This window comes from Chiloscyllium punctatum, chromosome 10 (assembly GCF_047496795.1).
Source record: "Chiloscyllium punctatum isolate Juve2018m chromosome 10, sChiPun1.3, whole genome shotgun sequence".
NCBI lineage: Eukaryota > Metazoa > Chordata > Chondrichthyes > Orectolobiformes > Hemiscylliidae > Chiloscyllium > Chiloscyllium punctatum.
The window spans coordinates 75,859,629-75,931,717 of record NC_092748.1 but is presented as its reverse complement, the minus strand read 5'-3'; the positions used below and the strand labels follow the sequence as shown (position 1 = coordinate 75,931,717).

The window sequence follows — 72,089 nt, the reverse complement described above, 5'->3', positions numbered from 1 at the left end:
TCCCACCCTGCCCCCTGTAAAAACGCCATCCCATATTCCCAATTCCTTCGTCTCCGCCGCATCTGCTCCCAGGAGGACCAGTTCCAAAACCGTACCACCCAGATGGCCTCCTTCTTCAAGGACCGCAATTTCCCCCCAGACGTAGTTGACGATGCACTCCACCGCATCTCTTCCACTTCCCGCTCCTCCGCCCTTGAGCCCCGCCCCTCCAACCGCCACCAGGACAGAACCCCACTGGTCCTCACCTACCTCCCCACCAACCTCCATGTCCAGCGTATCATCCGCTGTCATTTCCGCCACCTCCAAACGGACCTCACCACCAGGGACATATTCCCCTCCCCTCCCCTATCAGCGTTCCGAAAAGACCACTCCCTCCGTGACTCCCTCGTCAGGTCCACACCCCCTACCAACCCAACGTCCACTCCCAGCACCTTCCCCTGCAACCACAATAAATGCAAAACTTGCGTCCACACCAAATGCAAAACTTGCGCCAAAACTTGCCCCCCTTACCTCCCTCCAAGGCCCCAAGGGACATTTCCATATCTGCCACAAATTCACCTGCACCTCCACACACATCATCTATTGCATCCGCTGCACCCGATGTGGCCGCCTACTTGCGGAACATTTCAGAGAACACCTCTGGGACACCCGGATCAACCAACCCAACCACCCCGTAGCCCAACACTTCAACTCCCCCTCCCACTCCACCAAGGACATGCAGGTCCTTTGACTCCTCCATCGCCAGACCATAACAACACGACGGTTGGAGGAAGAGCGCCTCATCTTCCACCTGGGAACCCTCCAACCACAAGGGATGAACTCAGATTTCTCCAGTTTCCTCATTTCCCCTCCCCCCACCTTGTCTCAGTCAAATCCCTCGAACTCAGTACCGCCTTCCTAACCTGCAATCTTCTTCCTGACCTCTCCGCCCCCACCCCACTCCGGCCTATCACCCTCAACTTGACCTCCCTCCACCTATCGCATTCCCAACGCCCCTCCCCCAAGTCCCTCCTACCTACCTTTTATCTTAGCCTGCTGGACACACTTTCCTCATTCCTGAAGAAGGGCTGATGCCCAAAACGTCAATTCTCCTGTTCCTTGGATGCTGCCTGACCTGCTGCGCTTTTCCTGCAACACATTTTCAGCTCAAGTCCAAATTGTGTTGAGTATTTTGGAGGGTATCTTTTTTCCATAAGAGTTTGTGTGTTTCTTGCCTTTTCTTACTAAAATTGACTAATTAATTATCTGCCATGCCCTTATGATATCTCTCACATCTAATTTCTATCTTATTGAACTGTGCACCATTCCCAGATCAACTCATCTCTAAGTGGATATCTGCCTACGGATCAGTGTCATTTGCACCCATGTCATTTTTAAACCACCTCAGTGCACCCAGATGGGCACTGGCATTCCAAAGCTGTCCTGCTCATGGATGGACAGAATTGGAACAAAATGGAAGAGGGGAAGCTGGCACTGTGATTCTCCAATAGGAAACTAATTGTCCAGCTGGGAACGGTGGTGCAAAGGAAAGGAGTTCTCTTTCCGGAGGACTAGAAGAGGAGGCTGTGCCTCCAGACCTTGTCCATCTCGCCTGAGGTCGTCACCCAGGTCAGTGCCATCTCTTCAGGGTGCAGAGAAACAGCCAGTCATGTAGAAAGAAGATCAATAACTATTTCCAATGTAAGTCCCATACTCTTCCTGCTGTTGCCTGACATTCAAACTATCAGCGTCACTGCACACACCTCCATCTAGGCCCATGTCCCACCACCCTCAAAGTTCCCTGCAACACATTTCCTCAATCGCTCTCCCCCCTCAGTCTCCCATATCACTAACCCTGCATCCCCTCAGCACTGCCTCCTCAGTCTTTGAGAATACCTCACCAACTTTCCACTAGCATGCACCAGCACTAAAAGCCATGCCAGCCCCTGTCAACTCACTCAGTTTTCTCTATTTTCACATTACAAGAAGAGGGCAGTCCATAATAATGCAGAGAGGAGAGAATCCTGGTGCTTTCAGGAACATACTGGGACCACTCCTGCGGGAATGCCGAAACATCTATGGTGCACTAATGTATCTCTGTTGAATGCCACTGCCGTTCTCACATTAACCCTGCTATCAGTCTCAATCATCGCACACCACTTCCAACCATTGGCTATGATGCTTTCTCTTTCTTTTGTCTTTGTCTTGCAGATTGCAAAATGTCTGCGTAGATGTGGCCAGTTGCAGGTGAACCACCCTCCCGGGACTCAGAGTAAGCATCAGTGAGGTTACCCCTGAATCCCACACCAGTACACTCATTGACAGCCTGTTGGGAACCTTATACATAGAAAGTGTGACTGCACAATTTGGTGAGTATCTCACAGCAACAGTTCTGTCGTTGGCTGAGGAAGGAATGGCCCAGATTGCTGGCATTTAGAGGGCTGTCGCAGACCGATCAGGAGAGGGCCATGGGATGTTGGCAATCAGGGACTTCATTCAAATATGCAGGGAGAAACAGCTTGTGGCACGTAGGATACAACTGCTCTTGTTACCTAAAAGCTGTAGCAGTGCATTGAATCATATGACTAAATCTACCTCCATGAACAGGTTGGCAGCTGCCGTGGAGAGCCCAGCTGCCTTCCAGGCCCCTCAGTGACCACTGGAGAGGCGCATACATCTGCAGTCTATTGCTCCAACCATCAGTCTTCAGGACTGAAGTCATATGATGGGGGAAAACTATCCTTACTTAGAAAGTTATTGCTATTCCTTCAGTGTTGCTGGGTCAAAATCCTGGAATTCTCTCCTTATCAGCATTGTGGGTCTACCTACAGCACATAGATTGCAGCAATTCAAGAAGGCAGCTCACTACCATCTTTTCAAGAGTAAATAGGAATAGGCAATATATGTTGGTCCAACCAGCGATGCCCATATTTCATGAGAGAATTTTTAAAAATAGGTCCAGGTTCCCTGTCCTCATAAGGAGACAGGGCAATACCAAGAAGCACTCAGCCAGAGGTGGAACCATACATGCACCCCTCAACTAGTTCTAGTCAGGAGACTGCAAAGGGGGCTGGGCTCTCTATCTCCACCCTTCCTGTCCCCACTGACCCTTGGAGGTTCAAGCCAAGGAAGGTCAACCTGCCTTTAGCAAGAAGACCCTCAGCACGTCTGGCCTGTTTGGATGCAAGTACCCCTATATTACCCCAACAAACTTTCAGAGTCAAATAAGTTAATCTGCTCCACAGAGAGCCTGAATATTGATGAGGCATGTTCTGGTGTTAACATGATGGTGAGCGATCTGCAATAACTTCCTATTGGCATCTCCCATTGCCTAGTGAGAATCTCGCCACATAGCTTGCAACAAACATCAGCGATGAAGCGAGATGATCTCAACATCAAGATAAGCCTTGCTGCACTTGTCACCTGATTCTGCCACACATTTCGCCATCAGCCATACAGCTCAGACCCCTATAAGATATTGCCCATGCTTTCTTCCTGGTTATGACATGAGAAGATATGTGCAAAGAAACTGAAACCAGTATAGAACCAGATGCTGTAATCCACACTTAAATAAGACGAAAAATGGGCATCATACATCACAGACATAGATGGTGGTGAACTTCTAAACATGGGAGTTTCAATATCATTTATTCAATTGCATTATGAAAATCAATACTTCTGTCCTGATTTTATTTCTGAAACCTTTGAAATTTCAGAAGTACAAAGCTCAGCTATGCCATTTATTGCATTCACATATTCATTATCACAAAGAAACGGCTACAGTTATTTTTGAGAGAAACTAGGCACTCATTTAAATCAAGCTGCCCCCAGAAATTTGCACAGCTATGGGGAATGTTGCATATAATGTATCTAGTTCATAATTCACATGGTTTAGAATATATATTCTTCCATGAAGGTATTGCTTCAGTAGGTAGGTATCAGTTACGAATCCCCAATTGACCAGGGGGCAGTGAAGTGTCAACCACGTTGCTGTGGGTCTGAAGTTTCATGTAGACGAGACCAGGTGAGGACAACAGTTTCCTTCACTCAAGGAGTTAAGTGAACAAATGGGTTTTTCTGATAATTGACAATGGTTTAATGGTTATCATTGGACTCTTAGTTCCAGATTTTTACTGAATTCAAACTTCACCATCTGCATGGTGGAAACCAAATCTGGCTGCCCTGAACATTACCTGGGTCTCTCGAATAATAGTCCAGCAATAATCCCACTAGGACAACACCGTTTTCCTTAAAAGCTTTTAATTTTATTTTATCTTGTTATGACAAAGGGTAAACCCCTCTGCTAATTTAAAACCCGCAACACTGAAAAGATTTATCCCATGTAGTAAGATTAGAGATGTGAAGATTATCCCTGTGAAGATTAGAGATGCCAAGCACAATTTAAAGTAAAAGTTAACGACTATATTTCTTGGAGTATAACAGAGAATAATTAACTAACAACTATTTACAAGTCCTTCCTCTAACCTATCTTTTACTTTCCCCTCCTACAATACTAGTCCGATAAAATTCCCAATTAAAATTTACGAAACAAAATTTCTTATCTGAAAATCAGGCAGCTTTCAGTTTTCTCTGTATTCCTGTCTTCTTTTCATTTTTGGAGGGGTTCTGCTTCACAGATTACAGATCGATAAAGGTGTCTTTTAAGAAAGCTATTTTTCATGCTGGTAGCTTGGCAGGTCTCCTCTCAACCATTCAATTTTCCCCAGACTTATACACCTAAAGCATTGGATTGTGTTATTGACTTTTAAGATTGTCAATATACCAAATTAAAACTGGATTGGGGTTTGGTATTTTTCGGAGTATAATTTAAACTCATTGGTCTAATTCAAATCTATTTTGTCATTTCCAGGCAACCCAGCTAATCTAGCTTTCGACCCAGTGTTACATTGATTCTTACTGAGAACACTTGGTGCTGTCACTCCTAGCTTTTAACTCTATTAAAGGTACAGTACACCTACATCTTCATAACACCACCTTCCTTGAGAAAAAAAACCCATCATAATGAAAAGATGGCTTCTTCTTTGTTTTTTTTAAAACATTACCTTAATGTACAGATAATTTTAATATATGTTCACCTTAACTTCTTCTCATATACCTGTATATATAACATTAAATAAATACAAATCTCATCTAAACTCTATCAGGTAAATCCACAATAACGCATCTGCGATTACATTCTTTTGACCCGCAACATGTATAATTTTTAAAGTAAACGTCTGTAACATAAGACTCCAATGAAATAGTCTCATATTCTTATCTTTAAAGCGTTCTAAGAATGTAAGCAGATTGTGATCCGTATACACAACCCTCTCTGACACATTGTTCATGACATACACATTAAAATGTTGAAAGGCCAGTACCAAACTCAATAGTTCCTTTTCGATTGTGAAGTATTTTCTTGGTGGATGTTGATCTTCGAAAAGTAACCAACTGGCAGTTCAATCCCAAACTCATCTTCCTGTAGGAGTACAGCTCCAACTCCTATGTCACTAGCATTGATGGCGACTTTAAAAGGTTTTGAAAAGTTTGGTGTAGCTAAAACTGGTTTGGTGGTTAACATAGCTTTCAAATGGTCAAATGCCTCATGGCGTTGTTCTGTCTGCTGAAACTTTGTGCTCTTCTTCAGCAAATCGGCTAACTGTGCCACTACGCTGCTGAAGTTTGGAACAAACTTCTGATAGAATTCATTGAATCCCAAGAATCGAAGCACCTCTTTCTTGGAGGTTGGTCGTGGAAATTCCTCGATTGCCTTCGTCTTTGTGTTCCGTGGAGTTAACCTTCCATGACCGATGTTGTGTCCCAAGAACATCACCAAGAACATCACATCATTTCGCGAATTCAGTTTTATTTACATTTATCACCAGTTTTGCTTCTCAACGTAGTTCAAAGAGCTCTGCCAACTGTACCATGTGATCTTCCAGGACTTACTAAAGATTACAACATCATCCAAATAGATTGCACAGTTTGTTAACCCAGCCACAACTCTGTTCATGAGTCTTTGGAATGTGGCAGGTGCATTTTTCATTCCAAAGGGCATCACTTCAAATTGACAAAGCCCATTTGGAGTTACAAACACAGACATTTCTTTCGCCATCTCTGATAAAAGTACCTGCCAGTAACCATGCATTAAGTTCAACTTGATGATCTAACTGGCTTGTCCAGTTTTCTCGATACAGTCTTCCAGTCTAGGAGTTGGATGTGAGTCCGGTTTTGTAATGGCATTGATCTTCTTATCTGCCATGCAGAATCGTTGAGTCCTGTCTGGTTTGGGAATTAAGATGATCAGCAAACACCTCGCTCTGGCTTGGTTCGATGATGTCCTCGTCGAGCATGGCCTCCACCTCCATCAGGACCAGTCTAGCTTTTAAAGGATTAAGCCGGTAGGGGTGTTGTGTTATCAGAGCAGTATTCCCTACGTCTACTTCACGTACAATAGCATTAGTCCTCCCCATCTGATTCTTACAAAAGTCCTTATACTGCAATAACAAGTCTTTCAACTGCATTCTATGCTCTTGGACAGATAGCTCACTAATCTATCCCACTCCTCAAGGACTTCTTCATTTGTTAAATCTATTTTGAGCCACCTCAAAATCCATGTCATCTGGATTTGATTCCTCACTCTGCAGGGCAGTAACTAACACCTGTTTCTCTGGTTCTTTCTCTCTCGTATAATATGGTTTCAACATGTTCACATGACATACTCGATACCTTTTTTTGATCTGGCATCTTTACTAGATAGTTCACCTGACTCAACTTTTTCTCAATTTGATAGGGACCATTAAACTTGGATTTGAAAGGATCGCCTATAACTGGTAACGATACTAACATGTTATCCCCATGGGAAAGCATCCGAGTCTCAGAGCTTTTATCTGCTACCTGCTTCATTCTACAACGTGCCCTCTTTAGATGCTGTTTAGCTAACTCGCCTATTCTATTTAATCTCACCCTCACCTCTGATACATGATCTAAGTGTGAGATCTCAGACTTTGGTCCTGTCAATTTTTCTTTAATTAATTTCAAAGGATCTCTCACTTCATGACAGAATATTAACTCAAAGGAAGTGAACTGAGTAGATTCATTTGGGGCATCTCTAATGGGAAACAATACAAATGGGTACTTTCATCCCAATCATTCGGGTAGTCCTGACAGTATGTTCTCAACGTGGTCTTCATAGTCTGATGCCATATTTCTAAAGCTCCCTGGGATTCAGGATGATACACACTGGATTTAAAATGCTGTGTACCTAAGCTATCCATAACCTCCTTAAACAGGCAAGCAGTAAAATTTGACCTTTGGTCCAACTGAATCTCTCTGGGTAGCCCATACCATGTGAAGAAAGCTACTAACTCCTCTACTACCTTTTTTGCCTTGATACTCTGCAATGGAATTGCCTCCAGATATCTGGTAGACACGTCCATTATGGGTAACAAGGGCTGATTCCCACTTTTAGTTCTTGGGAGGGCACCTACTCAATCAATTATAACCCATGTGAAAGGCTCTTCAAATGTGGGAATTGGCAACAGACGTGCTGTTTTTATAACCGCCTGTGGCTTACCTACCATTTGGCATGTATGACACGTACAGCAAAAGTTAACCACATCATTGTGCATTCTAGACCAATAAAAATGCTTTTGTAGCTTAGCTTTAGTCTTTCGTACCCCTAGGTGACCTCCTACAGGTAGTTCATGTGCTACCCATAGCACCTTCTGTCTGTATGTTACTGGCAACACAATCTGGTGCACTTTGGCCCATTTCTCCTCTGCACTAACCTGCCATGGTCTCCATTTCCACCTTAAGACTTTATCTTAAAGATAATAACTCTCCAGAATATTCTCTGCCTCCTTTTCAGAGTACGCATCCACATATATATCTTTTATTGTCTTGCCTTGCTGTTGCAAGACACTTAGACTTTCAAGACTAAACACTTGTGTCTAACCCTCTGCCTGTTCAGGTTTTTCCTGCACTATTACATCAAACAGGGTATCCACTAACTGAACCTCAACTCCTTCATCTTTCACTTTACACTTTGCTTTGTGCTGTCACTTATGATAGTGGGATCTAGTTCCCACACAATTTGGGAAAAAACCCAGAATATTTCTGTTTTAACTCCTCAGTTTCTTGGTCTTCCTTGGGCTTCTCCACAGCAAGGGGTGTCACTATCACCTTGAATCGTGCCAAATCATTCCCAACAAAAAACTGAATTCCTGGAACTGGCACTCTGTCAATCATTCCCACTGTAGCTTCCCCAGTCTTAAGTTGGCACTCTAACGTGATCTTACATAAGGGAAGGCTAAATTTCTGTCCATCTATCCCACGAATTACCACACTCGCGGATAATAAATCAGAAAGAGTGCATATTTGTTCATCTCTTACTATCAATGACTGGTTAGATCCTGTATCTCTCAAAATTATAGCTTTTTGTCCTTCTCCCCTGTTCTTTCTGAGTAAACTTTACCAATGGAGGTGAATTTTATGTAGAGATCAGGTACTAACCCCATACTCAGCCCCTGCCTAGGCTGTGCACTCTCCTGCAGCTCCTCAGCTTTTCCTGGGATCTCTACTACTTTCACTAGTGCCACTGGCTTAGCTTCATTTACCACATCTTTTCCCACAGTGCCTTTCTTTAATAACCAGCACTGTGACTATACATGTCCCACTTTACCACAGTGAGGCCTTTCACCTCCTTTCCACCCTCTTGGGCTTCTTTTTTTATCCCATGGTAAATTCTTACCAGTGCTCTCTACTCTTGGTTTAGTAGTGTAGGATCTCCTCTTCTCCCAACTTCTTTCCCTCACAGGACGAAATTCTGGCCAGAAGCTTGTCTTATGTACCAAAATGTACTCATCTGCTAATTCTGCTGCCCTTCTCACATCCTGAGCTTTCAGTTCCTCCATGTGAATTCTCACCATCTCTGGAAATGAGTTTTTAAACTCCTCCAGCAGAATAATCTCTCTTAGCACCTCAAAGATCTTATCTATTTTCAAAGCATGCACCCATTGATCAAAAAGACTATATTTAATTCTTTTGAACTCAACATAAGTCTGACCTGATTCCTTCTTTGTGTTTCTGAACCGCTGTCTATATGCTTCTGGTACCAATTCATAAGTACTTAAAATAGCCTGTTTAACCACTATATAATCTCTTGACCCCTCACCTGATAGTGTGGCAAATACCTGACTAGCTTGCCTACCAGTTTAGTCTGAACTAGCATTACCCATAAATCCTCGGACCACTCCATCTGCCCAGCCAATTTTTCAAATGAAATAAAGAAGGCTTCAACATCTTTCCCATCAAAATGTGGCAGAGTTTTGACATAGTTTTATATATATATGTGTATCACTATCTTCTCTTTTAATCTCCATCCTATTAACTTGACATTGCTGACTAAGTCACACCTTCTCAAGTTCAAATTCTCTCTTTTTGCTCAGTCATGAACTTTCTCTTTTTCCTCTCTCCCTCTCTTTCTCTCTCCCTTTCTTCTCTCTCGCTTTGCTCAGCCAAGAGCCTTGTCTCTCTCTCTCTTTTTCTTCTCTCGCTTTTTATCTTCTAACTGTATTTTCCTCAATTTAAGTTTAATTATAGTTTTTCTATCTCTACTGCACTTCTCTGTTTCTCTGACACATTTAAGTATTTGAGTAACTCCCTTACAATTTCAGCTTTTCTTTTGTCCTTGGTTAAACCCAAATCTAACTAACTAGTTAATTCTAAATGTATGGCCTTTTTTCTTTCCTTCCAAACTTCCTTGACAAATTTGAGAATCATCTTCAAAACCCTCTTTAGCAATTTTAAGAACCATTTCTCTCACTTTTAATTTACTCAGCCACAAGTCACCGAAAGTAAACAAATGGCCTCACCTATGTTTTATTTAAAGATCTTGGACACCAACCTGCAAGTGTTTAAATCTGCTGGGACGTTTTGTACCCCCAAATCTATTCAAATCTGTCTAAGACAGTTCAAATCACGGATCTGAGCACCCAAACTGTTACGACACGGGTAAACCCCTCTCCTAATTTAAAACCCGCAACACGAAAAGATTTATCTTGTGTAGTAATCTGTGAAAATTCTAGAGGCCAGGCACTATTTAAAGTAAAAACTTTATTTCTTAAAGTATAGCAGAGAATAATTCACGAACAACTATTTACAAGTCCTTCCTTGAATCAATCTTTTACCTTCCTCCACAATTCTAGTCCGATGAAACACCAATTAAGATTTACAAAACAAAATTTCTTATCTCAAAACCAGGCAGCTTTCAGGTTTCTCTGTATTCCTGTCTTATTTTCTTTTTTTTCTTGGGGGGGGGGGAGGAGTTCTGCTTCATAGGTTACTGATTGATAAAGGTACTTTTTAAGAGAGCTATTTATTAGACAGCCTTTACATGCTGGTAGCTTGGCAGTTCTCCTCTCAACTGTTCAATTTTCCCCTGTTTCATACCCTCAAAGCATCAGATTGTGTCATTAGCTTTTAAGATTGTCAATATACCAAATTAAAACTGGATTGGAGTTTAATATTTTTCAGGGTATAATTTAAACTAGTTGGTCTAATTCAAATCTGTTTTATCATTTCCAGCCAACCCAGCTAATCTAGCTTTCGACCCAGTGTTACATTTTTTCTTATTGAAAGCACTTAGTGCTGTCACTCCTAGCTTTTAACTCTCTTAAAAGTACAGTGCACCCACATCTTCATAACAATGTGTAGAAGACAGGACAATCTGATCCAGAAACTGATGAAGAACTGAATCAAAGACAATTTAAGCAAATTTTGAATTTTTTTTATAGATTTGAAAGGCAAGATCCATTTTGACTTAAACCGTCACACGTAGCAAATAAAAATACTCAATTTTTTAAAAAAAATCACGTGGTGCTCCAGATTCAAGGAAAATTTGAGATTAAATTATAGTTACTTTGCAATTCGGTCTTGGAACTGGTTATAAGTAATGACCTTTTTTTTAGATTTTAAAAGCATCAAGATGGACAGAGAAAAGCAGGAATATGACATTGAGATATGGAACAGCCATGATCATAGTGAATAGAAGAATAGGCTTGAAGAGCCAATGGCCTACTCCCGCTCCCAGTTTCTGTGTGTGCTATGCTGCCATAATGATAATATTTCAAATTGGAGCCGGTGTTAATTGCTTCTTTTATTTAGTTTATGTGAGTCCATGACAGAAGCAAGTTCAGTTTGGGAACAGGCAGAGCCACTTATAGCTTTGCTATCGTGAAGACTACACCTCACTAGATTAAGATAGCCGACAAGATGTGGTAGTCAGTTAGGGCTATGTTTGAAGCTGAAAAACTAATGATGTCATCATGCAATGTATAGAATTCAGGTTGGCCTCTATCCCAAAGTCACCAGCATGACCATCGTCTAAAGATAAAACACCAACATCCAACATGAGGGAAAGGTATCCAGAGTTGCTTTGGCTTGTAGTTAGTGGAAGAAATCTCATTATGCCAACTGGCAGAAAGCAGTCAGCAAAGTTAGCTTGAAAAGCTCTGGAGAGGCTTTTTTCCAGCAACCCAAAAAAGGTGAGAGGTCCACAATCTTAAGACTTGCAAGAAAAAGTTAATGGGGTCACATAACCAAAAACGTAATAGCTCTACCTTGGAATCTTTCTTCATAGAGTAGTTGAAGTAAGTAAAGAAAATCAAAGAGAATTCCAGAGGGCTGTGGCGTACTTTTCACATTTGTTTCTGGGAAAGTGAATGAACTTTCAAGGCTTCATAAGATAAGAGACACTTTGGCAGGAATGAGGGGAAGTGAACAGTCCAATTGAGTTTGCAATAAGTGGTTCCTTATAGACTTTATTGTATATTTAAAGAGAAATTAAAGAAAGCAAACACTATTTGCTTAATACTAAAATCTGCTTTTGTGAAAATGACATGAAATCTTGTGATATAGATTTCTTGGTGAATTGTTGGATGTTGGTGTTTTATCTTTAGACATTGATGGTCCTAAATAGAATTGTAACATCAAAGAGTAAAGATTAGATTAGACTAGATTCCCTACAGTGTGGAAACCTAATCTAATCTAATCTGTACTCTTTGATGTTACAATTCTATTCAGGACCATAAATGTCTAAAGATAAAACACCAACATCCAACATTTCACCAAGAAACCTATATCACAAGAAATGGGATAATGCCAGAATTAGAGGGAACTAAGATCTTGCAAAGTAACCATGGACTGAATGGCTTTCTTGTGGGCTGCAAGCTTCAATAAAGTAATTTTTCTACTAAAAATATACTCTATTTGTAAAATTTGTAAAAGTAATTCACAAAACATTTTGATTTGAAAATCACAGAAGATACATGGTGGCACAGTGGTTAGCACTGCTACCTCACAGTACCAGAGATCTGGGTTCAATTCCTGCCTCAGGCGACTGACTGTGTGGAGTTTGCACATTCTCCCCATGTCTACGTGGGTTTACTCTGGCTTCATCCCACAGTCCCAAAATGTACAGGTTAGGTGAATTGGCCATGCTAAATTGCCTGTGGTGTGGACTTGTTGGGCCAAAGGGCTTGTTTCCACACTGTAAGTAATCATACAATGAAATTCAACTTGTTTTCAGATAACATGGGCCACTGTTAGGTGTCTCAATTCAATTGCAATAACCTTAATAATTTTAATATACATTTCATGTCAGTCATTGAACTTGAGGGAAAAAACATTTAATATTGAAAGTGTAATAAAAAAAAACTTTTATCCTGCCACTAAATTCCATTCTGAAATATCTCAATTGAATTTCAATATTCTCGATTTTCACAATGTATATGTTTTGTCAGGCCATGTGTTTCTACAGATTCTAGGCCCATGTCATACATTGGCTAAAAAGCATTTGACAGCATCCTTTCATTAGTTTCCCTCTTTGGCAGCTGCCCCAAGACGTTATGCATCTAATGGTACAAAGTCATTTTGAAACTGTTGATCTGCAGCTATCAGTCAAAAATGACTCTCTTCATTGGAAAATCGGAGTTTTCAGCAGAGCAAAGTGCATCTTTGAACAGAAGGAAGATCCTTCAGTTGAAATTATTGTTTGTTTCAGTGCGCATCCCTAGGAACAGCCAATAGAGCACTGAGTTCAGTTTCATGGAGCTGCTTGGATGAACCTTGATGACTGAAACTCTGTCCAGATCTTCTTTGCAAAGGTACATACTACAAGGAGTTATAAAATGATTCCTTTGCTGCTTCAGCCTCCTTGAAAGCAGTGTAAAGAGGTGTTGAGACTTCAGCCATGTGAAAAGGAATTGACAAGAGGGACCTTTTTCACCACTATCCCAGCTATGTCTTGGTGTTTGTTTGCATGTTTTGGCTATGAGGTAAATGACTTTGACAGTCTGCTTAGGGAACCAACCAACAAAGTTTACCATTTTCTTTTCCTGCAGGCCTCTAGGACTTCATCTGCTGGCCACTGCCTGATGGATAGTGGCCAAAGGTGTTTCTTTGCATAAATGGGTCAAGTGATATGGCATGATTCAACTACTTGGAATCTTCTTCAACAATGTGTCCTGATACAGCTGAAAATAAAGATGCCATCAAGATGAGGGCACTGTTAGGAATATTCCTTCCTCCCCTATCTAGAGATTTGTAAAAGGTATCCATGCAAACATGACTTGTTTTTGACTGCCAGATAAAGCTGAATACAACTTAATTGATTGGCTGAAGGCATGATGAATGGATCTGTTCTACATACAGATACTTTGAGAGTATGTCATGACTGATAATCACGTTCCTACTTGCAATGGTGAGGAGGTATTGCTCCCATATGCACAGTTATTTACCATGGCCATTCATTTCTTCCTCTTGTTACAGCATAGCTTGACCTTTCTGAATGTTATCCCCACCACTTTCAGGTAACTTAACTGATGGGGGATGGAGGACCAGTCATTCCAGTTCTCAAAGCACATGATCTGGCTCTAGCCATGATTTACCTTGGCTCCAGAGGCATGGTCAAACTAGTTTGGATGTACATCAGTCTGTGTACTGAGTGTAAGCCCAAACAGAGGATAGGAACGTCATCAACATACAGCAAGGCTTGGAACTGAGTGTCTCCATTGGCTGGTATGGTCACTGTTTGATAGCCACATTCTTCCTGATGGACTTAACAAAAGGTTTGATGCAGGACATGAACAGGACAGGAAGAGAAGGCAGCCCTGTTCACATACAAATTTGATTGGGACACATTCTATGAAATGACAAACGTTTGTAAAGTGTTGACTGTGCCTTGAAGTGCGGATCCCTTACAGCAATCTGGGTTTGTTTAATATATCGGTTTAGTTGCATGACACTGTGATCTTTTGCTACAAATTCTGTGTTTTATGATCCTGCCCCACTAGTTACCTAATGAAGGAGCAGTGCTCTGAAAGTTACTACCTCCAAATAAACCTGTTGCACTTTAACCTGGTGTCGTGTGATTTTAACATGATAAAAAATTCATGCTAGATTTCAATTGCTAGTTTTCAATTGCAGATTTTCGTATTCATTGAATTTGAACTTCACCTATTATACTGTAATTTGATATTTATGATTTGGTGGTTTCATGATCCTATAGCATTAGCCTGGGTTAATAGTTTAGGATTGTTATCACTGTACCACAATTTCCCCTACGACCACACCATTCTACTATTCTGCTTCCCCACTGTTCAGCTATATCCAATTGCCAGGTTCCATTCTTTTTTGTCTATTTCTAGCCAGTGAATCACTTGAAATGGCTTATTTTCTATTTCCAACTGTTTTCTCCACCATAAGTGATCTCTTATATTTCTCAACTATGTGTTTCTCCTCTGCGATGTCATTTGATGGCATATCATTTTCAATGATTCCTGATGAAGAGCTTATGCTCAAAACATTGGTTCTCCTGCTCCTCGGATGCTGCCTGACCGGCTGTGCTTTTCCAGCACCACCCTCTCAACCCTGATCTCCAGCATCTGCAGTCCTCACTTTCTCCCATTTTCAATGATGTTGACAACCCAGCTCTTCCCCACCTCTTACAAATTGTTCACACTTTCAAAAATGATCAAGCTTCTTATCTGACATCAGTACTGGATGAGTAGCAAAGCATATTTATGCTGTTGTTTAGATTTGGATTACTTACAGATTTTAATTATTTACAGTGTGGAAATAGGCCCTTTGGCCCAACAAGTCTACACCAACTTTCCGAAGAGCAACCCACGCAGATCCATTCCCCTACATTTACCCCTTCACCTAACACTTAGCAATTTAGCATGGCCAATGCACCTAACCTGCACATTTTTGGACTGTGGGAGGAAACCGGAGCATCCGGAGGAAACCCACGCAGACACGGGGAGAATGTGTGGGAGTTGAACCCAGGTCTCTGGTGCTCTGAGGAAGCAGTGCTAACCACTGTGCCACCCATTATTTCAAGCCTGACTACTTGAGTGCATTTCTGGCAGGTCTCCCAACTCTATCCCTTGTAAACTTGACATAATCCAAAATTCTGCTGTTTGTTTTCATTTACCTCAAGTCACTTTCATCTATTACAATGTTCATCAACTCATATTCAAGTCAACTGTTCATTTTAAAGATTCTCATCTTTGTTTCAGATTTCACCATGACCTTGTCCCTCCCTATCTCTTCAACCAGTCTACAACCATCAGAGATATCCGCACTAATCTAATTCTGGAGCCCTGACATCTCAATTCACAATTCCAATTATAACATCCTTGGTGAATGTGCCTAGCCCCTTTGCTATAGAAATTCCTCCCTAAATCCCTGTGCTTTTGTAGTTCTCTTTCTTCCATCCAGATGTACTTTATGGCTTATCTGAACTATCAAGCTGTTGGCCATCTGCCTTAATATTACCTTATGTGCCTTGACATCCAAATTTTCTTTATGAAGTGTTCCAGAATGTTTTATGATATTTATATTGTGAATTCCACTTATAAAACATACATCAATCTTGTGTTATTTTTTATAAATAAATAGACAAAACCGCTTGCTGAAGAATATGGGGATCAACTTGGATAATAAAGGAAACAGGCCTCCAAAAGGGATCTTTTTTTTCTGAGTTAGGTGGAAGATTTCAGTTGATTTATATTCAGATTGCTGGTTATGCATCGAAAAATTTTAAAAATGAGGTTTATGCATTTGTCAAATTTTATCTCATTTGATAGTCATAATGAGAAAAATAACAGATAATTCTTTCACTACTATCTTTGCTACAATTGCTTTTCAAAGAAGTAACTTATGAAAATCAGCAGTCATATCCATAATTGTGAGGAAATACTGCTGTCTAGCTTTTGTTTTTCATAATGGTCCTGCACAATCTTCTCACACTTAATTGAATGGTTCTTCAAAAATGGGCATGAGTATTAAAAGCAACAGTTTGACTACTGAGTTGAAGATTTTCTACTACTTGATATGTATTGTATGTTTTACGGAAGAGCAGTATAATTAAGTCTTATAAAGTCTTGGCCAGGTAAAATGCCTATTTATCGTTGCATGAACTTTCTGAATTTCTATGTCTTGTCATACACATTTCCTGTGCTACTCTGCAATATCTCATTACAATGTTAGGACAATAGCACTATCTGATGAACTACCATTCATTCTTTGTCCACTTTTTCATTAGATATCCTTAATATGAGAACACTCAGAAGCCTCTTCAGCCTCAGCATTTTTGTGAGACGTTTGTGCTATCTTATTTGATTCTACATCTGCTTTCTGAGTCCCAGCTGAAGACATACCAAGCACCTCCTTTGAATTGTCCTCATTTTTAAGGAATGTTTTCACAATTCCAATTATAACATCCTTGGTGAATGTGCCTAGCCCCTTTGCTATAGAAATTCCTCCCTAAATCCCTGTGCTTTTGTAGTTCTCTTTCTTCCATCCAGATGTACTTTATGGCTTATCTGAACCATCAAGCTGTTGGCCATCTGCCTTAATATTACCTTATGTGCCTTGACATCCAGCAACACATTTTCAGCTCTGACTATGTAAAATCACCAGGCAGTGGTAGGGGCAAAGGCAGAAGTTTGGCACCCAAGTTAGAGTCAGGGGAAATACAATGGGCCGAATAATCTCCTTTGACACCATATTGATTCTGTGAATTAAGAACAAAAACAGAAACTGCTGGAAAAACTGAGCAGGTCTGGGAGTATCTGCGGAGAGAAATCAAAAGTTAACGTTCCGGGTCGAGTAACCCTTCTTCAGAATTTCAGTAGCCCTGCGAATTAGGGACAGACACCCAGCATCACCCCCACCCCATGAAGGAATAAAAACAACATTCCTTTCTCACTTTGCCGTACATTCAGTTTCGGTTGGGGGCAGGGAATTAAACTTCGCACATGAGTCCCATTTTCAGACTTGCACATCGAGGTCTTGTAGGAGACGAGACAGTGAGGACTGCAGATGCTGGAGATCAGAGTCGAGAGTGTGTTGCTGGGAATGCACAGCGGGTCAGGCAGCATCCGAGGAGCAGGAGAATTGACGTTTCGGGCCGGAACCTTTCAACATTCCTGATGAAAGGCATACGGCCGAAACGTCGAGTTTCCTGCTCCTCGAATGCTGCCTGACCCGCTGCGCTTTTCCAAGAACACACGCTCAACTCTTCGCAGTCTTGTTTCTGTCATGCGCGAATGGGGAAACAATCGAATAAGGACACAAACCGCGCATGCGCTGCAACCAGCCGTGTGTCAACCAGCAGCTCGTGATGTGAATCATTACGCGCCGTCGTGCGGTACGCCACGCATGCGCAGATGGCGCCCGGCGGCCATCTTTAATGGCGGCCTGCGTACGGAACTCTGGTATTGTTTGATTTATCATCCTCACACTACGTTCTGATCGTGTTCAATCTCTTCGTTTTCCACGGTCAAGATAGATTTGGCATTAAAGCATTTCAATAGTGCATTCTCCCTGAGGTGAGTGAACATAAAATGTCAGACGGTGTTTTTTTAAAAAAAATTGATTGTGCGATATTGGTACAGCATAAGATCATGGCAGCAGGCAAAGAGTGAGCTCAGTGCAAATATTTGTGGGGACAGGGAAGGGCGATGGTAAATGTTGGATGGGTTGTGTTGTGCTGTGGGCGGCTCTGCATGCCAGCTGCTCTGAACTTATACTCCAGCCGTAAAGCTCAGCGTTGGGGCTGCTCAGGAGGATGTTGTTGACATGCCAAAAAAAAAGCACTGGTTTTCCATGGACCAAAACCAAACGGAGTCACCTAAGCACCCTACTTTTAAATTAATATTCAAAGTTTAACTAAACAGCTACTTAGTGCAATAAAACCAAGATTGAAACACAAACAAAAAGTGCTGGAGAAACTCAGTAGCTCGGGTAGCATGTGTAGAGAGGGCAAAGATAGTGTTTAGAGTCCAGTGACCTTCAGGCTGCAAGAGACTGCATCTTCTAGTCCCAAATACTCGTGGACTTCTGATAGACTTTTAGTATCTGAGCAGATTCTTAATAATTCTTTTTTAGCAACATTCCTCATAGTGGTTCTTAGGAAAAAAAAAGCAGTGCTTGTGAAAACCAGCACCTTTTTGGGCATAATATACTTAGTTTGAATTCTCAACATATGTTTTACTTTAAATTAGTCCTTGGAGCTGTTAAATAACACTTTATTGGAGCAAATGCACTGAGAATTGAGGGACTGCTTTTTCTTTAATGGGAAGAGATGTTTGTCTATAACTTTTTTTTAACTTTTAAAAAAAATCAAATAATGAAAAGAGCATGCAAAAGAATGTATCAACTGACACTTGGTTAAAGCTTTGGCCCAAAAATTGGCAAGTAACTAATGTTATAGAATTTATGCTTAAAGTGTATATTTAATCACTTTTTTTTTTCTTTGACCAGATTTGGCTGTAAAAATGATTTGGGAGTGGGAATACTGGGTAAACATCTAGTGGCATTGAGAGATAACTAAAATGGATTTTACTTTGAAAATATTCACCTAATTTAAAAAGGCATCTCCAAAAAAAAAGGTGGTAGATTTGAAAGTGGAAATAGAAATTCTGTGTCATTGCGGGAGTTTGCATATCAGAAGAACTCACCTAAGCATTAAAAACACTTTGGTAAACTTTTGAAATTGCATATTGGAAGAGGACCATGTATCTATGCAATACTTTGCTATACTATTCTGATTAGATGCTCCTTGTCAGACATTTGAGGCACCTTCTAGTCCAGTATGTTCAGTGATATAATGTGTTTCTGGAACCTCCGGCTCAGGAACTACACTACAACTTGCACTACAAGAACTCCTTTGTCAGCTGTTTGACCAAACTAGTTCACTACAATTCGGTGTTAAATAATTCTATATTTGATATGGGCTTCATGTTTCATTATTCATGTTTTTTAATGTTTAAACATCACAAGAGAAGTTGACTGCTTTGTATACTACAGCTTGTCTCATCTGTCAACTTTTAAATTTTGTTGATCACAAATGTTACCAGAATATTTCTCTGCTATTTCTGTTGTTTGTACAATAAAACAGACATTTTGCTCAATGTGGTAAATTACTGTACTTCTACAGTCAATTAGTTTTAATTTTGATTTATCACCCTTACTGATTGTTTCGTAGCCACTGAAAATGTATAAATTTGGAGATTAGATTATTATTCCAACTTATCAGGATAACTTTTTAAAATAAATCTAAAGGAAATTGTGATCTCTGTTCCCCTGTCCAATAGTGGAGAATATGTTGAATGCAGCACTAATTTTAATAGACTCCCTGGAGATATCACTGGCATGTCTTGTTCATTCCAGTTATTTTTCAAAAAATGGTGTTGACCCATCTTATTGAACAAAATTATGTGTGGCCCTCGAGACCATTTTAGAAAATAAGATAGTCAGGACTGCAGAGTCAAAAAATGTAGCTCTGGAAAAGTGCAGCAGTTCAGGCAGCATCTGAGGAGCAGGAGAGTTGGTATCTCAGGCATAAGCCCTTCATAGGAATGTAGGAGATGGGGGGGGGAAGGGGGACTAAGAGATAAATAGGATCGTGGGGCTGGGGGTAAGATGGCTGGGAAGTTGATAGGTCGGTGGGGAAGGGTGGAGCAGATAGTTGGGAAGGAAGATGGACAGGTCAAAAGGGCATTGCTGAGTTGGAAGGTTGGATCTGGGTTGAGGTGTGGGGAGGGGAGATTTGGAAGCTGGTGAAGTTGGTATTGATGCTGTGTGATTCAAGTGTTCCAAGGCGGAAGATGAGGCAGTTGCCAGGTCTCTTGGATTTGGTGGTGGATGAGGCCCAGGCCTTGCATGTCCTTGGAGTTGAAGTAGTCAGCCACAAGCTGGTGGTTTTGTTTCTGTGTCCCAAAGATGTTCCCTGAAATGCTCTGCGAGTTGGCATCCTGTATCCTTGATGTAGAGGAGACCACATTGAGAGCAATGGATACAGTAGTTCAGGTGAGTGGGTTTGCAGGAAAATCTCTGGATGTGAAGCAGTCCTTTAGGGCCTTAGACAGAAGTGAGGGGGAGGTGTGGGTGTGGGTTTTACACCCTCCAACTTGTACCGCTATCTTGACCTGTCCTACCTGTCCATTTTCCTCCCCACTGACCTATCACAATTACCCCCTATCGCCTTCCCAGCTACCTTGCTCCAGCTCCATCTCCACTTGGTTGCTGCCTGACCTGCTATGCTTTTCCAGTGCAAAATTTTAGAGTGATTTGGAAGTGCCAGTGTTGGATGGGGGTGTACAAAGTTAAAAATCACACAGACCAGGTTCTAGCCCAACAGGTTTATTTGGAATGAAGAGCCAGTGCTCTGAAAGTTCGTGCTTCAAAATAAAGCACTATACCTGTTGGACTATACCTGGTGGTGTGATTTTAAAAAAAAACTATTTAGAAAACAGTTAGAGACAATCTCATTGCCAATAATTGCAAAGAGGTGGCTACATTCTCAGGTACAAATGCAATAAATGGCTCAACTGAACTGTGTAATTCCATATATTTAAACTTTCCAAAATAAGTGTTGATACAGTTTAACTAATTATACTGAAACCCCCATATTTAGGAGTTTATTACAATCTACTTCTGGAACATATGATACCCAATTTTTGACCACTTTAGGTGTGCATGGCAGCATTTAGGTTTGTATTGGTTTTAGTTTCTTTGCACATTTTATGGTTGAGATCGATTTGTTCTTGGGTCATAAGCAAGCACATGTCCATTATATAAAAGTAGTCCATATTCAGTACACCAACATTTAAGAATTAAAATGAATTAATTGGAAGTAATTGGCTTTACATTTACACTTATCTCTCCACCCCAGAGACTCCCAACCTCATTCCTGATGAAGGGCTTTGGCCTGAAACGTTGATTTTTCCTGCTTTGTGGATGCTGCCTGACCTGTGCTTTTCCAGCACTACTCTAATCTCCAGCATCTGCAGTACTCACTTTTGCCTTTTACTGAAAAAAATTGCTAGGTGTAAAAGTAGTTTGGTTTCAGATGTCCATGCTTCCTGACCGATGAGAGGCTGTGTTATAACCTTGGATATGCCAATCATCTTTAATTCACTTACACAGTTGACTTTTTGAACAGAAGGGGGTAGGGTACTGGGAACAATAGTAAGTGATTTTGGGGGGGGGAAGAAAAGCAAAAACATGACAAAATTAAAAAGCTTGAAGAGTGGAAAATTTTAGCAAAATTGTTCAAGGGTTTATTTTCATATTGGATACATTCCAAATCAAATGCTTTCAAACTGAAAGCACATTAGAGGGACATAAATTCCATTGGCAAATCCCACAGATTGTATTGGGAATATTACGTTCTCAAGTTGAAAAGATGTCACCCAAGGCTCAAGCTAATGTTTTAGGGCTATGGCTTCAAACGAGTATCTGGTGAAATGTAAATTCAGTTGCTAAATCTGGAATTGTTGACAATGAAACCATTCAAAAGTCCTGTCTTTTAAGGAAGGAAATCTTCCATCCCTACCTGGTCTGGCCAAGATGCAATTCCAGCTCCACAGACGTGTGGTCAACTCAAAAACCTTTCTGAAATAGCTGAGTTTAAGTGGAAATTAAAGATAGAAAACAAGTGCAGCCTTTGTCAGTGACACTCATTCCATGAAAGAATATGATGCATGCAAATCCAGATTCTGATTTAGAAAATTTTCTGCCATTCATACCTCTCCCATCATTAGACAATACATCATCCACAATCATAAATTACTTATGCTGTTACATTCAATCCTTGTTTCCAGATAGACACGTGAACTGCTCAAACATGAATATACTTTGTTAATGAGTATGAAATTTCCAACTACTACAGCAACCATAAACTAAATATACACAGATGTAGGTGGGACGAGACTGGACCAGAAAGCAAATGTTTTCCATGGAGCAAGAACAGGATAAAACAACAGGAAACTAGGGAATTCTGTCAGTCTATTCCCATGAATTTTTTGGATTATCCAACTTCTCTTCCCTTCCTGGTCCACACATTAGTTGATATTAAATTTTATTCATTCATGGGCTGTGGGCACCACTAGCAGCACCAGCATTTATCGCTAATACTTATTGCTGGAGAACCACCTTGAACCACTGCAGTACAATCTCTGCAGGTAGAGCCACTGTTTCTGCTTGGGATAGAGTTCTAGTATTTTTACACAGTGAAACAAAGAACAAAAATGCTTCCAAGTTTGGGTGGTGAGGGGCTTGGTGAAGAACTTTGAAGGCGGTGGCTTTCCCTTTATATTTGCTACCTCTGCCCTTCTAAATGATAGTGGTCCTGTGTTTGGAAGATGTTGTCCAAGAAGCTTTGGAAAATTTCTGCAGTGCATCTTGTAGGTGGTACATACTGCTGCTGAACATCGTAGTGGAGGGAGTAAATTGTGTGGATACAGTGCCAAGCAGGGGGCTGCTTTGCCTTGGGTGGCATCAAGCTTAAATTTGTTTGGAGGTGTGATCCTCCAGCAAAGTAGAGAATATTCTATCACACTTGAGTGTCACAAGTGGATTGACCTTGGTGAGTCAGATTACTACCACAACATTTATGGCATTTGATCTGTGCTTGTAGCCACATTACTTGTGTGGCTAGTGCAGTTCAGTTTCTGGTCACTGGCAAATCAAAAGATACCAATAGTAAGGGATTCAGAAATAATCATGCCTTTTGAATGGCAAAGGTTATTGGTTAGAATCTTTTGTTGGAGAGTGTTATTGTCAGGCATGTGCCATCCCAAACTTGGATATTATCCAGGCCTTGCTGCATAGCCTGTTTCAGTATCTGAGGAGTCAGAAATGATATCTGGGCGGGTTGGACCGAAGGGTCTGTTTCCATGCTGCACATCTCTGACTCTGTTGCATATTGCATAGTCACATGTAAACTTCCTAACTTTTCATTTTACTACGAAGGAGTTGAAAGCATTGCAAGAGAAAAGAAAAAGGGGGTGGGGAAAAAAAGAGAGAATGTGTTCTGTAAGTGTCCAAGCACTTGCACTACTCCCCCAGGATTAACTTGCTACAGACTCGGCCAGCTGGACGCTAGCCAATGTAACTTCGGTTCCAATTTGTTGCAATATGAACCCACAGTATTGGTCCCAGGCTGGACGTTGCGTTTACTCAGTGTATGGTGCAGATTTCCATCAGTCATATTACAAAAGATCATAAAAAGAATACCACAGATGCACGAAGCCAATGCAAATTCTATATTTCCAAGTAAAAATTAATTATTTAATGATATTAGGAAAACAACAAATTATACAGGACTAATGTTGTGATAGAGCAACTATAAAAGTATAAATTATGGACCATTACTACTTTGTATGATGAGATTCTCTGGCACAAAACATTGATATAATGATTTGAGAACTTATTGCATGGATTGTTGGAATCAGCTTTTTATTTTGGCAATGACAAGTTTGCTTTCAAGAGATCAGAGTTCATTGTGGTGGGGCATTGGAGAAGTTCAGGAAAACATACCTCACTTTTAACAACCCACTGAAATCCTAAACAATTCTTCATACAAGATTTAAGGTGTTCTATGTACAGTTTTAATTACATAAGAAAATTGATCTGCTTTGTGACTAAACATAACTCAAAATATATAATACATGCAACAATTCCCATTGAAGTATAAATTTGCTAAATTAACTTGAGGCTGGATAGATACCAGCCATTACTGTATACCTATATAAAATAAAAGCATATACAAAAATGTACTTGATAAAATTTAACTCAGGACTGTCTGAGGTAATATGGGCTGAGGTTAGAAACAGGAAAGAAGTCACCCTGTTGGGAATTTTCTGTAGGCCACCAAATAGTTCCAGAGATGTAGAGGAAAGGGTAGCAAAGATAATTCTGGATAGGAGTGTGAGTAACAGGGTAGTTTTTGAGGTTTTTAATTTTCTAAATATTGACTGGAAATGTGTGTAGGATGATTTCCTGACACAGTATATAGACAAGTCAACAAGGGGCATTGGATTTGGTACTGGGTAATGAACCTGGCCAGGTGTTAAGTAGATGAGCACTTTGGTGATAGAGACCACAATTTGGTTATGTTTACTTTAGTGATGGAAAGGGATAGGTATGTAATGCAGGGCAAAAATTATTGCTGCGGAAAAGGCAATTATGATGTGATTAGACAAGATTTAGGATGGGTAAGGAAACTGCAAGTGGTGGGCACAATTGAAACGTGGAGCTTTGTTTAAGACACAGCTACTGCGTCCCCTTGATAAGTATGTACCTGTCAGGCAGGGAGGAAGTGGTTGAGCAAGGGAACCGTGGTTTACTTGAGAAGTTGAATCTCTTGTCAAGAGGACAAGGAAGGCTTATGTTAGGGTGAGACGTGAAGGCTCAGTTAGGGTGCTTAAGAGTTACAAGCTAGCCAGGAGAAGTCGCTGACCAGTTGGATCAAGGAAAACCTTAAAGCCTTCTATGAGACTATCATTGGCTAGACCAATGTTTTATTGTTTATCCCTAATTGCAAACACATTGCTGTGGGTCTGGAGTCAACATGTAGGCTAGACCAGATAAGGATTGCAGTTAACTTCAATAAAGGACATAAGTGAACCAGGTAGGGTTTTCCTAACGATTTGTTTCATGGTCATTATTTGACTCCTGATTCTGCAGTGGCAGGATTTGAACCCAGGTCCCCAGAACATTATCTGGGTCTCTGGATTAATTGATCAGCGATAATACCACAAGGCTATTATCTCCCCTACATTTCTACTATTGTTTGTTTTCCAGTGCCTAGATCGATGCCAGGTTGACCATTTATTTTCGATTCTTTGTTGAAACTTTGTAGTGATTCTTACCATTATGTGACAGTTTGCTAGGCCATTTCACAGAGCAGTTGATTGAAAATTAGAGGGGTTTGTTCTAACCCAAAATATGGTGTACCTAAATGATAGATTAATTTTTTAAATTTCGCATCATTATTTTATGTCCATATTGATATTGGCTATTTCCAATGTAAACTTTTCAATTACAGTGTTGGTGTAATTTTTTGATCTCAAGTTTTACCTGGTACTTGCAGAGGAAAATCCAATGCTCCAGCCAGCTCTAATTCTAAAAGTAATATCTTTCATATTTTACCTAAATTAAAAACTAAGATGTTGTTGTCCACCCATTGGCACTATACTTGCACATCCTGGATAACCATTTGCTCATTGTCACCTCTGACAATGCTTGTCATGGCTGTAAAATGAGTAATGATAAAGTTATTGAAAACTTATTGAGAAATATTTGCAGTGAGTAGCAATTCTCTCTCCAAAAGGATGACAATGCATGGGCCAAAGTCCCTTGTGCCCTTGCCTTGAACTCAGTCATTTTGCTTTTTTTTCCTGCCCTCCCATCTCAAGTTTTTCGAGCTCACATTGTCCACCTTTGACATTAATCTCTCAAACTGCTGACTATCCAACTTTCCATCCCCTTCCTTCACCCATCCTAGAACCCAGTCCTGAGGAAGCATCACTCAACCTGAAACATAACTTTGATTTTTCTCCACAGGTGCTGCCAGACCTGCTGAGCTTTTACTGCAATTTCTGTTTTTAGTGTGGTCGGTTATTTATTCTTGTGATGTGGGCATCACTGAGAGGTTAATATTTGTTGCCCATTCCTCATTGTCATTGTCATTGAATTGACTTTTTTTTTGGCCAGGTCCTACTGTTGTGGGTCAGAAATCCTATAGACTAAACTGGATATGAATTGTAGATTCCCCTCAAATCCACATCAGTAACCAGATGGATTTTCGTGATAGTTGACACAGAGATGATTACTAGTTTTCAATTAGATATTTTGTGTTAATTGAATTTATACCCTATACACATTCTTGTAAGGACATTACTCCTTTCTGCGCAATTCTTCCATGACCAGACCATTCTTATCCCTGCCTCCCCATTGTTGTTTAGATGGATGGGAGTGCAATTCACTGGTTCCATTATTTTCTGTATAATTACAGCCAATTAATCATTTGAAGTGGCTTTTCTACCTTTTCTGACTGTTTTCATTTACAAAACGTTCTGCTCTTTCGCATCTGTTATGCTTCTCAACAGCACCATCAGAAATCAGTGTTAATTTTCACAGCTTACAATTCTTATCTCTACTGATAACTTTCTCCATCTGCAGTAACTCCAGATTATGTGAAGCTTTTATTTTAATAGTTCCCATCCTTGTTTTCAGATTTCTCCATGATCTTGCCCCCTCCCGCCTCTCTCTCATGTTCCCCAGTCTACAACCATCAGAGATATCTGTTGTAACCGAATTATGGTTCTAATTTTGCTGGCTGTGCTTTTAGCTGCTAGCCTCTCTCTTTTTTTGGTCCAGAAATCCATCCCAAAATGTTTTCCTCCAGATGCTCTTTAAGATTTTGTATGTCTAAACCAGTTGCATATTTGTGCCTTGCTGTCTAATTTTTCTGAAGCTGTAAGCTGTATTTAAATTGTGCAGTTTATTTTCTAAATAGATCATGGAAGACAAAAGCTGTTTATTGAAGAAAATGGAGATCAGTGTGTCAGAAGCAGAAAAACGGACAGGCAAAAATGCAGTAAACATGCAGGAGATTTATACAGTCTACCTTATTGAAACCAGGTATGTAAATATGTACTACAGCTAAGTTTCATTTATGTAGTTTCATAGTAGTGCCACTGCCTTGGTCTGTAGTTTGTTTTCTTTAGTGCATACACAAATAACGTTTTGACTTTAGACTTCAGTAGCAGACATTTTAGCAGTTCTTGCTATGTAACTATAAAGTGATTTATCCATGTTTTGACAAACATTTCATCATAAAAATTTATTTTAATTTTTTACAACATGTACTGTTTTTTAGTATTTTACTGCATAGGAATTCTAAAATTTTTGCTAAGTGAGCAGGTGAAAGATCTCTTGTGCCAGATCAATGTTATGCCCAAATTTGGTGTACACTCATGCTGACTTCTTTGAGATTACCATATAAAGTTTCACTTAAATTTTAAAAACCATTCTGAAGTTGTTAACTCAACATTTGTGCAAGTCATAAAATCAAAGTTGACACTTAGCCAAGAAAAAGTGGAGAAATAAGTTTTCTTTGTTTTATATATAGTAGTCTTTTTTTTAACATGGGAAATTACTGCTGCCTAAGTTGCATGATTAAATCTTGTTTCCAGGTGATTTCTAGTTTCTACATAAATTCTGAAATTGGGGAAACTTGGTAAGCAACTGAATAACTGATCATTTGAAGTAATGCCAATGTGAGGTTGTGTGTTTCTGATCACTTTAAATACTACCTAATTCTAACCCTTTTTTTTGTGGTCTGTTTTCCTAATGTACTGTGTACTCCAATATGCACTTCTCTTTCCAAACTGGAATAATGTGAATTTGTGCCTTTTATTTCCACTTCATGAAGTGGATGTTGCTGTTGAGACAGCATTTACTACCCACTCCCAATTCCCTATTGAAAGTGTTGGTGAGCCTCCTTTCTGCAGTCCATGTGATGTGGGCTAACTTATAGTGCTGTCCAGAAATTTCCTTCCATGATGAAGGAGCAGCAGCATGGTTCCAGTTCAGGATGGTGTGTGGCTTGAAGGGCAGCAGGCAGATGATCAGTTATCCTACCAGATAGTAGAGATTATGGGTTTGCACAGTTTCATTGAAGCAATCTTGGTGAGTTGCTGCAGTGTATCTTGTAGCTGTTAAGTGTGGTGGTGGAGGGTTTGGTGCCAGCCAAGTGGGCTGCTGTGTTGACTGATGTTGTAGGCATTCTGGTTAAGTGGTGAGTTCAGTTGAGTTTCTGATCAATGGTAACTCCAAGGATCTTGATTATAACAGGATTCGGTGATGGCATACCAATTGAATATCCAGTTCTGATTGAGGTGCACATTGCCAGGCATTTATGGCATGGATGTTACTTGCTACTTGTCAGCCCAAGCCTGGGAATTATACTGATCTTGTTGCATTTGAACATTGGCTCCTTCAGTATCTGAGGAGTTGCAAATGCTGCTGAACATGGTGCGATCATCGGCAAACATCTCCAATTATGACCTTGTGGAAGGAAGATCATTGAAGAAACAGCTGAAAATGGTTGGGCCTAGGATGCTTCTGAAGAACTTATGCAGAATGTCCTGGGACTGACCTCCAATAACTATAACCCCCTCTTATATGCCAGGTATGACTTCAAGTGGAAAGATTGTCCCTGGATACATTGATTTCAGTTATGCTTCTGGTCTTTCATCCACATTCGAGCAAGGCTGGAATGAGGTCAGCAGCTGACGAGGTATCATTGAGCTGGTTATTGCTGAGCGGGTGTTGCTTGATAATGGTGTTGATGACACCTTCAGTCACTTTACTGATCAAGAGTAGACTGGGGCAGTAATTGGTCGAGTTGGATTTATCCTGCTGTTGCATACAGAACGTACCTGGGCAACTTTCTACATTATTGGGTAAATGCCAATATTGTAACTTGAAGAGCTTGGCAAGGAGAATGGCAAATTCTAGTCTTCAGTATGATTGCTGGAACGTTGTCAGCACTCATAGCCTTTGCACTGTCAAGTGCCTCTGACCACTTATTAATATCAGTGTGAATCGAATTGGCTGAAGACTGGGGGTATCTGTGATGCTGAGGACCAGAGAAAGAGGCCAAGATAGCTCATCCACTTTGGCATTTCTGACTGAAGCATTCACAGCAATCTTTCACACTGTATAGGGCTCTGCCATCATTGAAGATGGGGATATTTGTGGAGATGCCTCTGGTGAGTTATTAATTATTCACAACTGGGATGGGTCTGCAGAGCTTGGATCTGATCCGTTAGCTGTGGGATCACTGAGCTCTGCTATTTGGTGTGTAAGTAGGCCTGCTTTGGTGGCTTCACCAGGTTGACACCTCGCTTTCAGGTTTGCTGGATCCTGCTCCTGGCATGCCCACCTGCACTCTCTATTGAGCAGGGTCGATACCTTGGCTTGATGGTAATGGTTGAGTGCTTGGCCATGAGGCTACATATTCTGCTGTTTTTTTAAATGTATTTTTCTGCAGCCAGCAGGTTGGCAAGGATGAGGTCAAGTATGTTTTCTCCTTGCTTCCTCACTGCTTGTGGCAGACCCAGTCTAGCAGCTATGACCTTTTTAGGACAAAACCAGCTAGATCAGTGTACTACTGAGCCACTTCTAGTGGTGGACATTGAAATTCCCTATTCAGACTACACTTTGCACTCTTGTCACCCTTAGAGTTCCCCCCAAGTCTTCCTCAACAGGAGGAATCAGCCAAGGGAGACAATATATGATGATCAGCAGGAGGTTTCCTTGCCACATTTCTCATGACGTCGAGACTTCATGAAGTCAGGAATCAATATTGAGGCTTCCCCAGGGCAATTCCCTCCTCTCGCCACCTCTGGGTCTATCCTGCTGGTGGGACAAGGCATATCTGGGGATAGTGACAATGATGTTAAACACAAAACACCCCTTTGAGCCTACTCTGCCATTCATCGTGATCATGGCTGATTTGTCCAACTCTATAGCCTAATCCTGCTCTTCTTTTTTTTTTCCCCTATAACTTTTTTTTTTAGATTAGTTAGTGTGGAAACAGGACCTAGGGCCCAACAAGTCCACACTGACCCTCTGAGCAACCCACCCAGACCCATTCCCCTACATTTACCCCTTCACCTAACATTACGGCCAATTCACCTAACCTGCACATTTTTTGGATTGTTGAAGGAAACCGGAGTACTCTGAGGAATCCCACGCAGACATGGGGAGAATGTGCAAACTCCACACAGACTGTTGCCTGAGCCGGGAATTGAACCCGGGTCTTTGGTGCTGTGAGGCAGCAGTGCTAACCACTGTGCCACCGTGCTGCCCGTATTGATCCCATTTGCCCTGACTGCTATATGTATCTAATTACCTTGACTAATTTCAATGTTTGGGTATCAACTACTTTTTGCAGTAACGAGTTCCGCATGCTCACCACTTTTTTTTTTGCATGAAGAAATGACTCCCTGTCTCTGTCCTAAATGGATTGTTTGTTAGTAAGATATGATTCTGAGTGTATCACTATCAAGCTATTGCTTAAACTGGTGTTTGAGACAGCTCCCCCAATTTTGGCATTAGCCCCCACGTATTACTGCAAAGGACTTTGCTGAATCAACAAGGTTGGTTGTTTCTGCTGTTGTCTTTTCTGGTACCTGGGTCAATGTCAGGTGGTCTGTCCAGTTTAATTTCTTTGATACTTTGTAATGATTGCATCAGAGTAGCCTGATTGGACACTTCAGAGGACATTGGAGTCTAATGTATTGCTGTGGATCTGGAGTTGCACATAGGCCCGACCAGGTGAGAATGGAGGATTTCCTTCCCTGAAGGGCATTAGTGAGCCACAGGTGTCTTTTTGAAGTTAAATAAAAGTTATCAATACACCATCTGCTGTTGCTGGATTCTTACCTCGTCCCAGAGCATCAGTTGAGTTGCAGAATTAACAGTCCTGTGATAATACTACTGGCCACTGCCTCCCCCTTTATTGGAAATTCTCAATTATTCCTATGGAAGTATAAATAATAGTTAGAATAAAGTGTAACTGGTTGAAGATGACTTTGCCATTGCTATCAGGTGTTAATTCAACTGTCAAATGCATTTGTTTCTTAAATTGCATGAGATCGATGTGTCATTGGCTAGGCCAACATTGATTGCCCATCCCTAGTAACCTTGGCAAAGGTGGTGGTGAGCTGTCTCCTTGAACCACTGCAGCACTCTTACTATAGGGATAGCCACAGTGCTGTTCAGAAGGGCAGAATCAAAGACTTTGACTAAGTGATTGTGTAGGAACAAGTCGGGATAGAGACGTGCAGATTGTGATGTTCTTATGCCTTTGGTGTCCTTGTCCATCTAAGTGAATAATGATTCATGAAATTGCTTGGAAAATAAATGGTTTGAATACATTTTAAGCAATATGTTCTCAAGGGCAAAGTAAGGCAAATCTTGGTAGAAAGCTCTTGACATGGGGCTATTCTTTTTCCATTCTGGGTTTGGCATGAAGTCTGTTGCATGTAGCAGACCTGTGCAATAAAACATTAAGTTGCTTCATTGACTCCCAGGCTGCTTGAGAGGATTATGATTGTAGACAGATCAGGGGATCTATTTGTGAATCATCTTCTAGACCTGGGGATATTTGGTCTGATTGCCTACTACATCTTTGCAGTTATGTCCATACCCGAGTGTCATTGGAGAAGCTTTTCCAGCCCACTGTGGCCATCAGCCATGGAACACTCTCCAAGTGTTTCAATTTGAATTGTGTGAATTTAAATTATTGTTTTGATCGTTCGTTTCCCTCTTAGACTTTACCAAATTAAACGATGTTAAATTTACAGAACTGGGGTGGGGAGAGAATAAAAATGACACTCCAAAGTCTTCTGTAGGCACAAAATATATGAAAAAGTCTGGTAAAAGGAGTAAAGCCAACTGGGGACCAAAAAGGGATTTACACATGGAAGCATAGCATAGTTGAGGGTATTAAATTAATATTTCATGTTTGTCTTTAACAAGAAATAGAAGCCATGAGGGCAATAGGGTCAGAAGAGGAAATTCCTTCGTGAGAGGGGTTCAAAATTGCTAAGGAGGTGGGATTTGATAGTGATACTTAAAGCTGATTATTTCTCCATTGTTAAAAATCTCAACACGAGGTTATAGCCCAACAGATTTATTTGGAAGCACTAGCTTTTGGAGTGCTGCTCCTCCATCAGGTGGTGTCGCTGGTCAACCCCATGATCTGACTACAATCCCATGGCAAACAAAGCTTTTTTAATATAAAAACAGTTGTAACCCATAAGACTATACGAGATAGTCATAAAGATGTACAGCATGGAAACAGATGCTTTGGTCCAACTCATCCATGTTGACCAGACATCCTAAATTAGGTGTAGAATTTGGCTATTCAGCCCACCGAACCTGCTTTGCCATTCAATCATGTCTGATATGTTTGTCAAACCCATTTCTTCTGCTTCCTCCCTGAAACCATTGATTCCATCTATCTTTTTTTTAATGACTTTGCCGCAGAAGGCTGTGGAGGCCTTGAGTTCCACAGGTTGACCATCCTCTTGCTGAAGAAATTCCACCTCGTTTGACCATGTGCCAATTTGCTTGTGCCTCTGGTAGTTATCTGGCGATTTACCTTTTTTTTTGTGTCTGTTTTTCAATTTGGTCCCTAGCTGCTAATATTCCCTCGCAGAACCATTTTTTTCATTAACCTGTATCATTTGTACCTATGTCAGCCATGACACTGGATCTTCCTCTTAGTTCTTCAAAAGTCCTAATGAGCGATCATGAGCCTGGGCACCAGGCAGGCAACACAGCCATTAGTGGCTCTCTATTTTGGCCATGGTAGTGTCTGTACCCCTGACTGTACTATTCTTGATTTCAGCTTCATTTCTTTTCTTTTGTGTTTTCCTCCCCTGCCAACCTCCTCCTGACCCCTCCCCCAAAAAACAAATCAACGCTGAGTTAATTTCCTGAGTGAGCAACACTTGCTACAGATTTGGTTGCTATAAACCACAGTGGGGTCCACCTGCTCCCACATTAATGCCTGGCCCTGCACCTCTTTTTTTTTTAATTTTACTTAGTTCTTGGTTCATTTTTCATCCTAAAAGAAATTCTACTTGTTTTTTAGTTTGTAGCCTGTAAATACCTTGTTCTACCTTCAGTCTGAAAGTAATCTGTATTATTCAAGTTATAGCTATCACCAACTGAACTTGTGGCTTACCTGTTGTTTTGCTCTTTTGTGTTGGATGCCTGATCCTGGGCTTCAACTTATCCTGTTCCTTTCAAAAAAAACTTGCAAACTGAGCTAAAAAAGCAAGCAAAAAGCACCACTCTCTCCCTCTGCAATGAATTCCCACACTGCCTCCAAATAAAGTCACCGATCCAAAAAGTTGCCTTTTATCTACCTACCTTGCTACCCATGGGAATCTATAGACATGTGCACCAAGGTCCCTCTGTTCTTTCCTGGGTCCTAACATTAATTTGTGGCTTTCCTTGTTGTATTAGCCCTCCTGAAGTCACTACATTGCACTTTTTCTTTTCTGGGTTACAGGTTTGCCACACACCTGACCAGTTATTGATGTCCTGCTGTAGTTTAGAGCTGCTCTCCTCACTATTTTACCACCTTACCCATTTTTGTCCATGAACTTAATCACATCCCCAGTCTTTAAGTTGAAATTAACGTACACCCCAAGTAAGGGTCCCAGTACTCAGCCTTGTGGGACTCACTGGAAGCAGATTTGCAGTCACAGAAGCAATCTGCCTTCACCCTTTGCGTCCTACCTCCCAACCACTTTTAGAATCTAATGTGCCATTTTTGCCTGCAATCCCATGGGGTTTTAATTTCTGGACCAGTCTGACATGAGAAACCTTGCCAAAGCATTGTTAAAATCCACATAGACCACATCGGATGCCTTTTCATTTTTGATGTTTGATTCTTTGCTCCTAAGTCTATTATTTAAGTTTTTTTATAAGAACTGATGCAATGAAAAGGGGATTAGCAACATAGTTTCCGATCACTCAGCCAATTTTGTGTCTAAGAGTTATGGTTAACTGATATTTTTAGCTGAAGGAAGTGGTTGATATTGGCATTCCTGCCAATATTTGACCAGTGTAAAGTTCACTTTATTAGTAACATTTGATTATGTTCTATAGTGACTTTAAAATATGGTCAACTGGACTCTTCTGATAGGATGATGTCTGCAAAGTTAGTTTTCATTGCAGGTTCCAGAATACCTTCCAAACGCACTTTCATGCATTTGATACTGGGAATTTTTGTACATTTTTTGAGACTTCACTTGAAAACAAGCTAACTTCATATTGGTACAGATTCAATGTCAAATGGCTGTTTTCTGTGCTGTAGACATCTATGATTAACAACCATAATGAAAAATGCTTTGAGAAATGGCATGCTTTTGTTTATGGAACTGGTAAATCCAGAAAGAAACAAAATTGTTGAATTTAGATTTTGATGCACTGAAGAATTGAAATCACTGAGTTTTGGGAATAATGGGATCACTCCTTTTGTTAATCACATCACTTACTTGAACTCTTAGTCTGATTTGCCTGTATGTGTTCATATGACATACACAACTTGACATGAAATATGGTCATTGCTCTTTGTTTTTAGTAGGTAAGTATGTTATTCTGTGTAATTGCAACAAATCTTTTTACTGCTTTCCTGTTACTTTGGTCCCTTCATCACTTGCTCCTCCTTCATTTATTCCTTAATAGATGGAACAGGTATACGGACATCCTAGAGCAGTCAAGGAGAAATTTAGTCTCCTTCTCTGCCATTCTTTTTTTTTTTTGTCTGCTTTCAGGTGCCCTTGGATAGGGAATGTGCAAAGTCTATTCTAATTTTGAAACCTTTACCTGTAGTTTCTGGGGGCATCAGTTATGATTCAGCAGTCGGTCTAATGGTTACCCAGAATTAGCTCTGTAATCCTTGGACTTCTTTCAGGGTAATAGTTGAGTTCAAGTGAGTTGGTACTCCCTGAATTCACTGATGTTAAAGTTTTTTTTTGGCGAGCATGACAGATTTGGGGAATTTGCCCATCAGAAGTTTTGGCCCAGCTTTTCCTCTGGCCAGTTATGCCAGTTTGGTAGAAGTGGCACATGAGATCCCTGTGGTATTCCCAAGGTAACACACTCAAAGATATCCCTGGGGAAATTTAAACTTTCTGGTGAGCAATTCCACAACCTCAGCAACCTTCTGAACCTTCCTAATGACAGGCTTTTGCCCAAAACGTTGATTCTCCTGCTCCTCCGATGCTGCCTGACCTGCTATGCTTTTTTTCTGCACCATACTCTCCTCTCCAATCCTCTCTTTTGTCTAACCTTCTGAAAGATTCTGTTTAAAGCAGAATTTGGAAATACATTGAAATTGCAAGTTACACTCTTTAGTATATAGACTCACTGAATAATTATTAAATTGGCCCCAACTTACCCTAAATACCTTGATACTTAGCACCCGCAGTTCTTTCGGTTTTTATTTGCTGTAAATCAGAAATGAGAACTGCTGAGCTTTTCCAGCAATTTGTTTTGACAGCGTCTGCGAAGAGAAAGTTAACCTTTTTGGCTCTGGTCCCTTCAGAACGGTGACACTTGGGTACCATACCTTTTCCAGCGCCCTCATGTCACACTTGCCTTAAGATTAGATAACCGCTATTGTAGTGGCGGTCAGGACCTTTTTTTTTTGTTCTTTTGAAAAATTTTGGAAACTAGTCACTGCTGTGAAAGGGGGCCTGGTTTGTCTTCCTTGCAGTTCTGTACTGCAAAAGAACTATCAGAATGAAAGCACGGCTGCATTCTGAGGGAATCTTAATTGGAATTTCCTATCAGAAATGAGGAACTATCATCTATTCTTTAATTGAAAGATAGGGCCTTCTAAACAACATTTAAGTCTCTACTTAGCATTTTTTTTTTGGTTTTTTTGCTCTACTTATTTAGGCAATCCCTGCATACCAAGGATGATCCTTGGTATCCTTCTCTGAATTGCCTCCACCTTCCCTCAAATAAGGGGACCAAAACTGCTCTCTCTACTCCAATGTAGTCTCACCAGCACCTTGTACGGTTGCAGTGCGACTTTCCTACTCTTTATACACTCTTAAACCCTTTTGAAATAAGGGCCAACATTTCATTGGTCTTCCTAATTACTTGCTGCACCTGTGTGCAAGCTTTCTGTTGCGTGCATTATTACCTGAAACCAGTCCAGTTGAGCTTATGCATGCTTTTCTGGTTTCCTTTTGCCTCTGATTTAATTTCAAAATGAAACCCTAACCAGTTCTGAGAAGAATGTCTGATTCATTTCCTGTTGCAGATATTTAATGTTCAGCTGTTAAATTAATTTGGTTCGCCAGCACATTTTTCCAAAGTCTCCTAGGAATATGGTTTCTGTATACACTTAGATATTAGCTACATTTACTTTCATATTGTAACAACTTGTCTTTTGTCCTACCTCCCCTCCCCTTGTGGCATCAAGCTTGAGTAATAAAAGAACATTCTATTTCAATAATGTTATCACTTTACATACTTAAATCTCCTGTGTTCTTCACTAAACAGTAAAGAACGCACACTCTCTAGAAACTTTCAGGATTTGTGTAAGTTTTTTTTATTAGCAAGAGGTACAATTTACTTATTAACTTTACTGAAATTTAGAAATAAATTCTTGCCTAGTTCCCAACTTATTTTAATTTCTGCACTGATCTGGTGCAAAGTTCAGTGGAAGGTTATGAAAAGTTGACTTTATAAATATTTTAATAACCACTGGTGTGTCCAGATGTTTTGTTTAATAGAGTCAATCTATTTTGTGCATTAAATAGGTGTGTAATACTATGATTTCAAATGTTTAGAGGTGTAGATTACCCTAAAGTACGCATTGCCTTTGCATGAGAATTTATCGATACTTTTCACTCTGAGGGGCATCTCCTTATAATTTTATGTTTTTGTCTTCTCAGTTGTTTGCAAATTTGCTGTCAACTATTTCAAATAAGGGACTAGAAAAAGCAAATCAGAATTGTAGTTGTTTCTACTGTGGTGTTTGAAACTAAATTGCAGAGAGGATCCATTATGTGATCATTGAAAGTAAACTCGTTTTGTCAAATGATCCTTAAGGAGAAAGTGAGGACTGCAGATGCTGGAGATCAGAGCTGAAAATGTGTTGCTGGAAAAGCGCAGCAGGTCAGGCATCATCCAAGGAGCAGGAGAATCGACATTTCGGGCATGCCCGAAACGTCGATTCTCCTGCTCCTTGGATGATGCCTGACCTGCGCTTTTCCAGCAACACATTTTCAGTAAATGATCCTTAATCCTACCTTAAGAATTTATCAATTGAATGTTATGAGAACTGGGGAATAGAGGCATATTTTGAACATGACTGATCCTCAATAGATTTGAAGATAATTTTTTTTTTAAAAAGTCCGCATCAAATAGTTTGTCAGCTGCTATTGTTGAAAATATTTTTGACAGTTAATTTTTTTTCATAGCCGTACAGCATAGAAGCAAGCCTTTTTGACTCTCTGGTGACCAACAAACACCACCAGATTGCACTAATCCCATTTACCCGCACTTGGTCCATAACTTCCTATACCCTGGCATTTTCAGTACTCATCCAGATGTTGCTCAAATATTGGAAGAGTAGCTGTCTCCACCAGAATGTTTGTTTCATATTTCTACCACCATCTAACCCACTTTCTCGTCACCTTAAACATATGCCTTCTGATCTTAGCCACACTTGTCATGGGGAATGCATTCCTTTTTTTTTTTGCTCTGTTTATGCCTGTCATAATTTTGTATACCCGAATCAGGTCCTACCCATCAGCTGCCTTTTGCTGTAAGGAAACACACCCAGCCTATTCGGGGTCTCCACATACTGAGACTGTGGCAACATCCTGTGCCACCGTGTCCTTTCTAAAGTGAATTCCAGATTTCGGTCATGAGCATTACAACTGAAATGGTTGTTTGTTTAAAAGTCTTTAATTTCAAAGTGATATGCCACTGAAGAATTTTTTTTCTGGCAGATCAGTTCTGTACCAATTCCATTTCGTGTCTAGAACATACTGAAGGATATTTTAATTAATATGTTTTCCTTCGAGTTCATAGCATAAGTGTGCACTGATTCATTTTAATGTTAGTGTGGAATTATTTCCTGCCTGTAAGCAAACATCCTATGCCTTCCCATTCATTCAAAGGTTTGATGTTAAACAAGAAGTATATTTGGTTACATGTTTCACTCTTAACTTGTTAGAAATGTCTTTGGTAATTTAAACTTTCTGTTACGAGGTGGAAGGAATACAGTTTATTAATCTAACCCAGAAGTTAGCAATCTGATTTTGTTTTTTGTTTTAATACTTTTTCATTTATAGGACACATGATTCACAAAATGAAGAGGAGAACTCTGTGCCAGATTCACTCTGGAGACGATACAGTGAATTTGAATTGTTGAGAAATTATTTAGTTGTTACATATCCTTGTATAGTGGTACCACCTCTACCTGAAAAAAGAGTGAGTAAATTGCATTTTGGCATCACCTGCATCCCCAAATGTGTGACATTCAGTAATTGACAATTGCAATAATCAAATATGTAAGTAATTCTTCAAAATGAAGGGCTGCGTTTTGAACTCTGTTGACATCCTGCACTGTGCATGAGGGTATCTAAAGCTTATGCTGAAGAAAGTATCCAGTGAACTGTTTTCTTTTTCCCTTAATACCTGACTTTCACAAATAAGGTGATGTACGAGTCCATTCCGTTTCTAACAAGTGAGCAATCAGTTAAAAATATTATTACACTTGAGAGTACTGAAGTAGATCGGATGCAATGCCATAGATGGCAGTTCTTTTAATAAAGCACATTGCTGAAAGCTTTTCTCTTGCCATTTCAGACTTCTTATTAATGTAGATTTTAGTATGAAATGGATTCGAATCCCAATATAATGGAGTCATTCTTTAAAGCAGTCATTAGATTGAAGAAAAGTTACATTCCAGAGCACTGGATGTCTGTTCTTTGGATTCAACCATAAATTTCCAGGTTAAATCTCAAATGAGAGAAACCAGTTGTCATACATAGAAACATCGAGTACTGCAATATTTTTGGGTTGCTGTATATCAGTCCACCATGTTGGACTTGCTCAACCTGCTTTGATCATGTGATAATGCTTCCTGTAAGTTTTGAATTTGCAAACCTTATTACCATGTTGTGGCCTGCTTTACCCCAGGGAAATCACAACTGAAAGTAGCGTCAACATTATTCAATAACAAGTGCCAGTTGAGTAACCTGCCTTCTATTCCATTCCTGCAGGCAGAATTTGTTTGGCATAAGTTATCCGCTGATAATATGGATCCTGATTTTGTTGAACGACGAAGGATTGGTCTCGAAAACTTTCTGTTGCGTGTTGCTTCACATCCTACTCTCTCTTGTGACCCAATTTTCTATTTATTTTTAACACAGGTATTGGAAGTTTGATTTGTTTTGTTAGCTCTGCAATTTTAATACTTTTCATTGCAAATGGGTGGCTTTGGCATTATTCAGTGACCAGTAAGGCTGCAGAAAACTTAGAAAGAAATGGTGTATCTTTTTAAAAATCTAACTGGAGACCTTTACTGTACTATAAGCTAAATAGTATGTTTTCTTAAAAAAAAATTCTTGACCAAAGACCAAGTCATTTTTTTTTTGATACTATGGTACTCTTAAGACAAATAATTTCAAATTTTAGTGAGTGTAGAGCTTCCTTTTTGGCACTGACAAATCATCAACTGATTAATTCAAACTGCAGGTATGTTTGAGGTACAGGCTTTTGTTAAAAACTTTTGTCATCTGACTTTGGATATAAAATGGTACAATTATTCCTCTGGCATGTTTGTTTCTTTGCTATTTTTGTTTCTTTCACCCACAGGTGAGCACCCCCTTTCACATCCACTTGAATGGTGTACAGAGTTTGAACAGAAAATGGCTAGTTGGTCATTTAAAAGTTTTGTGTCTACCAATGCCTATAGTATAATTTTTGTGGATTCTGCAACACCCTTGCTCGATTTTCCATCAAAGTTCTGCAAACGTATTGCTCCTAGAACTACAGAAACTTATTTTGTAAATTGGTTCAGAGCCACTTCCATGTTGTTGCTGTTTTGATCTGTTTCTGAGAGAATGGCATCTTTGATTTGATGTCTTGATGCATTCTCCAGGACTGTTGCTTATAGGTTGAAGAAGCCATATTTTTAGTAATGTCCCTCAGAAAACAATCTATAAATGTGTTGATACATAAACGTGACAGTGTTTGCTGTTACTTATTGTACTTCATCATTTATAGTACCTCCACTCTGAGGCAATCCAAATTGCTATGCCACCACATCATCTTCACAACCCAGTTCTTTTCCTTTCATTTTGTATTTCTCTTGCTCAGAAACTGAGAGCCTTAAATCTGAAAGATTAATATTACTGGATATTTTTTCATTTATGTTGTATGTCTGTGAATTGCAAGTAATATAATTTTAAATTGGATCAAACAAGTGGCTGCAATATTAGATGGTCATAAGTTTGCAAAACAATTGTACAACTCCAATAATTTAGTGTTCAAATATACTGAACTAGTTTGCAGCAATTACTTGATATGTAAACTACATATTTTGAATGTCCTGCTGGAATACTATTACAGGTGGTTGTTTACTGTTTAAATTTCTTAGGAAAATGGCTGGAAAGAAGCAGCAAATGAATCAGGGTTCCAAGCGAAGGTAAAGTTGACTTGACTTTTTTAATTGGTTTATACACTTAAATGTTAAAATATGTGCTATACAAATGGAAAATTATTACTTTCAAATTATTAGTCTGATTTTTTTTTGTCTTTCAAAGCCCTGCAAAGACACCTGATTAATTTATATGTATCATTCAAATTGTCAAGCTGAAATCTAAACAGACTGTTTTGGTGTTTCAGTTAGAATTTGTAAGCACTTCTGGAAGGAATTTAACTCTTTAATTGGCTTGACAGTTTAGAACTGAATGTTAAACTATTTCGGTGCCTTTTTGTGACTTTCAAATAAGCATTTTGAGCTATTTTTGATTGAAGAAAGAACAAGTGCAGTTGTCAATAAACCAATTGACTGGCCTCTTAAACCCATTCCTAACCATGTGATATGGTACTTCTACATCTTTTTAATTGCAAGAAATGTGTTGCAGCATCAGTCTTTGTTGATTCAGTTGACCTGTCACATTCAGCATAACGTGTTATTGTATTTTCCCAAAATTAATACCTCTTGTCACTAATTGTGAGCTATCGTTTTTAGCAATTTTAAATTTTTTAATTGATTAATTCTTCAATTTTAGTTTTCATTCCGGTGAGTGTTAATTGATTTATGAGTTGATTTAGTATCAGCAGTACCTTGTGCAGTACTGAAGAAGTTCTCTTTTTCCAGTTAGTGGCATTAAACAAGGATCGCCTCTTATCCATCCAGGTGGACATAAGTGATCGTGTGATGAGCCCCCAACCCCCAAACTCTAAACAGCTAATCACTAGAACATATCAAGTAACTTGTCAAATTACAGTTACCAAGATCTTGCTATGTTTATTTGTCTGCTCCCATAAGCAACGTTTCCTCTTTTTTTTTTTTTGTAACTCACGAACCCTGGAGTTGTGGATTGTCAGATCATCCATGACTTCATTAAATAGCAGTGCTGACTCAATGGGCCATATGGTCTACTTTAGTTCTTGCATCTTACGATCTTTTATTTTTCAAATCCAGAAGCAAAAAAAACACTGTTCCTGTTTAATCCTGCCCTAACTAGAGAATTGCACTGGAGAAATCTATTTTTAAAAATTTTCTATCTTGTTATGGGGGGGGGGAAGAAAAATGAAAGTTATTTTTAATTCTAGCTAGTTTATATACATGCTCTGCATTTAGAGCGCAACACTGACCATCATCCCTCCTTCAAGATGAAGGTTTATTGCACTGCATTGCAGAAAACTTTGGATTACCAAATATGGAGAAACTTTTTTAACAGAATTGTCTAACAATTGATTCAGAATTGTTTTGAAGGTTTTCTTGATTGCCTGCAGAAGGTCCGATTCACTTATCCTCCAACTCCTTGCCCTTAACTATATATTTACCTATTACCAAACAACTGATTGACCTTTTTTATTGAAAATACTCTAAGTAGTGTGAGCAGCATAGGCCATAAAATGAGGTTAATGTACTATCTTGTGATTTTTTTTTAAAAAGAACTGATGTATACAACATTCAATTGACCTCTAACCCCATTTACTTCTGCAGCTGAGCAAAGTCAGCACAAATATGCATTCAAAGAATCATGATCATAGGAAACATTACAAATTGCACTCAGATATTTTAAAAATCTGACTCCATTGTGCTGAAGAGCAATGTGTGCTCCACATTTTGTAGTTAGAGGAATAATGAGAGTACAGACTATTTGCAGCTTTGTTCAATTTATGCCGCATGCTCTTTGCATCTGATTTAAAATTCTCATTTGCAATTGATTTATCCATGGCGACTTCAAACTATGATGTATTTGCTTGATTTTTCGGACTCTGGTAGTTTGGCCATTTGACTTCAAAAGTACAAGTTCTATTTGCCTTAGGTACTACAATAGGTAAATCTGGAATCCACAAGGACTAAAGGGATTGTTTTCAATACTTAATCTCTTTTGAGGTTGCTTTTGGAGCAGTGCTTGCCTTTTTTAAATGTCAGAATTTGGGACACCGCTACTTTTGTCTTCCATTTGTTGAATCATAATTTTGAAATTTGAGTGAATTGCACTAGGTCATCTGGCAAGATCCAGGGAGAAGGTAAAACCCAAATTCTGTTTGAACTGGGTGAGATTAGTTGACCATTACTTATGCCATTCAGCACATTGATCTTAAATTGAATGACTTGTCTCTTCTTTCAGTGGAGTTTATCAAAATACTTATCTGTATGTGACTTAGTAAATTGATTTAAGCATCTGGTGGTATAAAGACTGGCTAATTTATGTCAAGCTTCTAGTTTTGTTGCATGGAAGCTCCTAGAAGTTGCAAGTAATGTTAGTGGACTTTCCTAGGATTTGTTATTACTCCGTAACTTATGTTGTGAATACTTAGTTTGTGGTTCAAGTAGATTTACAATATACCATTTAGTTTTAGAATGTCTGTTTTAAGTAAAATTTAATTACAAAATAGGATAAATGCAATTAAAGCAGCTTGAAGTCTATTACATTTTTAGAAAGTTGGGATCGTAGTAGGCTGAGGTTGACAGCTAAAACGGTAAAATTTATGAAACAGTAGGTGATCTTTCTTAGCTGGAGAACTGAGATGTAATGGATACACTGATTTGAAAAGTGTAATCCAGTGAGGTTTTTGTCCTGGGAGTTGGAGTCATGTTATTTTAAAAACATTTCTGTGAGCCATGAAGATTTTTTTGCCTATCGAGTAAAACAACACACTGTAAATGAGGCATAAATGTCTGCTTGAAGATTCACCAACATGAGGTGATTTGGAGCTTTGGAAAGCTGTCTCGTTTCTGAGAGGGTTTTTAGCTGCAATTTGGTCCTTTTTATATAGTTTGCAGCTCAATGGGAGAAGTTAATCAAAAATAAGTGTCTGACAGACCTGCACTGAATTAAAAAAAAATTAACTTTGATCATTTGGAAGATGGAAAATCGTGATCTCTTTCTGATTTTGAGAAGCAGAAGTTTGAAGATTGTCTAATTTGAACCAGTGGGAGAATCTATAGTTGGGCCTTGCAGTGTGCCCTCATGCAAAAGAGACTTGTACTTTGATAGTGAAGAAAGGGTATGTGAAAGTATATAAATTTTTTTAAAAAAACCTTTTAAGAATTCTTGGAAGAACTGTACATAACATATGAAGTTTTGAATCATTTTAGTAATTGGTGCTTGTTTTAATTTTTTAATTAAGTTTTGGTTTAAAATTAATAAAATCTTGAGACAATGCAGTTGGTTAAAACAAGGTAGTTGGACTATTTTGGTATTCATGGTCCTTGAAGACTGGATTGTGATGTAACATTTTGAAGAATAAAATTCAGTTTCTCTGAAGCAATCTGAAGAATTGCTCATGAGTCACTGATGCAAATGCAATCATGTTCCTATTAATCATCCTTTTTGAGCCATAATTTGCTTGCTTAAAGTAGGTTATTGTTCCCTCCCTTCCGATATCATTGGTATTTTCTGCTCAAAACTGATATTGTAATGGTTCTGTTCACCGAGCTGGGAATTTGTCTTGCAAACGTTTCGTCCCCTGTCTAGGTGACATCCTCAGTGCTTGGGAGCCTCCTGTGAAGCGCTTCTGTGCTGTTTCCTCCGGCATTTATAGTGGCTGGTCTCTGCCGCTTCCGGTTGTCAGTTCGAGCTGTCCGCTGTAGTGGCCGGTATATTGGGTCCAGGTTGATGTGTTTGTTGATAGTCTGTGGACTCCTCTGTATGGGTGCAGGTCCAACAACACTCAAGAAGCTTGACAGCATCCATGGAAAGCAACCTGCTTGATTGGCACCACACTTAAAAACATTTAATCCCTCCACCAATAGTGCTCGGTAGCAGCAGTGTGTACTGTTTACAAGATGTGCTGCAGAAAATCAAAGATCCTTAGATAGCAACTTCCAAACTCAAGACCACTCCTTCCCAGAAGGATAAGGGCAGCAAGTACATGGGAACACCTCCAACTGCAAGTTCCCCCTTCAAGCAGCTCACCACCCTCACCTGGAAATGTACTGCCATTCCTTCGCAATTGTTGGGTCAAAATTCTGGAATTCCCTCCCTAATGGCATTGTGGGTCAACGCACAGCAAATGGACTGCAGCAATTCAAGAAGGCCGCTCACCACCACTTTCTCAAGGGCAAATAGGGATGGGCTATCAATGCTGGCCAGCCAGCAATGTCCAAGTCCCACAAATGAATGAAAAAAATCTTTAAACTTATTCCCTCCACTTGTGGAGTTACCCCAACCTTGAGCAATTCACCAGATCCATGCCCCTCATAAGTTTTTATAAACCTTTGTAAGGTCACCCCTCAGCCTCTGATGCTCTAGGGGAACAAAAAAACCCTACCGTGTTCAGCCTCTCCCTATAACTCAAACCCTCCAATCCCAAAAACTTATTTTGTAAACTTGAGTGCAGAAAAGATTTAACAGCAATCTCCCTATAAAAGGTGACTGGAATTTTGTGCAGCACTCTATAAGAGGTCTCATCAATGTCCTATACAGCCATAACCCCTCAATTTCTGTAGTCTGTGCTGACCAATGAAGGCAAGCATGCCAAATGCTGCTGTCATTACCCTGTATATCTGTGACTCCATTTTCAAGGAACTGTGCGCCTGCATCCTGAGGTCTTCGTTTGCCCCACTCCCTAGGGCCCTACTGTTAACTGTAAACGTCCAAAACCTGTTCAGTGTTTTAAATGTGTTACCTACTGTTCATGTGATTGGGCTTTTGCTGGTTTGGTAGTTTGAGTTTAGGAACCAATACTGAGGAACAGGTTTTGAGTGTACTTTAGAAGATGCGAGAGGAAGGAAGGTGTCATAACAGGAGAACCTGGAAAAGGTGAAACTCTGGCTTGTTTTGCCAGACTCCCACTTGGTTATGTTGTCTATAGGTTCCATAATGAATAGCTAAGTTGTATATCATAATGTTTTGAAATACATGCAGTGGTATTAGGCTAATAAAATTATACATTTGAACACTGCCAGTACTAACGTCTTATCTTTTGTAAGAGCTGTGTTTTTATTTAGTAGTTTTTCTGTTTGTTTCCTTATTATCCATTACTCCATGAGAATAACAAAGTTGTCCTTTGAAACTGCACTATATTTTGCAGCTTTAACTATCCATCAAACTCTTCAGTGTATAAAAATTCAGTGTTGCAAATGTGGCATTGATTTAACTGAAAATCTAGTATTTGAATTTTTAAATGTAAACCTGTAGTGAATTGTTATTCTTGGCCATGCACTTAATGTTGCAATTTGAGTTTGTTTTTAAAATCAGACCCTTTTTATGTGGTGTAACCCTTAAATTTTGACATTCTGTGCCAATTGGTTGTAATTCCATGCCTGTCTGAAAATAGCTCCTTGGAGACTACAAAACTAGTGTAGTGTTAACTTCAGCCTGTACTAAAGATTTAAAAATGTCCAAGAGGTGAAAAACCCAGCATTCTGAGCCACTGTTCTATCTTTTCTGTCCAATGACAAGGTCAATTGAATAGAGTTTAAGAGCAAATAATTTCTTCACTATGCAGCCATTGAATGAAGAAGGATTGTTTTCAAATATTTAAATTTGCCTTTTTTATTTTAAAACAGGCAGATTCCAGATTAAAAGCACTCAATGCAACATTCAGAGTCAAGAATCCAGACAAGTAAGATTTTTTTTTTCCTTTTTTTTGTAACATTGTTTTAGACTAGCAGCTTTGTTTTCTTACCAATCCTGAGGGATCGATAAGTACCCTTTTTTTGTCTATTCTATCACATTTTTCCTTAACTTAGTGCTCAACATACAAAAAGTATAATGCTGAATTGATATGCCAGCTAGGGATATAGCATGAGAATTTAGATTGCATGGAGAAGCTCATCTGAATAACTAATTTTTTTGTGATAACTGGCTTGACTTTGACTTGTCAACATGGTTTTATAAATGAGCCATTGTGCACATGAAATTTCTCTGCATATTGCATATATGATGAATAATGTCTTAAGTGTATGTAGCATCATTTGGTGACCATCTCAATGCAGAGAAGTTCTATTATGCAGTTGTGAATTATGTCTGGCCTGGTTTGTCTGTAGTCTCCAAACCATTTAATCAAGTTTGTAGACAAATGCACCACGAAGGAGGGTAATCCAGTTAGTGCCCTGTTTTGCACACATCCTTCCAATTATTTTACATAGTTGCAACAATTTTTGAAAGTATTGATGAGACTGCACCTGGAGTGTTGTGGGCTGTTTTGGTCCCCTTATTTGAGGAAAGATTTGGAGGCAGTTCATTGGAGGTTCACTAAATTGATCCCAGGTCTGGGGGGTTTATTGTATGAAGAGATTGAACAGTGGGATTGAGAAAAATGATAATAGATGTGGAGTGGAATCTTCCTCTTTTTTACGTATATGTCTTTTATGAGCCACTTTATTTGCTCTGCTGTTGTCAATGTCTGAGAATGCTGTTGTCAATAAAAAGCTTTGGCATCATGCATATGCAAGTATTTTGTGCCATGAAAAAGAAATTCAGTTAAATTGATCACTTATTCACTTGTACCTTCACTGTACCTGTAAATATTTGCTGTTTATTTGCATTTGCTTTAATAATACTGTGCTTCCAGAATCTTTGATTAACCTTGACTAGACCAACTTTGTAAAAGTTGTGCTTGCAAAAGCAGGTCAGTAGCTGAGGTCTGCAGTGAGAAGCTAATTCTACAAAGTCTGTCCAGCATTGATGCTGAGCAAGTCAAGATTGTGATGGATTACTCACCACTTGCCTGGATGAGTGCAATTTCAACAATACTAGAGACATTCAAGAGGAAAATGAAAGCCAGAGTGCTTGGCATCCCACCTACCACATTAAACTTCCATGCACTGCAGCAATTTGCCATCACTCTTTCTGAACTTAGAATTAGAACAGTAAGGACAGATGTGTGGAGCACTATCACCTGCAAGTTCCCCAACAAGTCATTTGTTTATTTGCAACTGTATTACTATTCCTTCACTGTTATTGGGTCAGAATCCTGATGCTCCCTTCATTACAACATTGGTGTACCTACATTTAATATGGAATACAGTTTTTGCTAACAACCACCTTCTTGAAGACAATTAAGAGTAGGCATTAAATGCAGGCTTTGTCCATGTTGTTCAAATCTCAAAAACGAGTTTTTAAAACGATCAGAATTTAGGCAGTTGCAATCTGTGGTCTGACAGGATCTTATACAGTTTTGGTTTTAATTCCCTCTGATTTGCATTCCACCATTGTAACTATCTTTCCTGCCTGTGACAACTGTCTTGCATTAGTTATTCATCTTGGGAATGAAATCTACTTAAGTTCATCTTTCACCTTCATCTTGAATATTCACAATTCCATTTGAGTACATATATCAGTGTGTACTGCATCTTAAGAACCTGAGATCCGAGAGCAGCAGTCAGCCATTTGTCCTTTCAAGTCTAACTTGCCATTCGGCATCTCTGTTCAATGAAATAGTGTCTGGTCTCCTCTCCACTTTTGTCATCTGCATCCTGTAAGACCTCATTATACTCTGGAAATTTTTTTTTTTTTTTTGTAGCTATATGTTCCATTTCATTGTTCTGTTCACATTTTTTTTAATCCAGCTCCAGAAAAAGCTTAATTGTGAATACAGGTTTGTTCGCTCAACTGGAAGGTTTGTTTTCAGATGTCTTGTCACCATACTAGGTAACGTCTTCAGTAAGCCTTGGATGAAGCACTGGTGGTATAGTCTGCTTTCTATTTGGATTTCCTTGGGTTGGTGATGTCATTTCCTATGATGATGTCATCCCCTGTTCTTTTTCCCAGGGGTTGGTAAATAGGATCCAAGTCTGTGTGTGTTAGACACAGGAAATGACATCACCAACCCAAGGAAATCTAAGCACGTCTATGCCAGCAATGCTTCATCCAGAGGCTTACTGAAGATACTACGCAGTATGGTGATGAGACGTCTGAAAACTAACCTTCCAGCTCAGCAAGCAAACCTACATCCAGAACCTCAGCCTGAGCTACAAATCTTCTTAACATGCGAAAGCTTACAATTTAAATACTTTTACCTCTTCCTCTTCCACTTCCACTTCCCATTATAAGATTTTGCTCACTTCAGCTAGCTAATATTACTCATCCTGTTTGGTAAAAAATTAAATGCTATTGAAGCCATATGTTGTGATTGGCTTGTTGAATTAAGTTAACTATTTAACAGAACTGAGCAAATATATTATCCACTTGTTTTAGATATTCTTCTTAAATTTGTGCTTCTAGAAAGTCAACTAAGTTCCCCCAAAAGCTTATTCTCCATCATTTGACGTGCTCTCCATTTTACAGATCAAAAGACAAAACAAAAGTCTTTTTTCGAATGGTTTGTTGGTATTCTAAACAACAAAATGCAATTTGAGTATTTTAATCTTAACCTAAGATTAAAAAGAACTTCATCTGTTTGCAGGAGGTTTACGGAGCTGAAACATTATGGAGATGAACTGCAGTCCATCATATCTCACCTCCTGCGAGTTAGAGCAGTATGTAATTCTAGGTTTATACTTTTTCTCTTCTCCCCCAAGATTGATTTATACTTGTGTATAAACTTGTAAAGTTATATGTTGGCAAGCTATTATACCCAGTTCCTACTACTGTCACTGTGTCTTTTACTGTTCAATCTATTCTACTGGACAGCAATCGGGATCAGTAATCCTCATGCCCACCCTGACAATTAACAACAACTTAGTCATTGCAAATCGCAATTCAAAATTGGATCAACTTCCCTAGTCCCTATAGTAGCCTGATGATTCAGGAATTCATTTGCTGATTGAAAACAGATTTTTTTTTCCCCCCCTGATTGATATAGTTTCACAATTTTTTTTTTAGAAAAAGACTCTTTGCTGCAATCTTGTAGTTGTCTAAATGTGTGGTAATTTGCATTGGTGGTTCTTACTTTAACTTCCAAAATGCTTACTGTAATTGCAGAGGGTGGCAGACCGTCTGTATGGTGTATACAAAGTGCATGGAAACTATGGAAGAGTTTTCAGGTAAGTTGTTTAAGAATTTTCACAGCTTTATTGCTCGGTACATTTATAAACAAACAATGTAAAGGAGTTTAAAATATTACAAACTTGGGAAGGTGAAATAATTGTATGAAATGTCTGGTATAAATTGTCTAACTGTTAAACAGCAGAAATTATTTTCCTTTTTATCAAGGGTAGTATTCTTTCTCCTTTTTGAACAGTCTGTGGAAGGTCTGTTTGTTAAAAGTATTTGTTCTGTTTTTTTTTTGTACATCTACATGGACTATAATACAAATACTTTTCCTCTTTGAACAGTGAGTGGAGTGCTATAGAGAAGGAAATGGGAGATGGACTGCAGAGTGCTGGTCACCACATGGATGTGTATGTATCTTTAAACAGTCCTAACTAACTCGTGATACAGTACAAGATTTCAAAAAAATAGGATTTTAAACTTGCATGCTTAAAGCCTTTTTGGGGAAATCTGGAAGCAAAATAATATTGACATCTTTTAAACAGATCAAAATTCAGTTTTTAAAAATTGTAGGAATTAAAGTAGCTAAATATAAACCTCTAGAGTTTTCAGTGTTATAATTGCAGGAACATTTTTGGCATTGTTCCCATTTCTTTTTTGAAACCTATGCCAAAAACCATGCAATAACAAAAAGCTGCTGTACTGCACACTTGATGACTTCCATTTGCTTAATAGAATGACATTATCAAGGGCCTTTAGGTTGTTTATGACTGGGAAGGAAAACAGTCACATGGAACTATTGATGCCTTGCTAACCATGATCGGAATCTAGCATTTATTGAGTGGCATGCATTGTTTTGTGAATTTAAAAAAGTTGTTTGTAAGCATTTTTAGGAATAGTTTTCAGGAAAATGCAAGAGTAACCAATGACAATTGTTGGGTTTTCAACAAAATAAATGTCATTTTAAAAGTTTAAGATTTGGTACACCAGTTAGTCATACCACATTTATGTGGGCTGCATTTTAATGTGTTATGGTAAAACACAAATCTCTCAACCGTGACAGTAATGTTTTATTGCATGTCAAGTTCAAGGCTTTTTTTCGTTCTTAAAGATATGCAGCATCTATTGATGACATTCTAGAAGAGGAGGAGCACTACGCTGACCAGTTAAAGGAATATCTCTTCTTTGCAGAAGCTCTTCGGTATGTATTATGTACTTTTTTAAAACCCAAAGCAATATGAAGAGTTGGGTTAATCAAACTCAGTCTTTTTTTTTCTAAATTGGAATGCCTACAGTGCAGAAAGAGGCTATTCGGCCCATCAAGTCTGAACTGACCCTCGGAGCATCCCAGCCCCTACTGGATCTCCACATTTGCCATGGTTAATCCACTTAGCCTGCACATCTTTGGACTGTAGTAGGAAACTGGAGTACCCAGTGGAAATCCTCACAGACACAATGTGCAAACTCCACGCAGTCACCCTAGGCTGGAACTGAACTTAAGTTCCAGGTGCTATGAGGCAGCAGTGCATACCACTGAGCCATCGTGCTGTTCTTTGAAACTTTGTAATGCTTATGCATGTAACAACAATCTTGTAAGTATTATAATATAATTGGCTTTGATACAAACTTTTGAATTCATCAGCCATGAGGTTTCTGTGTTGACATCGATATGTTACAGCATTTAGTCTTTCTCTATACACTCAACAATTGGCCATATATGAAGCTGCTATCTGTGTTCAAGTTACTTCAATGGCCAACTGAAGTTGTTGCAGTATATATTGGAAGCAATTACTTTAAAATATTTTAATGTTTGCAGTGCTAGCCAAGATTAATTCTCTACTACACAAATGATATCTTAATTATTCACGGTAATGGGGTCAAATTTATTCTAAAAACTCTACCTATCCTCACTGAAGCTATTCAAAAAAGGCCTGCTTTAAGCTTTGGTAATTGAGCACGGTCAATAAATGCAACCTTAGCAATTTTTCATTGCATCCTGAGAGTTTAAAGAGATAAAGGCATAATGCTTTTTATTTCTGGGCTGGTGAGCCAGTTACCCAGAGACCCAGGTAATGTTCTGGAGAAGTAGATTTGAATCCCAGCACTACTATATCTAAATTTAAAGAAAAAGCTGAAATTAAATGTCTAATCATCTTTGACAGTCCCTGCAGTGTCAAGGATAACTTGTTTTCCTGCCTCCCCATTTTGGGAAGGTGCATTTGGCAGTAATTGAACAGTTGTAATTGGTGTGTATCTCCAGAATTACAGGTGAATCAGGTGGTGTTTGCTAAGGAGGGTGGGTGGGATGTTCTGGATTCTGCACTTTGTGCTGCTTGTGTTTGGTGTTCACATGATCATATTGGTGATTGAACTAGTTAGTGCCTTCACAGCTGATCCTGTATCTATTTTGTGTATTCTAGTGCAAGCTACTCCCATATGTCAGTGGGGGTGTTACATTTTGTTTATAGATACTTTCAGGGTATTCTTGTATCAATTCCTCTGGCCGTCTCCTATTGTTGCTTACCATTGTGGAGCTTGGAGTAAAAAACTTGTTTATGGAAGTTTGTATCTCTATGCCTGACATGTGACTCACCTATTTCAGCTGGTCATTTGTAAACAATGCCTTTACTGGAGGCGGACCCTCATTGCTATATCCAACCAACCAGTGGGTTTGCAGGATTTTGGAGAAGGCAGTACAGGTTATAACTATCAAAGGATTTGGGGTTTCATCATTTGAACAGTTACGTTTCTTTGTCAGACTAAGTGTCTAATGACATGAAATCATTGTCAATTGTCATAAAACATGGGATATCCTTTAGAGTAGGAAATCTGGTGTGGGGGGAGCAGAGAGGTTGGAAGTGAAGAAAGAATTTCAGGTAATTGGTGTCGCATTTAGTGCCATAGAAGAATCGTCCCAATGTCCTAGGTCTAACCATCTTTAGCTGCTTAACCTTTGTTGCATTATCCAGTCAGTAGTAGGAATATTCACTGCAGTGCTCAGCACCATTTGTTACTTCTTTGAAACTGAAGCCATCTATGTCTGATTGCCACAAACCTGGCTAATACCCAGGTTTGGGCTGACAAGTGACAAACATTCATATCAAGCTGAAGTGCCAAGACAGTGACCATTATGTGTGTATTATAATTAGTGGCAAATGTGTGTTGGTCAGTTTTTATGAAGGGGTCAGGTCAGTCTTTCAGGAGCCATAACTTTAAAACCAGTATATTTCAGAGAGACCATGTAACTGAAATAACCCCTGAAGTTTAAATGAATGTTTGCTTATGCTGTGCGGTTCTACAACCAGAGGGAAAAATCATTACATTAGCTAGAGTAGAATCTAGGATGAGCAAGTTTTAGTTCAATCTCTTTTGGGTTTAGTTCCAAAGAGACCCAACTGAAGTCTGTGTGAGTACAGCTCCTTCTATAAAAGAAGATTATTTCTGTAGTTGCTCAAAACAGATTGCATTAGTAAAAAATTGTAGTTGGGAAATTTTCAGAAATGTTCTAATTTTAGATTTCTTTTTAAATTACTTAGTGTGGAAACAGGCCCTTTGGCCCAATAAGTCCACACCGACCTGCGGAAGCGCAATCCACCCAGACCCATTCCCCTACATTTTACCCTTGCACCTAACACTGCGGGCAATTTAGCATGGCCAATTCACCTAACCTGCACGTTTTTGGACTGTGGGAGGAAACCCACGCAGACACTGGGAGAATGTGCAAATACCACACACAGTCGCCTGAGGTGGGAATTGAACCCGGGTCTCTGGCACTGAGAGGCAGTAGGGCTAACCACTGTGCCACCCTTTGTAGGTTAAGGGCTGAGAAAAGTCTTAAGATCTCAGATGTGGCCTCAGCACACAGGCAGGAGCTGAAGAAACTGTTAAATCAAACCTACAAAATTGTTGGGGAAGGAAAATTTTGTCTGGATTTTGATTCCTATAAAATGATCATAGTTGGGAATAGATGGGAGTTATTTTGATATGTTTTGAAATTTTTCATACATTTGAAAAGGTTATTTTTATTTGTGTAATATGCTTCTGTTTTATTGTTAAAACTAATCCTGCAGCCTTGTGAGCATGTTAATTTTTAAAAAATTAATACATTTTATCTGGATTTCATTCTGGGATCTAACTTTACTAATAGTAATGTCAGCTGGGATTATAACCTTGAATAAGAGAGAGTCTAATTGTCACCTCTTAACCTTGAATGATATTATCATCACTGAATCCCCCACTATCAATATCTTTGGGAATTACTACTGACAATAAACTGAGCTGAGCTAGCCATATAAATACTGTGGCTGCAAGAGCATGTCAGAATCTAGGAATCTGAACTCTGCTGACTCCCGAAGTCCACAAAGCCCATGACAAGTCTGATGGAATGCTGTCCACTTGTCTGGGTGAGTACAGTTAACTCAAGAAGCTTAACACCATCCAAAAGAAAGCAGCCTGCTTGATATTCACAAGCATTCAGTCCATGCACAACCAATGCTCAGTAGCAGCAGTGTGTACCATCTATCAGATGCGCTGTAGAAATTCACCAGGGTTCCTTAGGGACCACTTTCCAAGCTTGATTGTCATCTACAACGCCAAGGCAGGAAGTTCACCATGTGCAAGTTCCTTTCCAAACCAGTCACCATCCTGACTTCGAAACAACATATCCGTGTTCTTTCAGTATAGATGGGTCAAAAATCCTGGAATTGCTTCCTTAACAGCACAATAGGTATACCTATACCTGAATGTATTGCAATTCAAGAAGCAGGAAACCACATTCTTCAAAGGGATAATTAATACTGTCAGAAGTGTGGCGCTGGAAAAGCACAAAGAGTTGTTTCGGGCATAAACTCATCACATTCCTGATGAAGGGCCTATGCCTGAAAAGTTGACTCGCCTGCTCTTCAGATGCTGTCTGACCTGCTGTGTTTTTTCAGTGCCATACTTCTGACTCTGATGCTCCAGCATTTGAAGTCCTCACTTTTTCCTATAGATAATTAATAGCCAACAACACCCATGTCTCACGAATGAACACATTTTAACAATTTTTTAAAAAAATACCATAGCAACATGGCTTTTTGAAGGCATCCACCTGTGAAAATTTCTGATTGAAAAACTAATGCTTAATTTTTCAAATGTAAAGTATCCAGAAGGTGGTCTATGGCAGAAAAAGGTGAGTAATGAAATCAGTGGGAGAATCTAGAATCGGGGAAATACGATCTCAGAATAAGTGGCAAGCCATCTTAAAACTTGTGTTTTCTAAACTCAGCAATGTGATTCTTTTGAAATTCTTTGTCTGTCGTCTGTGGAAGCATGGTTGTTGATCTTCAGGACTGAGATTAACAGCACCCATATAATCTGATTATATCCAGGGAAATGGGACTAGTGTGGGGATGCCTGAAGCATGGTCAAAGGATAGTTAAATTTGCAGTTAGATCGATAAGCTGTAGGTAGGCAATGTTAGTTCCCTCCCTAGGGCAATTCAATTGTACATATGTTTATAGAACAACCTCGGTTATCTGAATTTCAGATTATCCAACAAAGATCTTGAGGTCCCTGTACACTCATTTTAATTGAAGTAGGAAAGTTCTATTCCTCATCCATTTAATGCATCATTTTGTAAATTTGAACTGGAATAGAGATGTAAGTATGTTTTAATAAATTAACTTCAAATATATACATGAGATGAGACATGATGTTAGAGTTAAGTCTTACACTTTTTTTTACATAAAAAGGCTCTCTGATACCTATTCTCAGAGGCCAAAGATTTGTGACTGTGAACATGCAAGAAAAAATATGTAAGCCTGAGCTGTGTACTCTAACAGCAAGATTCCCTTGCAATATTGACTTGCTGCATTTTGCAAACCCAACAATTTTGTTTCCTCTACTCATTCTCCAGAGTTAAGCCAAAAAAATGCGCTCCCACTTTTCATTTTCATTTCCATTGCTCTTTCTCCCATTTTCCCATGACTACTCTCTCTCTCTTTTTTTCCAAACAATATCTTTCAGCTGACAAGAAAATTTAATGTACAAATTTGCTTCCCCCCCCCCCCCCCCCCAACAAAAGTTAATGAGTTAGCACACCTGAAAAAATAAACAGGGGAAAAACTTGATGGGAGGAAACAAGAGGAAAACATGACTTCCCCCTGTGTTTGTTTTTAAAAAAAAGGACGGAAACTGAAGTCAGTTTAAAAAAAAGTCTTCCCCCTTTTTCCCCCCCCCTCCCCCCCCCTTAGTTTTCCCCCTATATTTTGTGCCCCTCTGTCTCTTTTAAGGGCTTGGTTGTCACTGAGGAGGGAGGCACAACACTTGGGTAGTCTGGATGGTGGGACGAAACCAAGCAAAGATACCCATTGCTGTCGAGGACCAGGATAAAACAGAGGAAAATGTCAGTGAAAAATTTCAGACTTAGGTCAAACTCTACCCAAAAAGTGATTTTTATTTGTAAAGTGTTGAATTTTTAAGTAATATCCAGTGTTTGTACACATTTTATTGAATGAAGTAAAAACTCTAAATGTTTTTTACGTAGGTTATGTTCAGAATGGATCATAAATAATGAAAGCCAATCAGTTATCCAAACAAAATAGTCCCCACCCGTCTCGTTTGGATAAGCAAGATTGTTCTGTATATTGATTTTAATGCCTAATTTTGGGGGTGGGCATTTGACACTATAACCATAACAGTTGGTGAAAGGTGCACATCAGGACAATTTTTGGCATGTTAGTTTAGCCTGAAAACAGCAACCGTGTTGTCAGATTCTTAGTTCAGAATTCAATTTTATTGTAATCACTATCAGTTCGCAGCTAGTTTGTGAAACTGAGAAACCATCGTAACAATTGCTTATGCATAGAAGTTTTGATTCATTCTGATACAAAATCCAAATTATTTCTAAGTCCATAAAGAAATCAAATGATAAGTTAACTTAAATGAAAAACAAATTTCATAACCCCCTGTTTTATTTTAAAGTTTTTATGTGCAAATTAGTACTTTAGTCTGAATCCCTCTCATCTTGTTAGAACATAAAACAGTACAGGGCCTTCGGTCCTTAATATTCTGCTGACCTTTTTATCCTATTGTACAATTTATGTAAATTTTAACTGATTTGCATAATGGCTTACTTTCAGATTTTTTTTTACTCAAGCTTAAGTGTCAATTATCAAACAAATGGCTCATGATATTCTTAGGAATCCTGATACGCTGATAGTAACTGTTGAAACAGCATTGTATAAGTTTGGCTCCATTTTTTAATTCATTCATTGTATGAGGGTTCTGCTGATTAGGCCAACATTCATTGCCCAGAAGGCAGTTACGAGTCAACCACAGTGCTGCAGTTTTGGAGTCATATGTAGACCAGACCAGAAAGGATGGCTGTTTCTTTTCTTTTTTCTAAATGGCATTAGTGAAGCAGGTGGGATTTTTCCGATAATTGACAATGGATTTATAATCATCATTTTGATTTGTACTTCCATATATGTATTGACTTCAGATTCCACCATCTGCCTTAGTATTCAAACCCAGGTCTCCAGAACACTACTGGGTCTCTGGATTAACAGTCCAGTGGTAGTAATACTGCTAGGCCCTTGCTTTCCCACTGTTGAAGGATTATCTGGTCTAGAAATAACACAATAAAACTGTGGCTTGTAATTGTCGTAGATGATTTGAACCTTGGAAAAGAAAACTTGGAAGTGGGAAGAGAATTTTTGCACTAGATAAAACATATTAGTAACTGAATATTTGGAAATCTGTTGAAGCCAGATTACCAATTATACAAGTTCTCTAAAAATTTAAATTCCAGGCAACAATTGGAAAGTCTGACTTACCTCATTGTCCTTGGACATTGTCCTGTATATGAACTGTTTGGCCCATGTTACTCGGGCAAAGAGTTTGAAAGATTCCACTATTAAATTCCAGTATAAATATGGGAGCTATCACAATGTAAACCCGCAGATATTTTTACAGAAACTAAATTGTGAAATCTTGTTAAATTAGTATATTAATGAAATGTTAATATTCTTGGTATTATTACTAATTTCTTTTGATTCTAGGTCTGTATGTAGAAAGCATGAACTGCACCAGTATGATTTGGAGATGGCTGCTTTGGATCTAACATCAAAGAAACAACAAAAAGAGGAGCTCGCTACAGGGGTGTGATCCTTTTCTTTTCAGTTATCTTTGCCATATTGTATGAGCACTTTGAATACCAGTCCAATTAAATACATGTGGAGATTAAACTTGTATGGAAGAGTACAGAATGCAAATTTCAATCACTCTGCAACTATATACAGTTGGTGATGGCAGTGTGCCACACTACAGGAATCTGTGTGGGTGATTAATTCTCGCACCCTTCGACAGTTCACTGCAGGGGGGGTCCCCAACTTATGAATATCCACACTTAAGTTTGCATTCCCATTCAGTGGTGTGATTTTTAAAGAAATGAACATTTCCTGGATTGACACTGACTTTTTAAAGTTGTCCTGCATTGTGTTATGACTTGTGTACAAGCCAATTTGCTAACAGACTCTAATGGAACCCGTTTATGTTCTAGGGACTGCCTATATATGTATCCAAGAGATGTGCAGATTGTTTAGGTATTTGTAGAGTTCTTGTGTAATAAGTCCACCTCACTAGCTTACACTATTCTCATGAGAATACAAAAGTAATCACAACTGTCAGTAGTTTCCCAGAATTTTGGATTAAGTTGGATGAGTATCCTGGTTTTATTTCTCCTTTTTTATATATTTGGCTATGGTCAAAGATCTTCGGGGTATAATTGCAAATTATTATTGAAATACTTTGAGAGTATTGGCCATTCATAATCCAATACAATTACAATGAGCCCATTGTTTGTTTGTTTTTAATTTTTCTGTTCAAGTCAATGTTCAGTTCACAAAAAGTTAACCAACTACTTTTTGTAATTAATAAGGGAGTACAGATTTAGCATTTGTAATATGTATGCTGTGTGGGAGAAGAGATCTATATTTCAGTTGCCAATCTCACCAAGATTAGAAGGTTTCTTTTCCTGAATGGGTTTTATCTTTTTATTTACATTGTTTAAAGTCTGTAGAAACTAATCCTCTTACTCCAATACAAAGACAGGCAATTAATGCATAATTGAAATAAAGTCCATAAATTGGACATGATGTGCATGTAAATATGTTGGTTCTAATCAATTGAAGAAATTTTTAATTTTAATGTTTTCTTAGCCTTTGCAAACAATGATCTTGTCCGATGTATGAAATGGCTCATTCTAGTTTTTTGACCCATTAGCTAGATGCTATAGTTATCATGCTAAGGAAAAGCTTTCTCTCTTTACTTATTTTTCTTTTGATTTATAATTTTAACCCTTTCCATATTTTGTTCTATGATCTTAAATCAGATATTTGTCTCTGTTAATATAGTTTTGCTCAACCTTTTTTGAATATATCCATTGATACCAGCAGCATAATTTGAATTACTTTGGCCCAGATTTTGATCGCTGAGGAGAAGCGTAACTGATTTTCTGCCCACATGCCATTTTAAGATGGGTCCATTGCATCCCTGTTGAAGCCAGAACTGGAATATACAATGGCACACAGTTAGGAGGTCAAATGGCAAGCATGTTTTCACCTAAATCATCCTCCCTTTTTCATCATGAACTGAAACCACGTCCTTTTAAGATCAGTCTTTTAATTCATGGATTTATGCTGTTCTCATGACCCACCGTGCACATCAGGCTGGAAAATAAACTCTGGGGAAAGTCAGTGACAGAGCTTTAAGTAGGTATTCATGATCCTGAGCAAAAAGCTTTTTTTTTCCCGAGAAGGACTTGATGAGAACAATGAAGCACTCCTCCTTAACAATGTGCTCAAGAAGAGTATCCAATCAAAAGCTAAGCTAAAAACTATTCATAGGCTTGAGGATTTGGAATATTTTTAGACCCAGAGGATGATAAAGCAAAGTGGGGGGAAATTTGGTTCATGAAAGTAAATTTTGAAGGAATACCCATAGAAGCTTCTGCTGTTTCTTGTATTTACAAAGAAAAGCAGTAGCTAAAGTAAGCATGGAGCAGTGGAGGATGAAACTGAGAACTAATAATGGACAGGGAAATGGCAGATGATTTAGGCCAATATTTTGTATCCTTCACAGTGGAGGACTTTTATGTAAGCATCCCAAAGATAATATAAGCAAGGTGCTTATAGGAAAAAAAAATCCTTGTAACAGTCTCTATTACGAGACAAAATATTTGACAAAACTAACCAGATTAAAGGCAGAAAAGCCAACAGGATCTGATGGCCTGCGTCAGAGGGATTTAAAGGGGTGGCTGCAAAAATAATAGGTATTGTATGAAATATTCCAGAACTTGCTGGATTTTGGGAATGTTTCAGTGAGTTCGAAAACAAACTGCTCATGTGACACCCTGTTCAAGATGGGAGATGACAAAGAAAGAACCTACAGGTCAGTTTATCCCAACAACAGATGTCAGGCTATGCCAGAGGAAGGATAGGTATTCAATTAATAAAGCTTAATGAAATCAAACAAATTCTCCAAAAACTCCAGAAATTTGAGTGTTCTTATTCAATGTTAGCTTGCAGGTGTAGCAAGTAATTAAGAAGGAAAGTTGAATTTGACCTTTGTTGCTACAGGGTTAGAATGTAAAAATTGGGGAAGTCTTGTTACAATTGTAATAAAAGTGTTGAGACTGTGGAATGCTGTGTACAGTTTTAGACCCTATATTTTATAAAAGATTTATATGGTTTTAGAGGTTGTTCTAAAGAGATTCACTTGGCTGACTTCTGGGATTTGGGGGGTGGGGGGGGGTGACTTACCAAAAAAAAAATTAACTTTAATCTTTAATCATTGGATTTTAGAAGCATTGGAGAAATCTTCTCAAAACATAAGATTCTGAGAGGGATCAACAGAATTGTGGAGGCTAGATCATGACATATTTACAGAGAAGGTAGTTAGCCTTAATCCCCAAAACTTTGAATCTGATGAGCTGATGAAAGAAGAGTTAAGACATTGGGCAAATCACCCATGCCATAATTGAGTGACTGGTCAGAATTGAAGGGCTAAATCATATTTTTCTGTTATGTTCTTTACCTGCCATTTTTCTTTTACCTTTTCTGTTTATCCACTCTTTGAAAGTAGCATCTGTATAAATTGCACTGATCAATTGCCTTTTTCTTTTGGAGTGAGTGTGTTTGTGACTGACTTGCATAGTTTTAAATTATGAAATTACCCATTGAAGTAGTGTGTCTTTCTGTCAAAATGCCCTACGTGATGGTTGAGTTAATTGTAAAACATTTTTCAACCTTGCATGTTAAGTTTTTTTCTACACTACTAGAATGCTAAATAGCCAGGTCTGTGTTTATTGCTACCAATATTATCTGAATTCGGTCATCAAATGAATTCTTACAGAATAGGCAACTATCAATGTCTCATTTTGCATAACTCATTATTTTTAACAGCATTTATTCTTTATGTAGGCTAATGACTGACTACTATGGGAAGTATGTCTTTATGGAAATATTGAAGTTTCTACATCTGAATGATGACACCAATTTTTATTCTATCTTTTACAGACAGTGCGCACGTTCTCCCTGAAAGGTATGACAAGCAAACTTTTTGGTCAGGAAACACCGGAACAAAGAGAAGTTAAACTAAATATGTTGGAGGAGCAAATTACTGATGGAGAGGAGCTTGTGAAGACCAAGAATCTTGAATGCGAGTAAGATCAACAGTACAACTTGTATGTTTTACTGCTAAACAAATCTTGTGTTGACAAATAGTGTCACATTAATTTTTTGTACTGAATATAGTATTTAATTTTGAATCTACGTAAAACAACTTTAGAAGTGCCACCAAACTCGATTTCTTTTTTTTATTTTTGAAAGAAGTAGTTTGAAAGTAGTGTTATTTTCAGATCCTTCTTACATTTCAGACTATTGAGTGTTCCTTGGATACTTTATACTTAAATTATTCAGGACTCTGTAGATTCTATCCACCATTTGTGCATTTTAATGTATTATTATGTTTGTAAATTGCATAAAAGCTATATTGGTTTAATGTCACTGTTTTGAGTTAAGGAATGAGCCATTTAGTATTTATGAAAGTATTGACCTTTATTAATTTTCTACTCATGAATGTTTAAAATGAGAAACCTTGAACAAACAAAACATAAGCAAACAAAACCATTCTACTTTTGGGAACGTTCTTTGGAGATGTGAAATCACTAAAGAGAAACCATTGACCAGAAGATTTCATGTGAAGATTTAACCGTGCAGTCCAGCAAATATCCCTTCCCACTCAAGATTGTTTGGTACCCTGTTTGTCCAAATTAATCTTTGAATATCATTTTTGCTTTGAGGTTTTTAAAAAGTTTATAGACTAATGTCAGGTAACATGATGGTGCTATTTGTCTAGAGGAGACCTGGACATGTTCATATAAATCATTTGAAGGCAGAAGGATAAGTTGAGAAATTGATTTTTAAAGGCCTAGGGATCCTAGGTTTCATTAATGCATGGGGTACCAAAGCAATGAAGTAATTATGCTTGTGTTTTAAAACAGTGATTTTGACCTCCACTACAATATTGTCTATTCGTGGACACCACTCACATGTAGGGATATAAAGGCATTAAAGAATGTGTAGAAAAGACTGACAGTGATCCCAGGGACTTTGTTAGGAAGTTAGAATAAAGAAGCTGTGGTACTTTCCTTTCAACTTCCTTTTCTAGAAGAAGATTTGAGGGTGGTGTTCAAAATCATCCTGGGTCTGGATAGCATAAATAGAAACTGTTCCCTTGTCAGAGGGGACAAGAACCAGAGGAAACAGATTGAAGATGATATAATTAAATGTGGTTTTATGCAGTGAGTAGACTGAATCTGGACTATGGCCTGAAGCTTGAAGGTAAATCAAATTGTGACTTTGCAAAAGGAATTTGATAAACAACTGAAGGCGCAAACAAAAATTGTACATTGAGGTTAGACGAGTGGGGCTAGTTGAATTGTTCTTGCAGAAAGCTGTGACACACAACAACAGGGTGCTGGAAACATCCAATGGGATTCAAATCTGTTTGGAAAAATGTGTCTACCTCACTTGCTACAAATGTTCGTTCATTGTTGTAAACACTGATTTCATCTGAAGTAAATGTCTAATGTGCTTTTGGAAATTTGAGGTATTTCATAATGCCAAAAATACAAACCTACCAGCCTTTTGTGCCAATTCTTGCGCATTTAAATGTCTGTCTGTGTGCATTTCAACAACTAACCAATTTTTGGTATTTCTGGATGTTGTAGCTCTTTCACAGGATTGCTACTTTTTAAAGATTCTTTCACTTCAGGGTTCCTCTCTTCAGCTGTGGGAGGCTTTTTAAAAAAGAGGACAACTTCTCATAGATGAAAGCCTTTCTTGACAGCTCTTATTGAAACATCTTGCTTGTGGATATTAAGGAGTGCAATTTCACAAGCTTCACCTTGTCAAAGTTGTTTTACAAAAAATAATTTGAGATAAATGTGAGGTGCTGCATTTTGGGAAAGCAAATCTTAGCAGGACTTATACACTTAATGGTAAGGTCCTAGGGAGTGTTGCTGAACAAAGAGACCTTGGAGTGCAGGTTCATAGCTCCTTGAAAATGGAGTCGCAGGTAGGTAGGATAGAAAAGAAGGCGTTTGGTATGCTTTCCTTTATAGGTTTACCTTTTCCATTTTAGTCCCAAATTAAAAATACAGAAAAACAAAGATAGTGTCTGTACACTATAGTAAAGGTTACAGCTTTACTTATAAGCACAGAAGGTCTGCGCATTGGAGGCTGAGGGGTGACCTTATAGAGGTTTATAAAATCATGAGTGACATGGATAGGATAAATAGATTAGTCTTTTCCCTGGGGTGAGGGAGTCCAGAACAAGAGGGTTTAGGGTGAGAGGGGAAAGATATAAAAGAGACCCAAGGGGCAACGTTTTCACACAGGGTGGTATGTGCATATGGAATGAGCTGCCAGAGGATGTGGTGGAGGCTGGTACAATTGCAACATTGAAGAGGCATTTGGATGTGTATATGAATAGGAAGGGTTTGGAGGGATATGGGCCAGGTGCTGGCAGGTGGGACTAGATTGGATTGGGATATCTGGTCAGCATGGACTGGTTGGACTGAATGGTCTGTTTTCATGCTGTACATCTGATTCTGACTGTATGGTGTAGATTACTTGCCACATTCAATTTTGTGTATTGTTATGGATACAGCATGCACTTGTGATAAAAAGCTAATTTGCTTGAACTGTTGTCGTCTCCATTTGCTGAAGGACCATATTGAACCATGTGGGTTTTTGGGGAAATTACTAATAGTTTCATGTTAATTGAAAAACTAATTTCAGTATTAAAAGCTGTTTTTCAATTCCATTGCTATCATGATGGGATTTAAACTTGTGTCCCCAAAAGATTATCCTGGGCCTCTGAATTATTAGATCAGTGACATTACCAGTACACCACCATCTCCCTGTTTTCCTTATAGCTTCATGAATCTCAACAAGTCAGAGGTATAAGTGCCACTAACTGATTTTTGGTTTCCTCTAGTGTGGGAGTACAATGGTTCAGTGGTTAGCACTGCTGCCTTAAAATGCCAGGGATCCAGATTTGATTCCATCCTCTGGTGACTGTGTGGAGTTTGCACATTCTCTCCCTGTCTGCATGGGTTTCCTCCAGGTGCTTCTGTTTTTCCCCAGTAGTCCAAAGATATGCAGGTTAGGTGGATTGGCAATGCTAAATTGCCTGTAGTATCCAGGCTAGGCGGATTAGCCACTGGAAATACCGGGATATGGTGGGATGCTGTCTGGAGGGTTGGTGTGGACTCCAAGGGTTGAGTGGCCTGCTTCACACTCTTTTGGGATTGTATGATTCTGTATGTCTACACCAACTTAGTCAGAGAGATGGTCCAAATTGTCCATGCCGACCAGATATCCTAGATAAATCTAGTCTCACTTGCCAGCATTTGGCCCTAATCTCTCTAAATGTTTCCTATTCTTAATACCCATCCAGATGTCTTTTTAAATGTTGTTGTAATTGTACCAGCCTCCTCCACTTCCTCTGGCAGCTCATTCCATACACATGCCATCCTCCATGTGAAAAGGTTTCCCCTTCAATCCCTTTTAAATCTTTCCCCTCTCACCCTAAACCTGTACCCTGTAGTTTTGGACTTCCCACTCTGGGGGAAAATACCTTTTTCATCTATTTACCCTATCCATGCCTTGATAAACCTTGATTAAAGTCATTTCCCCCCCCCCCCCGGCCTCTGACAATCTAAGGAAAATACCTTCAGCCTATTTAGCTTCTCCATGTAGCTCAAACCCTCCAAACCTGTCAACATCCTTTTTAAATCTTTTCTGAACCCTTTCAGGTTTCACAACATTCTTCCTAAGGCAGCAGCGTGACCAGAATTGCACACTATTCCAAAAGGGGCCTAACCAATTTCCTGTGCACCTGCAACATGACCTCCCAACTCCATATTCAATTCACTAACCAATTAAAGGCAAGCATACCAAACATTGCCTTCACTAACCTATCTACCTGAGACTCTAATTTCAAGAAACTATGAATCTGCATGTCAAGGTCTTTGTTCAGCAACACTCCCCAGGACCTTGCCATTAAATGTATAAGTACTGCCCTGATTTTGCCTTTCTAAACTGCAGTACCTCCCATTTATCTAAATTAAATTCCATCTACCACTCCTCGGCCCATTGACCCATCCCATTGTACTGAGGTAATCTTTGCTGTCCACTACACCTTCAATTTTGGTGTAATCTGCAAAATTACTAACTGTACCTCCTATGTTCACATCCAAACCATTTATATAAAATGACGAAAAGCAATGGACCTAGTGGCACACCGCTGGTCACAGGCCTTCAGTCTGAAAAGCCTCCACCACCACACTGTCTGCCTTTTTGAGCCAGTCCTGTATCCAAATGGCTAGTCCTCCCTGTTTTCCATCTGATCTAGAGACAAAAAACTGCAGATGCTAACCTGTCTACCATGAGGAACGTTATCAAACTCTTTTTTTTTACTGAATTCCAGATAGATCACATTCACACTTTGCCCATATCAATCTGTTGCTACTTTGAAAAACTAAGTCAAGTTAATACACTATTTCCCACACACAGCCATGCTGATTATCCCTAATTAATCCTTTCATTTCCAAATAAATGTAAATCCTGTGCCTCAGAATTCCTTCCAACAGTTTGCCCACCACCAATGTCAGGCTCACTGCTCTATAGTTCACTGGCTTTTCCTTACCACCTTTCTTGAATGTTTATACTTTTCCATAATGTTTCTTGGATTTAATACACTCTGTCATTGTTTTTCAAATTTCAACTTGAATCCCAGTTTTGGGTTCCCTTTTTTAAAATTTTAGGCTTGTATTGCATTTAAGTTCTATTTTGCTATCTAATTTTAGAGATTTCATGAAGGAAGCCTGGGCAGACATTGAGCGCTTTAAAGAACAGAAGAACAATGACCTGAAAGAGGCCCTTATCAGTTATGCAGTAATGCAGATAAGCATGTGCAAAAAGGTGGGTTGTTCATTACTACAATTGCCTATTTTTAACATCACCATGATTGATTTATGTGAAGAGAAGATGGAATTTCAAACATAAAGTTCTCATGATCGGAATATTTAAGTATTGAAAGTATTTTGCAAGGAAAATTTTAATTTGAGGCCATATTCAACTAAAACTTGACTTTGCAGTAAATTTATATAAACGTGTTCAATGGAACCAAGCCAAACTCTTTTTTGAAAACTGAACAGGACATTGCATTTTTGAATTGAGTTTAGAAGTCCATATCTCTTTGTCCTAATAACAAAAAAGTTAAACTACAGTGCATTTGTGATTTGTCCTTTTTTTATTTTGAATACATTCTAAGATCATAGACTCCTCTCTCCCACCCACCCCCCCCTGCCAGGAAGCTTGGGGCTATAATTTAACTGGCAGCAGCCTGTCTTTACTAAAAGAAAATGTTGTCCATGTTTTGATTTTACTGTTTGTGTTGAAATGCTTCCAAATTGGTATAAATAGTGGTGAGGGATTGCATTTGTTCTGGCTTATCAGATTTCTGAAAGCAAATAAACACAAGTCACGAATGCTTGTACGAATTTGCTGAGTTGACTATTGATTTTTGGGAAATATACAATCTATAGGCATTAATATACACTTTTTTTTTTCTTTTGGTGTACACTCAAGTGCACAAACTTTAAATGGTATTTGAGTAAATGCTTGGGCCATAATTGTTGCTTTTCTTGAAATGTTTGGTTATATTTGGATTGTGACTAAACCCATTAAGGAAATGTTCTGTTGAATAGCTATTATTTATAGTGTCTCAGTTGTGATTCTTGCCACTTACAAATTGTAGAATTTGTGTATCTGATTCCTTCATGTTTTGACTACCTGGAGGGATATTTAGTAACTTTTTTTGGACAAAGCATTAATGCATATTCAATGATGAAGGGCTTTTGCCCGAAACGTTGATTTTTGCTGCTCGTTGAATGCTGACTGAACTGCTGTGCTCTTCCAGTACCACTAATCCAGAATTTGGTTTCCAGCATCTGCAGTTATTGTTTTTACCTCGCATATTCAATATAGTCAGTTTGATTGAACTTAATTCTTGTTCATGCATACCAATTGATAACTTGGTCTGCCTTTGGAACAAAAGCACCTTTCAAATTCTTTGGAGTTTCTTTTATTAGGCCAAGCCTTTTTATTTTCCAAATAATGACATTTAGTTGAATATGGCCTCAAATTAAAATTTTCCTTGCGAAATGTTGTTGCTAATGTATCCATTGTTATGTTGAGGAATTAATCAAATCTGAGGAGGCCTGTATAATAACTTGGCATGATTTTTCAGGAGACCATGAATAAAATCTTGTGAATTTGTTTTGCTGCGGAACTCTAGGCAGTGTGCCTCTTAAAGGAATCGAATCAAAACCTGTTCCAATTTTAACTTGCGGTGTTAACGATTCCTATCCCTTTTTCTGTTTTCTTTTGAAAAATACATGAATAATTTAACTCCACATTGAAGAATATATTCTGGTGGTTTACTAGGAGATTAAATGGCTTGACTTTTCACAGTAGTGTTTAGAACGAGACATAATTCAGATATAGTTGCGAGTGGTATAAATAGAAAGATTATTTACTTATGGTTTAGCTATGCAGATCTCGAGTACAAAATTTAAGATTATTGCTTAAACTTTTCACTTTTTGCCTACTTTTAGAAAGGAATTTTATGACCTATGCTGCAATGTAACATTTAATTGCAGCATTCATGACCAATGTTAACTATTTCTAAGAATGGCCTAAGAGAGCTACATAAGTTCAGCACTTTTGACTGTTTAGATGAAGCATGTATTTTGAGTGACAGTGAAAATGAAGTCAAATCCTCAGAGGCCAAGGTTTGTTTTTGGTCACTGTCTTGGAAGTTGAATCTTACTTTCTTTGATTTTGTTTTTCTGAGAAACCTAGAAACATGGAAGTTAGGAGTAGGGTAAGGCAATGCAGCCTTTTTTGATCCTGCTCCTCCATTTGTTATGATCAGTGATCATCCAACTAAATAGCCGATTTCCCACTTTTCCCCTATATCCTTTTGATCCCTTTAGCCCCAAATGCTTTATAACCAATGTATTCTTGAAATCATATGTTTTGGCCTCAGCTGCTTTCTGTAGTAACAAATTCCACATGCTCACTGCTGTGAGGATGAAGAAATTTCTCATCTCATTTTATTCATAAATGGTTTATCCTGGGTGGCACGGTGGCTCGGTAGTTAGCACTGCTACTTCACAGTGCCAGGGACCCAGGTTTGATTCCTGCCTCGGGCGATTGTCTGTATGGAGTTTGCACGTTCTCTCCGGGTACTCTGCTTTCCTCCCACAATCCAAAGATGTGCATGTCAGGTGAATTGTCCGTGATAAATTCCTCAGTGTTAGGTGCATTAGTCAGGAGTAAATATAGGGTAGGGGGATGGGTCTGGGTGGGTAATATTCAGAGGTTCAGTGTGGACTTGTTGGGCTGAAGGGTCTGTTTCTACAGTGTAGGGAATCTTATCTAATCTGTATACTTCTGTGCTATCTTGTGGTCTCATTATACAATCCTAAATTATTCTGTCCACTCCAGGTCTTTTTGCATATTTTTTTCCCCCTTCTCAACTTCTAGCCATTCAGATAATCCATCTTCCTGTTTTTTGCTCAGTCAGTAAGCTCAAGTTTATCTACACTTGTACTGCATCTACTGTGAATTTGCCTACGCTCATTCATTTTGTCCAAATCACACCAAAGCATCTTTGAATTGTCTTCACAGCTCACCCAATTTTTTTTTTTGAATGGCAGTCAGTGATTAAAGATCAGATTATTCCAACTTTATTTCGTGTTTGTCAGCCAGTCTCCCCCCTTCCCCTCCCCCGCACATGTAGCGCTCCACACTATCTGCACCAACCCCGGATTCGCCATCAAACCTGCTGACAAAGGCTGGGGCAGTTGTAGTCTGGAGAACAAGCCTCTATATTGCAGATGCCGAATGCTAACTCTCCAACCCTATGTCCTACCACCTCCTTGCCCATGACCCATCAGGTCAAAATCACTCACTGTTTGTGCCCTCATTGCCTCTGACGCACTCTCCTCCACTACCTCCAATCTCATAGTCCCCTGCCGCACACTGCCCAGTTCTACCTGCTCCCCAAGATCAACCAGTCCAAATGCCCTGGCTGATCTATCATCTTGGATGCTCCTGCCCCACTGAACTCATCTCATCCTATCTCAACTCCATCCTCTTCCCCCTTAGTTCAGGTACTTCCCACCTACATCTGCATCACCAACCATGCCCTCCATCTCTTCAGTAACTCCCTGGCCCACAGTGCTTTATTTTCACTGTGGACATGCGGTCCTTATACACATTCATACCCCATGAGGATGTCTTCCTGGCCCTCAGCCGCTTCCTCTCCAACAGACCCATCTAATCCCCCTCCACCAATACCCTCCTTTGCCTTGTGAACTGGTCCTAGTTACCCTCCAGTCTGTACTTGCATGCTTGAACTCCATGCTTATACTCCAATGAAGTACTGAGGGAGGTCTTGTATTTAGGCTGAGATATTAAACCTAGGCCCCATTTGTCTCCTTGGAAGAATGTAAAATATCCTGCAACCCTACTTTTTAAGAGCTTTGGCCAGTATTCTCAGAATACCTCCCATGTTTGTGGTCCAAATAATATATCAAATGAAAGTTATCTGATTGCTGTGTGGGAATTCACATGCAAATTACCTGCCTATTAGTTTTCTACAATAAAATGGCTTTAAAAGTACTCCAAATGGCTGCACAATGCTTGATGTCTGTCATGAAATGTTCTCTCTATAAAGAGTTTTAGCTTTAATTTCTTTATGAAAATGCATGTCATACACCACTTGAAAATTTGGTATTTTTACCTAAAAGTGTAAGTAGTTTAAAATGGTTTTCTGTAATGCATTTTTTTTTTTGTAGGGAATTCAAGTCTGGACCAATGCTAAGGAATGCTTTAGCAAGATGTAAACGTTTACATTCAATAAACTTCAACCTTGCATAATAGAAGCACAAGGAAAGGTAGAACTCAGAAATGATTTGAGCACATGGAATCCTTTTTACAGCGATTGTATATTTATCTTTTCAATCCATTTGCTTGAGAAGTGGGCACAAAGAAACTTTTGTGAGAAAATGTCTTGCTAATAAAATTTTAAAAAATCATGTTGCCAAGGACGTGGGGTTAAGGGAAAAGCAGGCAGAATTTCTATTTCAGAAACTAATCCATGTGCTGTGCTGGTTTTTTTTCCTGTAAATTTGAAAGCCTTCAGATCATTTCCAGATGTGATTACATTTTGCCAGTTTTTTTTTTGGTGCAGTTTTGCATTGGCTTTCAACAAGGCTGATTTCCATAACTCTTAATAAAATGACAGCTGCTCATTTGCTGTAGAATATGTAGATTTGTACAATAAGTCTTAATTTCATGTGTTCAAAATACCCTGTTTAATTCTTCTCAATAGAAGGTCCCAGCTTTATTTGATTTCTTTCAGCTGAACTTGCAGCATTCTACAAATGAGTAGATAAACATTCAATGTCTAGGATTTGGCTGGGATATACAAGAAATGATGTGTAACCAGCCAATCCTAATTAATGATTGGTATGAAGAACTGTTAACTTCTGGTGTGACCAGTGTAGATTATTTAATCTTGTTCACTGGCATAAAATTTGAATAATTTCAGTGTTGTGATTTTGTTTTAGTCTGGACAATGCATACAGTTATCAATCATGATTTGTAAGTGACAATGAAAAGTCTACTTCTTTCTTAACCTGATTTGAGAAACTCATTAACTTCAGTATCTGATTTATCTATAGATTTTAATATTCTAGCTTTCCAAAACTTGTAAATTTCAAAGTGTAGATTATGACAGATGACTGCCTTCCCTTCAAACCCTTGAGTACCATGCATGTCTAAGTAAATGTGATTTAAAATATCAACACTCAGTTAATGACACTACCATTTGTAATTGTTTCTTGAAGCCATTTCATCAGTCTTTCGGATAAGTTTTTTTTCCTCTAATTTCAGTAAAAATGTTGAAGGGAAATTGCTTTTTCTATTGACTTTTCTATTCTAAAATTGTCAATGGGGGAAAAGTTCATTCCTGCTATAATTATGCTTTTTTACAGTAAGAAAAGCAAAAACAATTTCCTTCAGTTTTCTGTATTTCTTCTAACTTGAAGAATAGTGTTAAACTGTGCTAGAACAACCATGCAGGTGATTTTAAGAAATCTGCTAACAAACACTTGGTTGAGAATGGATGGCGAAAGGGATAATTTGAACATAGATGAACATTACCTGTTTAATGACCAAAAAAAATGATTTTTAAAAAGATGAAGTGACTTGTGATTCCATTAATACATTCTGTTGCCTTTTGCCTTGAAATGCCAAAACAATAACACTAAATGATGGTGCCTTAAATATTCTGCCATTTTTGTGCTTATTTGTATATGTATAGTAATTACTGCATGTTCGATTTACTTTGATTCCATCTTGGATTGCTCAAAAGGTTGCCTGAAAATTCATGTGTAGATAAAACCAGACAATACATTGGAGTTTGTACAAGAATCAAAGGAATACACACCCCACTGTGCCAAAAGTGCTGAATGAATAAACATGCTTTTAAAATGCAAGTTTTGTGCTTTTCTTTCCATTTATTTTTCCAGTTGTAAATCTGACAAAGCGTCAGTGCTCATCTTGCTTGTAGTGAACAATGATTTGCACTAGACCAACTATGGGGAAAATAAATTAACTTTGGTAAAATATATGATGTATCCTCATTTCTTCTCCCTATTCTCTTCTAGTCATTCATGGCCCCAAGAGGGGAAGAGAAGGAAGTGACCAGAATTGCTGAGCACCTTTGTGGATCCCAAGAGAGATGAGCTTAGGGTGGAAATCCTGAGGGAATGGGTTGATTTCTAAACATTCCTAGCTTTGCTTCTCACTGCTGAGCTTTTGTATAGTGTGCATCAAAAAGTGTAACAAACTTTACATCTAATAGCAACATTTCTAA

At 38.9% G+C, this 72,089-nt stretch overlaps 1 protein-coding gene across 2 annotated transcripts; it reads left to right on the top strand.

Moving 5' to 3' along the window:
* The first annotated feature begins 17,700 nt into the window (after positions 1-17,700).
* snx4 (sorting nexin 4) lies at positions 17,701-71,709 on the top strand. 2 transcript variants are annotated; one of them, XM_072579585.1, is made up of 14 exons: positions 17,701-17,876; positions 26,855-26,979; positions 38,247-38,385; positions 39,180-39,329; positions 40,559-40,606; positions 46,160-46,215; positions 49,000-49,072; positions 49,518-49,579; positions 49,871-49,936; positions 50,638-50,727; positions 57,569-57,668; positions 61,085-61,230; positions 65,944-66,058; positions 70,006-71,709. In XM_072579585.1, exons 2-14 carry the CDS (start codon positions 26,858-26,860, stop codon positions 70,051-70,053), a joined length of 1,215 nt encoding a protein of 404 aa, XP_072435686.1. In that variant the 5' UTR covers positions 17,701-17,876; positions 26,855-26,857; the 3' UTR covers positions 70,054-71,709. The 2 variants fall into 2 exon arrangements, with proteins under 2 accessions (XP_072435686.1, XP_072435687.1); XM_072579586.1 differs by having other exon boundaries at positions 17,719-17,876; positions 26,839-26,979.
* The last annotated feature ends 380 nt before the right edge of the window (positions 71,710-72,089 follow it).

Excerpts from the sequence above, each read along its gene's own strand:
- snx4 (XM_072579585.1), top strand. The coding sequence starts at position 26,858 with ATGGAAGACAAAAGCTGTTTATTGAAGAAAATGGAGATCAGTGTGTCA. Across the intron at positions 26,980-38,246 it reads GTCTACCTTATTGAAACCAG|GACACATGATTCACAAAATG; the intron begins GTATGTAAATAT and ends TTTCATTTATAG. Across the intron at positions 66,059-70,005 it reads AGATAAGCATGTGCAAAAAG|GGAATTCAAGTCTGGACCAA; the intron begins GTGGGTTGTTCA and ends TTTTTTTTGTAG.